The 60,948-nt window shown below is 24.7% G+C and overlaps 4 protein-coding genes and 1 long non-coding RNA gene across 8 annotated transcripts; 4 read left to right on the forward strand and 1 right to left on the reverse strand.

The window, feature by feature from the left end:
* The first annotated feature begins 29,849 nt into the window (after positions 1 to 29,849).
* Positions 29,850 to 31,744, forward strand: LOC129605607 (uncharacterized). Its single transcript, XR_008696728.1, has 3 exons — positions 29,850 to 29,921; positions 30,005 to 30,235; positions 31,251 to 31,744. It is a non-coding gene; the product is annotated as an uncharacterized LOC129605607 (long non-coding RNA).
* An 8,693-nt stretch (positions 31,745 to 40,437) lies between these two features.
* On the forward strand, positions 40,438 to 42,189 carry LOC129605568 (uncharacterized). The gene is made up of 3 exons (XM_055515413.1): positions 40,438 to 40,690; positions 41,195 to 41,433; positions 41,502 to 42,189. Exons 1-3 carry the CDS (start codon positions 40,667 to 40,669, stop codon positions 41,884 to 41,886), a joined length of 648 nt encoding a protein of 215 aa, XP_055371388.1. The 5' UTR covers positions 40,438 to 40,666; the 3' UTR covers positions 41,887 to 42,189.
* Positions 42,190 to 43,541: 1,352 nt separating this feature from the next.
* On the forward strand, positions 43,542 to 51,236 carry LOC129605443 (G2/mitotic-specific cyclin-B3). The gene is made up of 9 exons (XM_055515219.1): positions 43,542 to 43,742; positions 48,350 to 48,601; positions 48,662 to 48,929; positions 49,015 to 49,490; positions 49,630 to 49,870; positions 49,937 to 50,167; positions 50,259 to 50,414; positions 50,484 to 50,670; positions 50,819 to 51,236. The coding sequence occupies exons 2-9, from the start codon at positions 48,519 to 48,521 to the stop codon at positions 51,037 to 51,039; spliced, it is 1,863 nt and encodes a 620-aa protein (XP_055371194.1). The 5' UTR covers positions 43,542 to 43,742; positions 48,350 to 48,518; the 3' UTR covers positions 51,040 to 51,236.
* Positions 51,237 to 52,711: 1,475 nt separating this feature from the next.
* On the reverse strand, positions 52,712 to 59,431 carry LOC129605621 (myrosinase 1-like). 4 transcript variants are annotated; one of them, XM_055515497.1, is made up of 8 exons: positions 59,370 to 59,431; positions 58,562 to 58,823; positions 57,946 to 58,479; positions 57,501 to 57,832; positions 57,344 to 57,446; positions 57,176 to 57,279; positions 57,003 to 57,118; positions 52,712 to 52,967 (listed from the first exon to the last, which is right to left on the reverse strand). In XM_055515497.1, the coding sequence occupies exons 1-8, from the start codon at positions 59,390 to 59,392 to the stop codon at positions 52,921 to 52,923; spliced, it is 1,521 nt and encodes a 506-aa protein (XP_055371472.1). In that variant the 5' UTR covers positions 59,393 to 59,431; the 3' UTR covers positions 52,712 to 52,920. The 4 variants fall into 4 exon arrangements, with proteins under 4 accessions (XP_055371472.1, XP_055371473.1, XP_055371471.1 ...); XM_055515498.1 differs by lacking the exon at positions 52,712 to 52,967 and adding an exon at positions 56,767 to 56,945; XM_055515496.1 differs by lacking the exon at positions 52,712 to 52,967 and having other exon boundaries at positions 56,770 to 57,118.
* LOC129605622 (myrosinase 1-like) lies at positions 54,317 to 56,763 on the forward strand. Its single transcript, XM_055515500.1, has 8 exons — positions 54,317 to 54,393; positions 54,567 to 54,819; positions 54,891 to 55,148; positions 55,209 to 55,484; positions 55,536 to 55,870; positions 55,926 to 56,028; positions 56,310 to 56,413; positions 56,475 to 56,763. Exons 1-8 carry the CDS (start codon positions 54,329 to 54,331, stop codon positions 56,593 to 56,595), a joined length of 1,515 nt encoding a protein of 504 aa, XP_055371475.1. The 5' UTR covers positions 54,317 to 54,328; the 3' UTR covers positions 56,596 to 56,763.
* Positions 59,432 to 60,948: the final 1,517 nt, after the last annotated feature.

A 60,948-nucleotide genomic window follows, 5' to 3' on the forward strand; every position in this document is an offset into this window, starting at 1 on the left:
TCTCACATTTTTATATTACATGCAAATTAAAATTGCAAATCATAAAGAATGAATTTGCGTTATTTTTTTTTAATAATATGTTAGCAGGGGACTTCAATATAATAGTGTTGTTATGTTCAATTTAGAAGTGAACTGTTATAGCTCATATGTGAGGATGGTAAATTAAATTATATAAATCGCACTTTAAGTGTATTGCATATTATGTAGAATTATTAAAGTCGTATTCAAGATTAAAGATCTTATGTGATTAAAATGCAAAAAAAAATTATATGACAATGTATATGATGGTTATTTGTAATTTAATTATAGGTTTTATTGAGTTTCAATTGCAATGATAACTCATATCGTGAAATAAGTATGATTTACATATAATATGTGCATATGTACGAGTATGACAAGAGAAATAGTAATAGTAATTGTTATTTGTATTGTGAGGGTTATTGCTATTGTATTTTATAAAAAATTTTTGTAGCTTATGGAAATTTGTGTTACAATGTGTCGTGTATGTAAGCTGGTTTTATTTCTGTAGGAGCAATATCTGCCAGATAAGCAAAACAAGCTTGTAATTTTAAATAATCAACTATCAAAATAATGTGAAATTATTTGATTTAGAAAATAAATGGGATTTTTTAAGCTTTATAAAATAACCAAAGTGTGTTTTGAGAAATTGCGATCAATTTGAACTCATTTTTTATGTTCCCGCTAAAATTTTAAATTTCAATTATGTTGTTTTTTTTGTTTGAGGAGTTCCTGCTTAGTACAAGATGATATAGTTTATATGCAATCTTTTACATTTTTTAAGGAGATTTTAAAAATGTAAAATTACTTCTGTTATTTTAGGTTCACATTGTATTTCATTGAAACAACATGCTGATGAGTTAAGGCGGTGAAAAAAAATATAATTTAAACCAAGTGGGGTTTCGCTAAATAGCAACTAAAATAAAAACAAAAATGCTGATTTATATCTGTATAAATTTTTCCAAAATGTCTTGTTATTAACATTTATTTATTTTCTTTTTAGGTGTACTCAAAATCTACTGCAATCTACTAGATAAAGGACTTTAAAGGTTGCAGGATAAAGGACTTTCGATAGCAAAATATTGGTACGATATCTAACAATTATAAAAGTAATTGCTTAACATATTTCTAACTTATAAATCAGATTCGTTCACATTTGCTTTTTGGATTTGTATTTATATTGTTTCAATTATAATTGATATTTCATATTAACATACAAGTAGGAAAAGAAAATTCAAATAAATTTTAGATTAGAGTAAATTCAAGCATGAATTTTTAAACTATATACTTATACATATGTACGAATATATGTTCGTATTACTAATTAAATGAGTTGAATTTTGAATAACAAATTAATTCTTGAGTCAAAGATTAATCAATCAAAACAAGAACGTAGCCTTACATTACAAATTTAGTTTATTCATATTACATAAAGTAGAAGAGACATTTAACGTAGAAAAAAATTAATTATAGTTGCTTAACGAAAATTGAACAAAACGCCTATATGTCGATTATAATTTATTGCTATTTTTGAAAAAGGTGTTAATAACTAACTAGTAATTAATGACAATCTAAATATATATAAACTTTTTGAAGGAATTAGACAAAGTAATTGTACGCAGTTCTACAATAAAACCACATTGTAAATAATATTAAAGATTTTACAAAAACCAATGAAAAATTTTCTTAAAATATAAGCTAATCATTAATTTTTTAATTAGACATTAAATTTAATCATAAAAATGTAGGCAATACAATGTCAATACAATTTTTATTAATGGCAAAATAATTTCTCTATTTGAAATCAAATAAATTCGTTTAGAATGGAATTTAGAATTTTTTCAACTATTGCCACTTGTATCATATAATTATATTAATTTTGATTTTATTCAACTTGATTATTAACATTTCATTTCTGACTTAAATTAACTTCCTTTTGTAATTGAAAAACTATAAATTAAAATTATTTTTCAATGCCATAATTGAAGTTTCATAATATGTATAATATTCTTGGTTACATAGACAAATAAATAAATAAATATGGAATAGATTTGGGCAGCTTAATAAAATAATTTTGTCATTTCCACTAAAATATATTAATTTATGTATTTAATTTAATTTTTATTTTCTATATATGTCCATCGATCGTTTTATACTTGTTATAATTAAAATAACTTAATCTTGCTTCAGTTATTTTCAATATAAAATAGCATGAAATATAATTATGATTTTTTTTTTCAGATCTATAATTAAATATTTGAATAAGATTTATTACTTACCTTAATGCAAAATGATATATTTTAAGATCATGATTCGGAAAATATGACAAGTGTTTAGTTTAAATTGATTTATTGAAAATTTATTCAAAAAATATAAAATGAAGTAAAATTTTTGCTTTAAAAACTTCTTGACTAATAAAATAAATTTAAAATAATTAAAGGTTTAATAAAATTCATGTTAAAAAATATAAAATAAATTTTCAAATTTATTTTTGTAAATTTATTAAATATTTTTTTTTTGATAAATCTTAATAAGATGTCGGTTAATCTCATAGAAAATATAAATTTAAGATATTTATTAAATAAAAAAATTTTGTCATAAAGACAAACCAAAGAAATGTATTGTAGAATAGTTAAGTTTTTTTTCAAATTTGAAGAATTTCTTAAGATTTTAAGAAGAAGAATTTTATAATGCATTAAATTTTCGATGCTACTAATTAGGGTTCTACTAGTTTCATTCATTTTCAATTACTTTAACGTTTAATGCCTTTTAAAAAAGTTTCTTTCCACAGCAAAAGTTTCTTTCCCTTTATAATTAAAATTAAATTTAACGTCTAAAAATTTCCTAAAAATTAGCTGAGATGACTCTAGTTTATTATGTAAAAAGAAGATGATCACTTCGTTTTCCGATTTAACACTCAATTATTTTCATCGTAATTTGCAAATAAAAAAAATTCCCATAGCTTGAATTTTTTTCCTTAATATTTTCACTTTCCATTTCAGTAACCTAAAGGGCTTTTGTTTTTTTTTCTCATTTCAGTCGTCTTTCAACCCAAAAGAGTAACCAAACCTTAAAAAAATTTTTTGAAAATATCTATAAAAATCGATTTCAAAAATAATTATAATCAAGTCGTGATTGAAAAAAGAAAAATAATAATAGTTTAAATTTTATATAAAATAACCACGATTTTTCTTTTCTAATTTTTCTACTTCTATTTTTATTAAAGTGGAACATTTGCTTTTGATGAATTGTGTATGAAGTTTACAAAAAATTCTCTTGCTTCTTCTAACATTATCAAAATATTGAAGTATTTATTTTGTATTTTTAGTTCAAAAAATAAAAATATCAAAATTAGAAATAAAGATTTTCCTTATAACAATCTTTAGGTTTATTTTTTCAAAACACACTGTTGAACAACAATTCACTTAGGTAAATTTAATAACATGATCCGATGAAAAGGCGCGTTCTTACATGTTAAGATTTTCTTTTTTGAATAGTTTTTTTTCTCTATAATAACAGTGAAGTAGTAATAAAGGGAGGGAAAAAACATAACCAATTTCATTATAAATGTGCATCATCAATTTTTATGGAAGCAATCAAATGACATTTTAAAAATATTTTATTTTTTTTATTGTTAATTGTTGTTTTTTTTTGTTTTCTTTATGAAGGTGCATGCATTGATTGGAAATCGGATTCAGTTTTCAATATTGTTAGTTTGGGATTGTTAAAACTTGTGAAAAATGTTGTATAAAGTGAAGTTTTATTTGAAAGTAAACAACGATTTGGTAATGCAAAACAAGCAGAAATTTAAAACAAAAAAAAATTATAATTTAACGTGATCTAAGCTTTCATTGTTCAACATCCTAAGTTTTTAAAACAAAGGAAAATGTTCAAAATCAAAAAGGGATTTTACGAAAGATATGGATTACAAATATTATCAAATGATCAAAAAATATAACCATAAAAGCAGTAGTATGTCTTGCGAGATGCTTTTAAACAAAGAAATTAATTTTGGAATTGCTTTAGTGCTATCACTGTTCTTAGTGTTATGGCTGCGTTGAAAGCGCGTATTTATTATCCTGCAATAACGAAATTCTTCAAATTTACAAAAATTATATTGAACGTCAATAAATTATGTGCATCGAGTGGTGATTACAAGTTACATATGTATCTAATACTGGCACGATTTCAACTTAAATGTGAAGCAATTATAATTTAAGGAAAACATTGATTTGCTTTCAGAAAATGTTGTTAATACATAGTTCTAATTTAATTGGTATTAGGTAATAACCAGAAAGGATTGCAAATTTAAAAATATTTCTAAACCGCATATGAGTTTACTTTTCATCGTAGATGCTAAAAATGTAAAAAATCACAAGCGTTTTGATTTTTGTATGTTTCTATAAATTTATTTGTGCACAAATAACAAGAAATTGTGATCAACATTATTTAAAGCATAAAATAGCTAAGCATCTATAGATTGCAGTCCTATTTTTATTGAAACCGTTTTGAATACTTTATGGATTTTAATATAAAGAACAAGAAACACGGAAAGAAAACAAGAAAAAAAGAAGAAATTTAAAAAATTTGGGTTAGCTGTCTACCTTTTCTTGTTTCTAAGAAATAATTTTGGGTGTGTGATTTTTTTATAATAGAGATTCTATTTATTGTTGCTAGATATCAAAAAACAAAACGTTGTAACAAAATTTAAGGTTTGGAAAACAAAAGAAACAAAAAACAGTAAACAGAAAATAAAAAAAAATGAAGAATTGCACATCAATTTGGCAAATATAGCAAAGAGGGAAAAACCTAAACTATACTGGAGAAACTCGAATTATAAATAAATCAATTGAAAATTAGCTAAAGGCTTGGCTCTATTCTATGCAGATTATTAAGAAATTTTTGTTTAAGGGAAGAATTAAAATTATTATTTGTATGAAATGTTGGTGTATACGTAGTGGTAGACGAAAAGGAATAGGTCATTTAAATGGTTCAATGTTGTTGCAATGTATGGCATTGGGTTATAAGCGATATGAACAAATTTATTACAGTTAAAAATATAAATGCATAATGATTATAATTCAGCTTCCAGGAAGTAATTTTAGAAAATGAATTAAATCTACATAAAAAAGTGTATGGATAAAACAAATATGAATAACAAAATGCAAATGAAGTTGCACTTACCACAACATATCCGCAGCAGTATTGCATTATAAGCAAGTACGATAAAAATTTTTTACACGAATTGTCAACAACTACATATTGAGTGCAAATAAGGACATAAGCGCTGACTTTATGGTAAGTAATAAATATGCTTTGGAATTTTAAATATTTTCGATTAGTATAAAATGAAATATAGAAGAATAGTTTCTATTAGTGGAATTATAGGTATATAATTTGTTCAATAAAATCAGTCACATTGTCAATTCCCTTATATTGTTAACTCTTTTATAGTGATTGATTGAAATGAAACTTCAAACAAAAAATTTAGAATTTTTTACAAGTTATGCTTGTAGAATTTTTTCTAAGAAAAATCAAAAAATTTAGAAAAAATCGGCAACTGCGAACAAAGGAAAAGTCTCATTTTAATCGAACCTTTTTTTTAGTTTTTCTAACTATCGTATATATCCAACTATCAGACGACTTAAATGCAATTTATTATTTATGAAATGCAAGTATTCAAACAAACTTTATGTTTTGTTGCGTTTATAAAAAAAATCCAATTGTTTCTTATGATTTATTGGATAAATCTGTACTGCAGATGTAATAAAGCATAAGTGCTAATCGATTTCCGTTTTTATTATATGATGCTAATGAATAATGACTTTGTGATGCAATTTTCGTATTAAACCATCAACACTGTTTCATTTTACTTAACATCCGTAATATATTTTTTGATTTTATATGGCAATGCAACATTGCTATTATTGTTTATTTGGTCAAAATATTATTGCTTTTTATTTAACTACAAATACAATTTTAACATTTTGCAATCTTAATGGCTAATCATAAACATTTTTAGTTTTACACGATAATTTGACGGCATTTAAAGCAAAGTAAATTTTTTATATAATAAAATTTAATTAAAACAATTCTAACCTTGTACTCTAACTCAATAAATACATTGGTTCCCACATATTGCATACAGCACATGGAAGATAAAAAAAATTTCATTCAAGATTTAGTTTGTGGAACTGAGAGCTAGGTTTTTTTTATTTTGTTTTCTCAACTAAAGTGTAAATATTGTAAAAAACATTTAAATTAAAATCCTAATATCATTATCGCACACTATTCAAATAAACATTTATCAATTTAAGAATTAACATAAAGTTTCCATATTATGCATTACTACAGTTCGCCTTTAACAAAAAATTTCATATTTGTTTGCTCTTTAAAGAATAACCAATTCTGATAACATCAACAAAGTACATACAAATCAATTTTTAGATAAAATAAAAATAATGAAGTTGTTCCAACATAAAATAGAATGTCAAGTTTTTTCCAACCACAAAACATTGTTAATTTTGCTCCAGAAGATTTCAAAATTAAATGTTATATGAGATTTATCAAAAAGTAAACGAATCTTTAGTCTATTTCATTAAACTATTTAAATTGTATTTCTGTATAAGTAAATTAAAGTTGATGTTGGATTTAAAAGTTTGAACATTTGAATTTGATTTCATGACACAGCTGCATAAAGAAAATTACAGATGAGATTGAATCTTTTGCATAGATCCAAAATATTACAAACGGCGTTTGAATTTTCGAAGTTTTCCTACAAATTATTTAATCATCAGAAAAAGAAAATAGAAAAATTTTAGAATTTTATAGATGTTGATTCTAATTTGCTTACAATACAATTACACCGTCATAAACACCCATGACCATAAATAATAGTTTTTTTTTTTTTTGTTTGAAATTCTAAAAAAAGCAAAACATTATTTGACTTATGAGCAAATAAGGGAGTGCTTGTTTAATCAACAGATTACAATTTTTTATTTCTGTACACTATAAACTATTATATAATATTACACCGATGTACAGATATGATTAAAAAAATGTTTACCGGCCAGTGCCTCTCTCATTATACTAGACGTTTTTATACATAACTTATGCTTGTAAAAGAAAAAACAAGAAAATTTGCATATGGTAGATAAAAAAAAACAAATTATTGTAAGATGATTGTAAGACAACTGCACAACACAAAATATACAAGACACTGATGAACTTAAAACCGAACAATGTGTAATGAATTTTGATTTCAGACAGCTTTATGACTTCAAGTTGTCATTGCATGTTAATTTTACTATAGTTTTTCTTAATATTTTTTTATTATTTTTGTCTACTACAATAATATTATCATTACGTTGCTATCTTCAAAGTCATTTTTAAAAGATGCAAAATAGTTTTCAATGTTTAATGAGTTGGCCATGTCAGTTTAAATTATAGATGAAAAAAGAAAAAAAAGAAGAATTACTTGAAAAACATCAGTAATTTTATTATTATGGTCTATGGAACAATAGAACAATGTTGTAGTTATGTGTGTGTAACGTTGCTGGACTTAATTTATATATTTGAGACATAGACCTTGCAATGTAGTTTCAAAAACTTGAAAAAAGTAAAAAAATTCTAAAACTTAGTAATTTTAAACAATAGGAATTTTCGCTTTGCCTTTTAATTTTGTTTTTTTTTTGTTTTGAGTAATTTAAGTACTGAGGATCAATCTTTAAAGATCAGAACAATTATATAAAAGTCGGTGATCTCTGATCTTGGTTTAAATGATGGTATTATACGCCGATTAGAATTAAAAAACTACATTGCATAGTAAGTTTTGTATTTGAAAGAGTGTGAGAATGTAATATATATGAGTACATCGTTGTTGCTAACAGTTGGAAATTAGTTATAAGAAATTTTCCAGAAAAAAAAATGCATTCTCTCAGTATAAATTTTGCTTACCCAATTTTTAAGAATATATCAGTGTTACATAGTTTAAAAATCATCCCTTTTTGTGCAGGAATTACAAGTTGAAATCGATTCTATGTTTTCGTTAGAAGTGAGTAAGCGACACAAGGACAAATTTGTACGAAAGCTATGCTGATTCTTATTGATTGTTGATGAAGATGTTTATTTAAATGTAGTTTTTGATTTAAATTAGTTAAGATTCAATCCATTTGATCATTAAGAAATTTGAATATTATAGATCGAAATGAAAAATTTGAAAGTCCTACGGTAAGAATATTTATTATTATCTGCTAACTTGCTTAGATCTGCAATATCATATTTACTTGCCTCAAACAAAATTTTAAAATTTTAGACTACTTAGAAAGTGGATACAATTCATAGAACGCGCCTAATGAAAATCCTAATGAAAGAAGATTTTCATTTTCATATATATTTTTTAGGGATGGGCCACAAAAACACTTTTACTTAAAAAGCAATAATCTTGAAATCATTTAGATAACAACGCCTAAGAATTATTTATTATGTTTTTAAAAAAATTTATTCTCATTTTGAGTTCTCATCGTTTAAAAATCTGTCAAAGGTCAACTTATATAATCGTTATGAGAATATCACGAATTTTCAATAAAAATAAAATAAACCAATCCTAAAAGAGCAATTGTCGCACAACAAACCTCATATTATTTACCATTGTAATTAATCATTTTATATAAACTTTGTATAGAGGTGTTTGTTAACACAAAATTCTTAACTACATAAGCAGTTTAATAGCAACCTGCATTCAATTCTTCAATTACATACAATATTACGTAATAATCAAATATTAAAAATAAATGACTTCTTTACTTATAAATTATATAGAATCAAGAGAGAATTATGAAAATAAAATTCAACACAATTAAAAACGATTTATTATTTCCTTTTTATAATGTCCCGACACAGTTTCATTAATATTTTTTTTAATTTTTGATATTAAAGCCAAACCTAGAACATTTTTTTCTCAAATAATATTATTTTTTCTCATTGTTATTGCTTTTTTGTGCCTTACAGGAAAAGACATATGGCATCTGCAAACCCAACTTAAATCAATGAATAGTACACAAGCAGCAATAGTAAAAACAAAAACAATATTAATTATGGCAAACCCAATTCTACCATTATAACAATAAATTCTCTTTAAAGTTGTTATCTTGGAACAGAAAAAAAATCATTTATAGTATTTTGGCAAATTTTTATAAAACAGACATTAAAGACTGCTTTTAAAGTCACAACAGTTTCTAAATTGACAATACTTTTTTTAAAGAAAATTTATTTTTGCAAAGGTACCATTTGAGTTTTTTTCAAATGGACATTTTGTTTCTCGTTGTATAACGTTTCCAGAAAACATGAAATTTTCAGCAATTAGTGCAAAAATGCGTTAATGTACGCTAATTAATAAATACTATATTATGTATTAATAAATACGCTAGTAGTTAATATACACAGATTCATAATAAGTTACACAGATTCAAAAATTTTCTATTAAGCTTAAAGAATTGTGTACACTTACAATAAAATCCTTAGCATATAAACAGTAAAATAGGGACGTTATTCTTTAAGACGTATATGTGAGACAATTCAATTTTCGTCTATTAAAGTTTTACTTGAAATTGTCATCAAAATTTCTGATAAAATTGTAACTATTCCATATTTGACTTTAAAATTTTAAAAATTGTAAAATTTTTTGTTTTACAATAAGTAATGGTATGGTAACTTCACGTAATAGAATTTTTAATATTAAATTTATAATATTTTAATAATATTGACATATACATACAATTATATTTGTAGATTTCAACACAGTGGTTCATTTTGCTTCTAACTATTGCTATTATAACTATGTATATGTGTATAATGTATAAGCATGTATTTTCATTTATTAAGCCAAAGTTCAAGATTACTCTAAGCCAAAAGTTTTAAGATTGATGTGCAATGAACAAAATAAATGGATTTAAATGAAAAATACAAGAATATGAATAAAATAAAACAGCAAATAATGACGGTAACAGCAAATAAATTCATAAGTCAAAACTTTAAAGTTTATTCACGTTTTCGAATAACTAAGCACCAATTCTATATATCTATAGGTACGGTGCATACACACAAAAAGGCAAAAAAAAAATCTAGTCTCATGTTAAATCTTTTAGAAGTCATAAAATTGCATTCAAGATTTTTCAGCATTAATATTTCATTTTCATCACATTAAATACCCATACCAATATTATACAAGTGTAAGTGTGATTTTGTAAACATAAACATACGTTCATGTATAAATTATAATAGATAATTTTTTAAAAATTAAACGAAACGGAAAAATATAAAAAAACATTGACGAATAAATCTAATAAATATTTAAGCGAAATATGCACAGAGTTAAAAGTACAGATTGTTATTAATGTTCAACATATATAAATCTACAATGCCTAAAATTGCAAATACTTAAAAGTTTTAATATAAATACAATAATGTTATAAAGGAAAATATGAGTAGGGTGGTAAATAAAAATATGACACAAAAGTTACTTTAAATTTTCCAAATTGAAAAAATTGTCTAGTTTAAAGAAACTCCAGACCTTTTGTTAAATTTAGCGTTTATTTAATACTTTAATTCTTAAATATTTTTTTTACTTGTAGACAACCACATTAGAACCAGTATGACCATAACGGAAGTAAATTATGGATTGAAAGCTAGAAAAAAGTTCTAAATGAATATTCAAAAAACGAAATGCTTTAACGAAAGTCAGAATAATCATATATTTGAATGTGTTTGAAAATTCAGTAAACCACCTAAAAATACACCTAAGACATGGCAAGTACGACATCTGTTATTGAAGGTATGAAACTAATATATACATAACTTAGAGCAGTGTTAGGATTTTTTCTCTTTATAGCAAAAATGTCCCTGCAACAGTAATCTATAGTAAAAGTATGTCCTTGTAAATGGTCTTGTAACAGTTGTAAAATTCTTATATCTTTTTGACAATAATATTTTTTGAAAGCACACTGTATCTAGCATAAATGACAAAAAACTTTTTTATAAAAGATGACTTCCTTGCATGAGCACACATGATCGTTACTCATTTTCAAGTGCTTAAAAAAATGCTGTCATTGCCGTTGCTACATTGAAATTATTAAGCGTTCCTATATTATAACACCTTTTTTTACGTACATACGTGTACAAAGCTATATTTATACATACATGTATTGAGAAAAAAATATGATTCTAAAGATGTTAACATTAAAAAATATTACTATCACGAACTTCATTTAAGTGAAATAAAAAACTCAAGCTTTTTGTGTGTATATATTCGCCTTAAGCGAACTCACCTTGATGGTAAAACATTTGTTATAATTTTTTTCTCCTTGCAATTTTGTTTTTATTTTTGTTGAAAATTTGACATTTAAAATGACTTTTTTAAGTTATTTTCATTATGTGTTTTTGTTTTTTCTGGTTATAGGAAAAATAACCACATAACTGGAATGTTATTTAATAAATAAAAAAGTGTTACTAAAATAGTAATTAGTAGATTTTCATTATCCGCTTGTATTTTAATTATTTATTATTGCTTTTTTTGCGATCTTGTGTTTTAGAAGTAATGATAAATTAGTTTAAGCTCGATGACAGTTCAAATTACAGAAAGAGAAATTTATTCGCTCTTGATGATTAATAAAAATGTTCGAAAATTTAAAGCTATTGATATTGTTTCCGAGTGATAATAGATCGAGGACTTCCGATCAAAAATTCATTTTGCTTTTCAAGTTCTTTCGTAATTAATTAAAATAAAAACTTTTATTTCTGATAAAAAAAGTAATCCTTTAAAACAGCAATATTGAGGAATTTTATAATTGTGAAAAAAATTAGTGATTTCAAAAGAAACGCAATGGTGTGTAAAATTAGTTGAAAATCAAATTTGGCAAAAATTACAAATTAAAATTTCACAATGCGTATCACCGCTATTATTTGTTTTCACTTATTTGTTCCATTAAATTTCAATTTTTATATTATTTTACAATAATTATTCAAATACAAAGATTTTATACGCAGAAAATAATTATGATAAAAAAGAAAATTGTAGACAAATTGTTGAATTTATTTTATTTACATAACTACAATTAATTTTTTTATTTTTTGTTTATTTTGAAATGTGGTTTTCTGGAGGCCGCACGTAAATTGAATATCTTTGAATTTCAAATAAATTCTAATCAAATTAAATTATAAAAGTGTAAAATTAACAGTAAAGAGAGAAAAAGTGTTTTAGATTATTTCCTGCAACTAAAAAACGTAATTAAAAAAGTTCGTGCATTTATAAAAGTACGCTAAGTTACGCTCTAGTAGCTGTTTACAAGCGTTTGTAATACACTTGAGGAAAAAAAATTAACGGTTTTGTAAATTTAGTATTTTATAATTATTTTTTTTGTTGAAAGAAATGTTGAAAATGTTTTTCATATTTTCAATATTTTATTGTAGAGCCTTGTAGTGAATGTTGGTTAGAATGTGTGAAAAATAACTATGAATTAATTTTTGGTAAAAATGTTATATTTGTGTAATTTTTGTTTTACTTCAGAAAATACAACTGATTTATAATTATAGTTTTTTTTTTTAATAAAACACGCTAATAATATTTGTATTTTGCAAGAAAATTTCCAGTTGAAGGAATTAGAAGTGCAGTCAATAGAAATATTTGGGTCTCCTCAAGTGAATTTTTAAAACAGATGTAAATAGAAAAGTAGGTAGTTATATATTAGTTTACTTCACGAAGTTAACTGAAATTTTAGAAATAAATATTATATTTTAGTTACCAAAATACAAATTTACAATTTTATAGTCAAAAGTAAATTTATTTTTGGAAAAAGTTGTGGTACAAATTTTCCAATTTTATATGATCATAATAAAAATACCTAATGAGAGCGTATTGAGGACATTTAATTTTCTTAGCATCAACAATTAATGATACTCAGAGTAATGTCTTAGTAGGATATTGAAAACCAACTTTATTTGACGCATGAGTTGCAAACATATACTTAAGGCGAGTTGTAATGTATATTACATACATACTTTATAATTGTAATAGCCTAAAGTTTTGTAAACTGTTTTTAAATCCACAAATAATATTTAACATTAAATGCTACAATGTGTTCTATCAAAAACTATCTGAGACTAATTATAGAATTTAATTTACATTTTGCGTATATGTATAGCTTAAAAGAGTAATTTAGAATTTCGATTATACGATTAATATTCTACATAAATATTATTCAATTTTTTTTTTAATACTTTATAAATAAAAAAAATGCCTTTTAGGCATAGAATTTTATGTTCTGAAAAGAAATTCCTTATAAAGAACAGTTATTGTTGAATACATTAAACTCAATATTAGGTCATTATTTAAATTTTTCATTCTAGTTCGAACAACTATAATAATAATGACTATGTGTAACAACAAGTATAACAACCAATAGCATAACAATTATGCGTTTGAATTAACATTTTGTTAAGAATATTTTTATTTTAAGAATTATTCAAAATTATATGCAGTTTACATCAATCTTTGCAAATTTAAATTTAATTATCAATCATAGTTTTTGAATATTTAATAAACTATAAAAATATAAGCATGATTTTAAAATATTCATGTGTGTATGTAGTTTTTAAGGTGCGTTACTTTGATATTTATTTAACAAGAGAACGTTATTATTTAGATAAAAATTATTATTATTATATAAAAATGTAACATTCTTTTTTTAAGAATTTGAAATAATACGAATTTTATGTATGGTGCCTGTATGGTAATTATTTTTACTTATAGAATATTTTATGCGTGGATTATTAATATTATTGTAACACCCCCTTAGGGCGGTCATTTTTATAAAATGAACTGTAACTAATAATTTAAATTTTTTATGAGTTTTCCATATAATTAACTGTTTTGTAGTGTTTTATGTTATAATTAAATTCGACGCAAGACAAGATATAACATTATTGATATATAAATAAGTTAATTATCAACTATAGATAAAATGTACTATTTGCCTTTTTCATTAAAATTCTGTAAACTTTCACTTGCGACATGCAAAATTGTCTGCGAATAAATTCTTATTTATAATTTAATAATTATGCTTATTTCATAAAGTTCAGATATTATTGCTTAAAGGTTTTAAAATAATTTTAATTGTTATAACCCAATAAAATTAAGTTAATAATTTACAATTATTATTATAAATAATTCCGCTCAGGTTTTATTAGGTAATAAATTAAAATGTTATTTTATAGAATAAATAACAACTGTTTAAAACAAAACTTCTGATAAAAACATTTAATTATTGTTTGAAAAGTTATTTAAGTAAAATATAAAATAAATAAACATGAGCATAATTAACTGTTGGTTGTGGAAATTGCCTACTGATTATTACAACATTGGTGCCGTCGGGTGCTAGTAACCAAAGACTATTCATAAATGAAAGGATTAATTGTACAAAAATTTGTCAAATATAATTATGTTAAACTTTTTATTTATTCTTAAATATTAGAGAGAAATTTTCCGTAAATTAAGAAAGCACCACTTCTGTAACATAAATTTGTGTTAAATTACTATAGGTTATGAAAAATATTCGATATGTATTTTTAACATTTTAGTCAAATTTTTTTTAAATTAGCGTCGGCTACTCTCAACTTTTGAAGGAAAAATTTTGCCTATTGCGTTAATCTATTAAACTTATTTATAAAAATATAATTTACTTTGTTGTTCACTCGTACGTGGTTGAGCGAAGTATATGTTATTCCTGCATACCCAACTCTGTTAAAAATATATACCTTAAAATATTTTACCCAACATTTTTCAGTAGTTTATAAATCAATTTTTTTTTTTAGTTCGAAGCTTACCAATGTAAGAAACTGCTTCAATATTTCATTGAAGACTAGGTGAATTCCTTACTTTCTACTTAAATGCATTTCTTATATGCATTACGTCAATTATATTTTATGTGACGCTTCGTTTCATTTATAAGTCTGGTAATAGTGATTATTATATTAATTGAAAAAAAACTTAATTCTTTTTGTTTAGTAATAAATAAAATCCCGTGCAATAAGTTTAATGAAAAGAATATTATTTAATTAATTAAGATATAATTTAAATATCTGTTAATTAAAAATTTGGATATTTAAAATAATTAGAGTGAGTTTCTTAAAAAATTTTCATCAAGTTTTCCACTTGAGTCTTTTGTTCAATGAAATAAATATAAGTCGCAATTAACCCAAAAATTCAAATCTTCAAGAATTGAAATCACTTAAGTGAATAATAAAAATTTGTTTTACAAATCTTTCCTATAAATTAATATTTTTAGTGTAGTAAACAATTTTTATTGTCCTCTTTCGAATATAGTCTTAAAAAAAGTATTATATAAAAATTTTTTACAAGCCGAAAGCATACCTTGATCAATTTGTTTATTAGACTCCTTCTCGTCATTACCAATTATAGATGATTTTTGTTCATCAGCCGGTTTTCCTGAACAATTCGATATAAGAATTCCGGCGATAATTAAAAATAATCCAAATGTAAAGTGTTTCATTGTGTTTTAATAATTTTTTCTTTTACTTAAAATTTTTCTTTAAAAAATTTTTTTTTAATACTTAAATAATTTGGATATTAAAATCAAATTTTTGATTTTCTTTAATTTTTCTATAACTTAATTCAAATTTATTTATGATTTCTTTAAATTTTTATATTATCCAATTTTCATATGAAATTTAATTTGATTTTTTTACATTTTCTATGAAATTTAAGTTCAAATCACTAAAAAACAAATTTCTTTTTAACAATAAAATTTTTTTTTCTTTTTTTTAAATTATTTTAAATTTCCTTTGTTATTGTTATTAGTTAGTAAAATGAAAACTGGAAAACATCTAAAAAAAATTTTTAACAAGTTCAAAACTGGTATTGTTGTTCCCAGATATATTCCGCTTGTTAATTTTATAATAACTTTGGAAGATATAAAACAAAAATTTCAAAATGAAGAAATTTCACTTTCACATTGAACTCATCTGCTTTCAATAATAATTTTTTTGTTTCTACTTTTTTTTTATTGATTTTTGAACAATTTGTGTGTTTCTTTCTTTTTAGTGAACAAAAAAAAATTTTAATTTTTACTTTCGTTTAACAATTTATACACTCTCTGTACATTTTTAGAAAATATTTTAAACACAATTTGATTATTCTTTCAAAAATAAGAATAAATATTCAAAAATTAGATAAGGTTACTTAAAAAGCCGAAAAAATAATCCACCACAGGTACCGCACTTAGTTTTCTAATATTTAAATTGGCATATAAAGGGCCTAATTTGAAAAAATAACGAAATTGGAAATTAGTGTAGATGAGTTAAAATGTAATTTTTCAAATATCCGTGATTAAAGTTTAAATAGCAAGAAGAACATATAAAAATTTAATTGAATTTATTTTGAAAATGTTTCGCGCAATATTTTTATTCTATTTTATAATAATATAAATTTAATTTTTTTTTTAATTCAAATATTATGCGAAAATATTGCGCACGTACATCCTACACGTTCAAATGTTAAAACAAATCTGAAATTATTCATTCATCAACATTTAATTTTTAAGGTAGGTCTGCGATTGTGCAGTGTGTTATTAATACAAAAGTAACATTAAAAAACCGAATGAAATAATTTTTGTTTTTTTTTTCTTCTCTCCCTAGTATTTTTACTTGATCGTGTCTTAAAAAGCCAGGCTTTCGATTTCGTTTAAACGTAAATGACGATGTGAATGAAAAAGGAAAAAAGAAGCAAATTGTATTTTTGTAAACAGAGAGCTGAATTGTTGCTGAATTCACTTAATTTTATGAGAATAAAATTGTTCCCCTTCAATGTAAATTAAATAATTTAAATGTAAGTGAGAAAGCAGCACAGAGCATATTTATTGATTAACGAACCGTTGTCATAGTTCAGCTTATCTTTCACACTCTCAAACCTCGTGTTTCATACTTAGTCATCATGTTTATATTTTGGTCTGATTAAAAATTTTTTATTTGCCGGTAGCTTATCAGCTGATTTCAATTTTCCTGTTTTCAGTTTATAAATTTTGTTTTCTTTTTTTTTCTCATTTACCTTTTATGCAACTAAACTGAGGGAATCACCATGTTACCGTCGGTTTAACGCTTTTCTGTTTTCTTACATTGCTTTTTTTATTTCTATTATGCTTTTGCTTTAAGTTGTTTCAATGCATAAAAATTTTACTATAATGACGTAGTTAACCAGGTGAGTCAATAATATCGTTGATGCTAAATAAAATTTATGTTAATTTTTTATGTTTTTCGGTTTTTAATTTTTGGTTTCTAGTTTCTTGTTTATTTTCATTTAGGTACTAAATTTATTGAGGAAATAAGTACGTGCTAGTATGTAGATGTGTATGTATGTACATAACAACGTTAGTTTATTAAAAAAAAGAAAAATAAAATTGAATTGAATTACGTATAGAAAGTGATTGCAATGGTGAATACATGCAAATTGATGGGAAGAGTAAATTATCAACAGCAACAACAGTAATTGTTGATAATTTTAAAACAAATAAATTCATATTGTGAATTTGCTTGTTGCAGTTAAATAATAGAAGTATGTATATCCTCTTATGCACATACGTATATGTTTATGATATTAATGATTTCAACAAATTTAAATTATGTATGTGTATGTTATCTGTTTACTTATTGTGTACAAAAAAATATTAAGGAACGTGGGTGATTGTGGGTGATGGTGGCGCAAGTTGAAATTATGTATTTTTTTCCGCTTCTTTTAATTGATTTTTACCCGAAATTTATTTAAATATATTTAGCATCAACTTCACATGTCAATAATAATTTTATTTTCAAATAATTGGAAAGTTTTAAATGACTAAAAAGTATTTAATTTTATTTAAATAGTTGTGAAATATAATCCATAAAAGAATGTAGACAATTGAAACCAAATACTTTTTTGACTATTTCACATATCGTATGAATGAAAAAATGAGCATATCACGCCCATCACAAATTTTCGAATGAAGTTTAGTAACCTGGCAAGTATGTTTTGAATTGTGGATTTTGACTAGTTTTAAAGTTCACTTAAAATAAAAGTTTAAATTATTTAGAGAGAAAAAAGAGAAAAAAAAGTGTACGTCAAAATTGTGTCAATAGTTCGATTATTTGAATTATTTTCTTATTACTCACAAATTGCAGTCCTTCATCACTCATATTCTCTGAAAGTTCTGACATTGCCGCACACTAGTATTTGCGTTTCCGTTCAAAATTTTCTTACACATTTTCATTTAATATACATACGTAAATATTTTGTGTTGTTAATTAAAAAATCAATGTTTGCCAGTAGGAAATACTTAAAACCATCAGGAGTCTGTCTATTTACATTATGGTTCAAAGTTTGGTACTACTGTAGTTAATTGCTGTGAAAACATTATAATAACGAACTATGTAATTACATATGTACATATGTATGTTATTGTTTTCGCATAAAAGGAAAAATATTCACTCCAAAATGGTTAATCTAATAAAAATAAATAAAAATTTTTATTTCCCTAATTAAAAGAATTATTAATGACTTTAATTTTTTTACAATAAAATAATTTTAAAAATTTTATTCGGATTTCGCAGCATGAATTGCACATTTGGGATTTTAAAATAAAAAATAATTATATTATAACTGAAGAGTGGAATATAATTAAAGATTAGAAAATCTTGTACGTATGAAATTTTAAATTTATCATTATATAATTGAATTTCAATGGATTTAAGTGCAAGCAGTTGTGTATTATGAATGTCTTTTGCGAGGAGATTTTTGTCAATTAATTGATAAAAAGGAATTTTACCGTATTAAGAATTTTTCCTTAGACGTTCATACAAAAATGGTAGACGTTTATTTATTTTTGATCTTTAAATTTTCTCGTTTTTCGAATAGACATGAAGACAATCTTTTCTAATAGATTTATTACATTTTAAATGTTCTTACTTAATATCTAAAATACATGTAAGCACGCTTAAACTTCAGTTCAAGCAACTAAATTCTTTGGAAATGAAGAGTTCAAAATTTCATCGTCGATTAAATCGAATTTAACAGTACTAGAATACGTATATTCGACACATAGAATCTATTTGACAGACAGACTTCAAAATGCTTTGATTTTCTATTAAATTTTTCTTGCCATTTCTGTTCGTTTTGGCTCATCACAGTGTACTCTTAATGTTTTAGTCAAAAGTTTTAAGCCTTAGCGGTATTTTTTATTACTTTTTTTTTGTGTTTATTCGCCATTTCACCTTTTGTTTTTTTTTATTTATTTAAGTTTAGCAATTTGATTTTCCTTTTTTTTCTCTGTTGCTTTTTATTTAATCTTTTTATTAATGCTTTTCCTTTACATAGTCTACAACTTGCAAGTTTTTTATTGTCTACTTTAATAAATTTATGATTAACCGGAATTAATTTAGTACTTTACTTCTGTTTTAAGTGTAAGTCGAGAAACTTTGTAGCTGTTCATTGTGTTTTTGTTTTTGTCTTTGATTTAGGTTTTTTTCTTTAGCGATGTCATGATATTTTAGTGATTGATTTAGACAAGTTAGCGTTTTTCTTCTTTAGATCATTAACTTTTGCTTTTTTTTTATTGTTTTTGTGCTTTCTGTCTAATATGTATTGCGTTTTTTAAATAACATTATTATGGTGCGATCGTGATCGGCAATAAGAGATTATTATTATCATTGTTATTATCATCATTGTATTAGAGTTAGGTATTAGTTACGATCATCATGATAATGGATTCTGCGTTACCTATTGGTTTTTTGTTTGGTGCCTTAAAAAATGATGATATAAAAGGTTTTGAGTCTAAGATTGTATTTTTTTTTGTTAAAATTAAACTAAATGCCATTTTGGAAAGTATAATTTAGTTAAAAAGAAATAAATAATAATAGTTTTTAGGAAGAAGTATCGAATCCCCTTGAGTGGAATCGATACATATTAAGGCTTAAAATGGATGATATAAGATGATTTTAATTGAAAATAACATTTTTTTTAATTTGATTTTAAATTTTTATTTATAAAAGTAAAATTAAATAATTATACTTATTATTTAGAAACAAAAAAGTCAAAAAGGAAGTTGGCATTTAATTTTAGGGAAAGTTGCTGTCATGTGATAGATGATCTCCTACATAAAGAAATTAAAGTTAAAAAAGTTATTCAATAGTTTCATCCATATTTGTGGAGAACTTTGTAATTGCTGAAGGATGAGTTACATATTACCAAAATGGAAACAAGTAATTGCTGCTATAAAAGCTGACAACATAAGTTTAAAGCTGACAACATAAGTTTTGATTGCACTTAAAAAGAAGAAGTATTAACCCGGTGACTGCCATTTCAAACATACTGTAAATTCTTTAAATGATGATTTATTCAAACACTTTATAAATTGAAATTTACATGGTTTTTTGATACACAATTAACAACGCTAATCAAAATCTCAGTTGCATTTACATTTCTAATTAGCAAGCAAGATAAGGATCAAACCCGGCTGTATATTTTCACTTTCAAGAAGTAGATTTAACACGATGTCTTGACTTTATTGGAATTTCAATCAGTATTTGTAAAATAAAAATACTAATTGCCCGCTGTCCTATGTGGTTAAAAACGAAACAATTTACTATTTTTGAAATTTGAGAAGCATTATTTTTGATATCAGAATAATGTCATATGTATAATGTCGTGTATATTTTACACGACTTAGTTTGTAAATGGTAACTGCTTAATTTTGTAGTCATTCGAATATCAGGAAAGCTGCTTACAAGACCGGAACTTTCATTAATGAAATTTCTGGTAGCTAACTTAGGTGTACCTTTTGTTAAAATAGTGTTTTTACATCTTTTCCTAATTTGTAATTTTTGAATGACTGTTTATATTGTGTGAGACAGGTTGAACTAAATTAGAATGAAAACTATAGTGTTGCATGTTTTCATCATCATCTGATGCAATAAAATGAAATTTACAGTATTGATAAGAAAAGCAATGTAACTGAAAAATTTATCTTCAAAGTAAAAATGCAAATCGAAATTATACAAATCCAAGAAACATTTTAAATTCCAAGGCTATGGAAGAGCTTATCCAAAATTAAGTGATATTTTCTTTTTTACTTTGGGAAATATTTCCACTTTTATTTGCGTGTTTATGTAAATTTTTTGGATGAATGTCTTTTTTTTTGTATCTGTTATAAAATGTTCGGATTTATTTTAAAATTGCTATCAATAAATCATCTTGAATTATAACAAATTTCTTGACATATATTTTTGCAAAAAAAAAAGTAACCTAAACACATAACGCTCACTTTTATTAAACCCACTTTAAGTCACAAACAAAAAGAGAAAAGGTGATACCAAATCACTTTTAGTAAACGAATTATTTTACATTTAATAAACAGTTAAATAAAACAGATAATTTTTCGATATTTACGGCAATAAACGATTAATATAAATTTGAAAAAGTATAAAAAATTTGCGTCCGCATTTGTTAGCAGTGCGTGTTTATTTAAAAAAAATTTTAAAAATTGAGGTATTGCAAAAATGTTTAAACGTCTTCTTGCAAATATCAAAAAAAATGGATGCATAGAAATGTTTGGCCTTCAACAATTAGACACAAATTTTGATTGTTGCAAAGAAATTGTTTTAAAAATATTTACAAATAGGAAAATTTTAATATCAAATTGTTCAAAGTTCTAGTATGCATAAAATATCATTAATATGCAATTTAACAAGATTTTACAAAGATATTGTTGCTTAGCTTTCTGTATAGTGTCATTTCTGAGTGTCAATGTTACAACAATTTGTCTCCTTATTTATCAATGTGTATGATGGCCCATAATTTTTAAACTTAATTCACGTAGATTATAAGACTCAAATATGAAACTTGCACTATACTGCGTTTGGGGTATATACTTACAGTGTGATTAATCCTTTTGATGAACTCGATTACCCTGTGAGACCCGGAATAAATTTCCACAGAATCCACAGAAGTGCAAGAGCATCACACTTCTCCAGAAAGCGTACTATGGTCCCCCATCTTAACTTCAGTATAACTCGAATAATTTTAGGTATAAAACAAGTATAAAAATCACAATTAAGTGTTTAGAAATATCAAGTCAACAGAACTTAATTAGATTTGACAAAAAGCTTAAACTAAAGACTGTTTGAAAGCAGTTTGTCTTTACAAATTTTATTTTTGCTCTAAAAATCAATCTTTTTTACACTGATATCCTTAAGTTGTTTTGATTAACTACAAATTTCTCATTCTTTTTTTTCAAAACTTTTATGGTTCCTACTTTCATTTTTATTTTCGTTTTTTTTTTTAATTTCTCACATCAATTTTTATTGCCTCCGGTGTGTGTATTGAAAAATTACAGAAAACCAGAAAACTAACTAAACTTGTCATCATCATCTACTTTTTTTTTAATTTTTAAGCCAATGTTTTCAAAGAAAAATACAAAACACCTAAGCTACAGATTGCGTATGCATTTTAACAGGTGATTCAAGTATTTGCAGTATTTTAGTTTTACATTTTTTGTTTTTATGCAGTTAAAAGATAAAAAATTAGTTACAAATTTTCTTTTTTCATTTCATTTGTATTGCCTTCTAGTTGCATGTAAAAATTTTCTTTATCTTACTCGTATATACAATTTTTATCTACGCTGGAAAAATCTTTGTATAATTATGCTGAACTCAAATTGAAATTTTTTTATGTTTCCGACTTACGTTATCATATTTTATGTACACATACACTTTGCATTAACAGTATATATGAGCATCTACATATTGCTGCTGCTACCCATTTGACATCAATAAGATTTTTGCACATCCAGAGAAAATTTACAATGTTAAATATACAAATGATACTGAAGTTTCTGTTGGATTGGAAAATTTAAACTTCAGATGATTTGTTTTTGCATAAATCTGTGGTTTGTTCTGTGAATGGCAAAGTAAAAATAATGAAAATTGATAAAAAAAATTGAAAGAAGTAAAAATAAAAAATAAAAAAAAAACAACGCACTTTCTCTATGCCTCATTATCACACACAGGAACTATTACGTATACCAAGTCTTGTTTAAAACAACATTCACGAGTATATACAAGAGTTATAAAGTTAAAAATAGCGATGTTAAATCATTTAGCTTTTGTTAGTTTATTTTTTTTTTACAAATCTAAACTAACCAGATTACAATATAAGTGCTTGTATTGCATCTAAATTATATGCATATTTATGTATGTATAGAAGTGTGAGTAAATTTGTTTTTTATATTTGATTTTTTTTCCTGTGCGATTTATGATAACTTGACTGACTATAATAATGCAAATTGATTTTTAAAGTACAAGTAAATTCGTTAAGATATTAGATATAAAGTAAATTCAAAAAGATTGAATTCAGAAACAAGAAAATAACGCAAACAACTAATAGTAAGCATCATTAACCATCCTTATATAACAAACCGTAATAGTAGGGTGCCGCTGAAATTGAATATTTTGTCAGATTGTTGTTGTAACAAAGCTGCTAGTATGAATCTTTTGCTAATATTAATTACCATTGTCATCGAGACAGTTGTCAGTTTGGGTACCAAAATTTAATCTAATTTTTTATTGTGAAAGTTCTAATACAAGCCTAAAATACCAATCCAGCGAGTACAAAATAACATTCAAACAGTCTTCTTTGGAATTTTTCAATCAATTTCTTTTAAAGCCTTCTTCTAAATCTTTTAATACTGTAAAATTCCGTACATATTTTTAATACTTTGGTACGTTGGAACAAAAAGTTCAGTTTTAAACCAGTTTTTCAGATGAAAAAAACGCTAATCTTCCTACATATTTCTTTTATTTTTGGGGTAATCTTGATATTTTTGGAGTATTTTTGAAATTTTCTCCAATATTTTTTAAAATTTTCCTTGTAGATTACATTTTCTTGATATTTTTTCATGTAAATTCAAATGTATGGTATTTTTAACATGCAGAAATTTGATTGCATACGTATGTACATCAAAATTTAAATCAATAGATAAACGAAATCCAAGTGGTTAAACTCAAGAAATCCCTGCAAAAAAAAATGTAAAAAAAAAACGTAATTAATTTAATGACAGTAACCAAGCCTTCTCTTCATTAATTTCCAGACAGAGGAAAAATTCCCTTGGGTGTTAGTAAGTAATAATTTTTTTTATACTTACATACGGAAGATGAAATTGCTTTTCTCGTTTTTGCTTAACATGACGAAATGTTATTTGAAAAATCTATTTGAATACGCTGCAACCACTACATCGTGATTAATTCTCACGATATAAATTTTTTGCATTTAAATTAATATTGAAATGTGGTAGAAGATTCCATCCAGTGTAAGTTTGAATTATTAATTGGAAAAAAAATGTGTAGTAATGTGGTAAAGAGGAGAGTCAAAAAATAAAAGTTTAAATAAAATTTCAATTAGAATAAATTTATCTACCTCAAGGGGACTTTTTTTCTCACTTTCAAAATAAAAAATTTCTTTTCTCTCTTACTTTACAATTTTATGAATGTCAAAGAGTTACATATAGCATCACCTTTTGGTGAATTGAGACATCAAAGTAAATGACACATAGACAACACTATCCACATTTTGTTGACATCAAGCTTGCAGAAACCGTAAATCAAAAATTATCATGTAATTTCATAGTATATAATATATGCATATATATTTTTTACCGTTATACATTTCGTATGATTTAAATCAAATTACAATTTGCAACATTGCAATCAATCATTTTTTTCCGTTATTTCTGTATACAATTTAATGTTGCATTGAATTAAGTAAAATAAAATTTTTGATTTGAATAATTGTGCGAATTTCTTTTTATTTTTTCTTTAAATCTTATATTTGATTACTTTATTTTAAAATGATATGTTTGGACTGGTTAGAAATTATTTTAAATTACTGTTATTAAATGTACAGTAATATTAATTTTCGTTTCAATCGATTGATATGTAACGTGTGCGTCTGACGATAAATTAAGTTTTGTTTAATTTTAGCGATAAAATTCTTTAAAAATTATTTCAAAATTAAGTTAATTTTTTTTTCTATTAGAATTTGTATATTAATGTAAATAAATGGTAGGCGCATTGTCGAAGATTTGCAAAATAAATACGTCGTGTATTATATAATCTATTTGCGTATGTATACATAAGTTGGAAAGGTAATTTTGTTGAAAAATTACTACATAATAAAACACTTATTACTCGTTAAATAATTTTTTTCTTCTAAAATAAATGTACATAACTAGCATAAGAGCGATTTCTTTTGAAAGACACGTCAAATGTATACTTGATTTACGTAGAAAAATTTAAGAAAATTTCCGTATTCTTCTACCGATATTATGGCTCACTTGTTGCGAGCTTCACTGCAAGACCTACTTTAGAAATTTTCTGCTATGCTTTATTTTTGTCCTCATAGTCTAGAAAATTGTATTGTAAATTTAAAACAATAAAATCCAAGAAATGCGTCATTACTCTTACGTCATTTTTATTTACGACACGTTGCATAATAAGTTAACCTAATCCCTCCGATAATTTGTTATAAAGCACTTTAGTATAAACATTTAACATCTTAAAAATTTTTTTTAAGTCATTCTATGAACAGCTTGTACAATTAGCAGCTTTAATCCTATTCCGCTTCAATTTTCTTTCACAAATATTTTTAATTATACCACGCAGTTTTATATAAAATTGTTTGTAAGCACACATAACGTAATTTTTTTTCTTAAATTCATACAATACATAAAATAAATCTGTGGAAAAAATTTCCTATTCACAATATTATCATTTTTTTTTCTTACAATTATTTTTTTTTAGGGAAATAAGACAATGAGAATTTTAAATACAGTTACTGTTCAATTTGAAAAGGGAACAAAAACTTTTACCTCCCAGCTTCTTTTGCATATCAAAAATAGACCGTAATTTCACTTTTCTTATTTAAATAACAAGTGAAATGTCAAAATAAAAATGAATCTCTTAGTAGGTGGGTAAGTAAAAATCATGACATTATTGAAAGAAATGTGGAAAAAATTTTTTTTTGTCCCATCCTAAGGGTATAAGCAATTTTCCGTCCGTTATATCATTTCCATTTAAAAAGGGAAAAAGTGGTAAAGAATGAAAACAAAATTTTATGAGAGTTTCAGAAGAAAATCAAATACTTTAATTACATTATTTGCCGTTTTATGTTTTTTACTGTTAAGTGTATTGAGTACTAAATAATTGCGGAAATTTTGAGAAAAATTTAAAGTATGTATTAAGATTTAGAATTCTAATTTTGGCCCAGTACTCATCTGCCAAATTACACTCGTCATTATCGTTTAATAAATAATCTAGAACTAATGAAAATAATTTCGTATTAAAATTATGATTTTTGTATATAAAACGCTATTTTTCACTATATTACTTACTAAATATCGAAGATGTCCCGGAGATATTAAAAGAGACCAGAATTCATTTTACATTTATTGGAAATTAGTCTAGAATTTACATTATATTTGATTGAATTTCTCGCTTTCATGTCTCACTAAGAGAGTTTTAACGTTCAATTTAAATTAGAAAACAAAAATCAAGTCAACTGAAGTCAACTTAAAGTTTTAATTTTTCATTTCTCATTTTAATTTAAATACTGTATTCATGCATTATAGAACGTAAAGACTATCGATTTTAAATTATGAATAAATTCTTAAACATAAAATTATTTAAAATTCCGCAAATTTTTAGTTGCCTACGAAATTACTAAATACAATGGAATTTGTTTTTGATAGTGTTCTGTTAAAGTTTTATATTTTTCTTACGCCTTAGTCATTAAACAAATAAATTTATAATTATTTGTGTATAAACTTTTTCCCCCTGAGAAATGATAAATGTCCGGTTTAAACTGGATAATTATAGGTCATATATTTTTTGACATGATCTGATTAATAAGGGGGAGAGGCGCGTTGAATTGAATATTACAATAAAGCAAATGAATACAAGAAAGTAAAGTCAAATTATAATTGTTTATTAAGAATGACATAAGAGAATTGTGGCACAAAAAATGAAAACATGCAAAATGCTTCTTATACTCAAAACCTTTTTATTGTGCAAACATATGTAACATTTGTTTTTTTAATAACTACTTCGAGTGATCTTTTATTTTGAATACATTTTTTTCTTTTGAGTTAATAAGCAATTCAAATTTAAATAAGTTTAAAAATTTTTGCTTTTTATGATAAAAGGATCGTAGGAGTTTTGTTAATGTGTAGTTGCAAACAAAAATCGCCTTAAGGTTAAAGGTATATTTTGATAAAAAAAATATAGATTTGTATTCAAATAGTTAATGAGATTTTTATGCAAATCATTTAAAGTTCAAAATATTATTTTTAAAGCAAATTTTTTTCATGAAAGTTATCTAATCGAAGATTTACAAATGTGAAAATTTGAGAAAATTAACAAAAAAAATGTGTGTAAATTGTTGAAAAATATTTCTTTTAATGGACAAGTATTGTAATTTTTATGTGGTGAACGTATAATTTAAGAAAAATCTTAATGGATTTTATGTGTATACTATATTGAGTTCCCGAAAAATGTTATCTCACTTATTTTATGTAAGTAATTATGAAATTTTTAAAACTGTTTCGTTGCAAATGCTATTCAAGCTTTGTACCGCTTTAATTACATAGTTTTCAAATTTTCTGTCAGAGGAATCAAAATAACGGTATTAAATTTGTCTAATTATATGTTAACAAAAGCCAATATTAATTGTATTGTTTATGCTCTGATTCTGTTTGTATGCATATATGTAGACATCCCTCTCTTCACTACAGCAACTTTCAAACTGATTTAATTAAATAGAGTGGCATCTGACGATTTATTACTTAAAGTAGGCTTTGTATACTATTTATTACTATAAAGCTTTGTATTAATAACGTTTCGGAAGCCTTTTACTAATTATACCATTTCGTAAAGAAAGAATGCCATATTTAACAAACACACCACTTTATAATCAGTATATTTCAAAATAGTTAAAGCGTGAAACAGGAATACGTTAAGGCAGGCATAAATAGAAATTGACGATATTGATATTTATAATAGATGTACACACCCATTTCATAAGCAATATACTTGAGCAAACCGCATTCTTATAATTATTAAAATTATTTAATTTGTACAAACGAATGTGTAAATTAAAAAAATTTCAAATAAAAATTCTAATACATACATCATTTTAATTTATAAGCACACATATTATACAAGATATATCAAATTACTTCTAAATAATTAAAGATTTAATTAGAGATTATTTAATTACAGAAAATTCTACATTACAATCGAGTTCAATCAAGGAAAACTGAAACTATTTTATATAAGTTTGTTATTACACATATATATACTAGTAAAATGTGGATATGGTGATTGTGCTATGGACAAAAGTGAATAAATTAAAAAAAATCAATTTAATGCAGACGCGGAAGACATTTTTTCCAATAACATATTTTAAATGAATAAACATAATTGTTTGTAGTGTATATGTTCCCATGTACGTGTCTAAAGGCATTTTACACATAAATTACACTTCAATAAATACATACATTCATATGTCGCAAATTATTAATTGAAATTCTTAGAGTTTCAATACTAACTTTTGCAAAAATTTAATTTTAAGTAAATTATATTTTGTACAGATTTAGTACTTAGACATTCGTTTATGATACGTGTGTCTGTTATGTACATATGTATGTAGTTTTAAAAATTAAAGGCGTGACAGGTATTCAATATTGCTATTGTTATGTCAGTCAACAATTATATCAATTATGAAGTTCCTGAAATTGATTTCTGTGTATAAATCGGTAAATGAATGACAATATATTACTTTTGATAAAGAGATGTATGAAAAATATAAAATATATATACAAAACAACATTACACACACAAATCTACACCAATTTTATTCATAGAAAATTTTAATTAGCGATTTACATAATACATTGCGAAAAATTGTGTGTGTATATAGAAAATAAATATATCCTAAGAATGTCTGTAATAACTCCCATTAATTAAATTAATTTAGAAAAAAAATACAATATTAAAACATATATTTCGCGTGTTTAAACCTAAAAACTACTGCTATAAATTGTAACAGGGAAGGTTATTCTTTATTTAAATATAGTTCTTATTGAAATGTACTTATTCAAGAGAGGGAGGCAAAAATATTTGTGTACGAACATGTATAAGTATTAAAGCATTAATATATGTATTAAGGTTTTCGAACCTATTTAATCACTTTACTTGTAATTAAAAGCTAATAGATAGATAAAAAGAAATAAATTCAAAATGTCCAAGTATTTTTAAAGTAGAATTTTCAAAATTTAATTAAAAAAATATGAAATAAAAAATTTGGAAACGAAAGCGATCAATTTTAAAACCACAAATACCTAAAATATTAAAATGAAGCAAGATGTATCTAAAGAATTTATTAAAAAAAAACCAATTAAATTAAGGAAACAACTAAAACTTTTAAATTATTTCGATTTTACTATCATTATATTGTTATTTTTGTTGTGTACATTTGGACATGATTTGGCATTTCGTTAAGAAGAATAACTTCTTAAAAAACGAAAGTATTACAAAATTTTAAAATTTCCACTCGATTGAAAAACATTTATTATATTGTTAATTTCCGATAAATAATTTCATTTCAAATGCAATCAATTATTCTGCTAATAATTGAGAAAAATATAAAAAAAAAAAAACTCACACTTACAATGTTTACTTAAACTCGCTAATAAGAATAAAAAAAATATTTTAGTTTTAATTGGATCTGACTTCATTCGAATTATTGTTCGTTGGTGGTAATTTAAAATTGCTACTTTATAATTTTCAATGTACAATTAAAAAAAAAATTTTTTTTATTAATTTTTAATTTTTTATATAGAAAAAGTTGAGAAATTTTATTGAATTTATTGAAATCACCAAGAAACACATGAACAATTTGGAAACTATATATGAAATTGGAAACAGAAGAAAATAAAACCGAATAAATTTTATCGGCAACGTGGGAATTTGTTTATTGCTTTGAAAATAAAATAATTAATGAAAAACATATTATAATCGAAAAAAAAACTCTACATATGCAGAAGAAAAGAAAATTTTCAAACAAATAAGGGTAATCTTTACATTCAAAAAGCAGTAAAACCGTGTCATCCAAAATATAGTGAAAAAAGGTTTACTATAGTTGAACTAGAGGATTAATACCAAAGTAAAAGCTAAGTTGTAAAACGACTGCATTGTAATCGCGATTTTTTCATCACGTATAAATTTTTTATTCTACCATATGAATCACAGATACAATGCAGTACTACATTAATTCTGCATTTTTGGTGTCATTGAAACTCGATTTTAATGTGAATTTTTTTTTACAATTAAAATATCACATATTCGACCTTAAACCTAAAAACTGTCTTCTGATTCTAGTTCTTAATTTTAATATAAATTATAAAATATTATCAATGATTTAAGATTCTTTTAATTTTCATGCCGTCGCAGCGAATTTCAGGCCTCAACGTCAAGTTGGCATATTCGCCAATACAATTTTAATTGTTCAGTAAAGTTAATTGCAAATTAGTTTGCATTTCAGGCAGCTTCAATCCAGCAGTTTTAGGTCTTTTTTTTTATTTTCTTACAATGCGATTTAAAATACAATTCTACTACATTTCAATATTCAATTGCCCGAAAATTTGGAAATTTAAAAAGAAAAAAAAAATTGTAATTATTATTTTTGAATTATGACGATTCCGACATTGCAAATTTTAAATAATTGAAAATTATAGTGTTTGAAACTAATGTTATGCTTAATCAAATTCGAAATATTTTTAATAAATAATAATTAGCTATTTAATTTATTATTCAGTTCAATTTACAATAGGAAATTTTGAAATAAACTTTAAAATTTCGTTATAAAAAAATTTTTTTTGCGTGTAATGTTTTGTGTTTTGGGAATGGGAAGGCAAGTATTACAACATAATTATTATGTAATGCAATAGGTACATTCAACATAACTAAAAATTATACTGCAGATTACAAGAAATTTGGATTAGGCAAATATTATCACTTTTAAATTTAATCATTTTTAAATAAATAATTTTTGAAACTCTCTGTTAAAATTGCAATTTTTTTTTTAGGTTCACCAGTCAAATTGGAGCACAGGCTTATTAGAACTTCTCTGAGAAAGACTTCTCTTCTCTGAAAACAATAAACAAAGCTCCAATGTAAAATAGAATGGAATAGTGTAAGAAATAATAACCTTTCGCAATCTAGAAGATAAAATTTTTAACAAATTTAAGAAAGCTTACATGAGGAAAATTTAAATTTTCTTTTGAAATCAATGAAAGAAGAAAAACAACTTTTCATACAACAACTGCAAAATGGAAGAGCAAAGCAGAAATTAATAAGGCAAATTTTTCACCCGGCAATTATTCGATCATAAATCTAGAGCTGAGTTCATAACTGAAGAAATTTTTCTACATTAACACCCGGTCTTTACCAACATTATCTATGTGACTCTTGTATGAAAATATTTTCTTTACTTACTTCTAAAAAATTTGTTATTTACAAAAGGTTTTTTAAATGGAAAATATAGTTCTGTAAGCGTACGCATATCAATTTTTCCTTTCACCTATTTGAATTGACTAGACAATATAATTAATATGAAATATTGATTTGAATTAAAATGCAAAATATAAGTAGGATTGCAAGTTTAAAATATTATAGAAAATTTTAATTTATTGATTCAATATTGAAAACCCACCTCCAAAAAGCTGTAGAGTTACATGTAGGTACACATTTTTTTCAATTTCAATTAAGTCTTTAAAATTGATTATGAATTATTATTTACAATATTAATTTAAATAAACATAAAATAACAAATTTAGCTTTAATATTTAAGAACATTTTAATCATATCAATCAAGATTGTAATTTGTGCGTCTTATAATTTGTCATTATAAGTTATTTTTCACACGAATTTTTTGTATAAGAAAATTAATCTTTATAACAGTGTAAACTCTACCAACAAATCAATCTAATCAAATACTTTCTAATAGGCTATATCCTTAAATTAAATAAAGTTATTAAGACGACTAGAATTCAAAAATCAAAATATTATTTGAATAAAGTCAAAAATCACAATATGAATATAATAAAAATCAAATTTTAATTGGAAAATTTAGGTAGCAAGCTTATATTTACTAATCCTATACTTGCAAAATATTAATGCTATGTAGATCATTATAAAAATCAATAATAAAGTTAAATTAATTAATAATTGATTAAATTGACATTTTATATGACAAGATTTTGATGTTTATTAAAATTTAATACCTTTAATAACAATTTATGTTTGCATACACAAATTACATAATATGAGATTATAATTAACCTAAATTTAATAATTTTAAGTAGACAAGTAAAATTTTTATTAAATTATGATTTCTGTTTCATGCATTTAATTTGCATTCGCACAATTATATAATGTAAAACCTTGTACTGCACTGATTGGATTATTCAACTAAATTACTTTATTGAATTATACTTAATTGTAAATAAAAATTCAAATCAATAAGTAAATATGTGTAACCAACATACATATTTACACCAATAAAATTAAAACTGATACTTCCTACTTCCTATATAAAATGTTTTTTTTTTTAATATCAATTTTACTTGAAATTTTCAACTGATATTTTAATATATAACTAGATGTATAGATAGAAATTCAAAATTTTCAAATGTTATGTGAATTGAATTAATTTTTATTCATGCCGTCTTATAAACTTTTTGGTTAGTATTTAATATGTAATCGTATTTTCTCCTTCCTGTTATTTCCCTTTTTAGCACATTTCCAAATATTTGTAAAAATATCTGCATTTTATATGAATTTTTAAATACAGTGCAAAACAAATGCTAAAATCTACTCTGAACTATCATTACTGTCGTTGAGAAGCTTCAATTTCTAATTTTGCACTAATAACGAAGACAAAATTAAACATGACACTGTATTAATATAAAATGTATCTACATAACATATTAAAAATTCGTCTTAGAATTCTACTACAAATTCTGCCAGTCAGACTCTCCGGTATTCCTATGGTTTTTCATAATATTCTATATCCTGTTTCTATTATATTTGGTAAAATACCTACGACAATTTAAATCACCTAAAAAAAGTAATAAAAGTTAAAAGAACGCGCAATTATTAATTTTAATGAAATTTATCGGTTAAAACGATATAATGATCAGCCAGGCTTAACATTTTGTGTATAGGTAGTATGTAAATAGATTAGTGTTCATCAGATACGATTTAAGTTGGCTCCACATATAAATTCTTTTTTGTATATATGTATGTACTTTAGTTTACAAATATCTTTAAAATGTAATAAATTATAGATCAATATTTTCAATTGCATATGTTTTATTAAAGTGTGTATTTTACGCAAACGATAATGAAATTGCAGAACATAGAAAACATAAACCAATACCTATTTTATAAATGTTTTAATAAACATTAATATCTTACGCCAATATAGTCATTATTTACGCCAATATATTTTAATTTTTAATGTTCAAACAACAAATCAAATTGATTAAAATAATGTAGAGTAAAATTGAAAATTTAGCATAAATATCAAAGATATAATTTTAAGATATAAAATTAAATTACATATTAATGAGTTGGAATAAATTAATTAAATAACAAAAATTTAAATTATTAGTCAAATGTAATATACATATGTACACAGTAAAATCTTTTGCTACTAACGCATGAAGTATAACAAATTTTATATTTATGTGATATTGATGTAGATTTGGTGTGCATTTCTCGCATAAATATATGTGTGTATATGTTTATGGAATAACAAAATGATTAAAATTTTCACCTTGCTATATAAACATTTTGATAGATATATAGACAAATATATGGGATACGGCCGCAATTAATTTTTTTATTTTTAATTCAAACAGATTTTAATCTAACAGATATGCCAATAAAATGATCGTATATTATACTTCCGCATTATATCTTGTTTAATTACATCGAATGCAATTTGTTTTGACGCCCATTTAGATCCATTTTATGGACACTAGATAACATAGATTTTATACAGAACTTATAATAAATTTAGTTTTAGTTTAGAATTTGATAAAAACTATATTATTTTTCACAATATTTACTAATAATATCTATACAATGTTCATTAAATATTATAATTATTGTAAATAATAATTTAAATACATAATTATTTTGGAAATTTACCTACTTATTTCATAATGAATATGTCTTTAAAGAATTTATAAAACAACAGCCGATTAAAAATGGATATAAAATGAAATGTTACTCAAGGATGACAAGATTTAATGCCAAATTAAACTATAATATGTAAAATGTGTAACCGGTTATATCATTATGCTTCTGCGCTCCTCTTAAACTAACTCTAGTTAATTTATTACGTATTGGCATATAGTATGGTTTGTTATCACTTACTTTATTAATAACGTGAAAATTTCTAATTTTCCATGCTGATTTTGCTTATTTCTTACATTTTATATTTTATTCTGTAAGAAAAGCTTCCGACGGTATCAAATTTTTAAAATAAATGACATTTGATATGCCATTTTTTCAAACTATAATTTAAGTGATTCTACAAGTGAAAGACAAATGCCATGAAAATAAATCAAATTGTTATTGATATGCCATGCTCAATAACAGAAAATAGTATTTTAAGAGGCTTATAGTATTTGTCAACGTTTATATGTTACGTTCATTATTATTTTTAAAATTAATAACCTAATAATAATCTTAATAGGATTAATTCGATGTATCATTTAATTGTTAAGTATGGGCCGTGTTTTTATTTTACATAATTGTACATACATTTATAAATATGTACTTTCCAAAAGAAGAAAAAATCAATCTTAAAATACTTATTTTTATTGCTACCACTATTACACATAATCAATTAGTTGATCACTCATTTTGAAGATGTTTACAAGTGGCACAACGTCATGTTTACTATATTTTAGCAATTAAAAGCTCATAAAAAAGAAAAATTCAACAAAAAAATTTTATAAAAGAAAACAAAAGAATATATTGATTTCAGTTAAACTTAGTTTTTTATTATAAATTTAATAGTTTTGTTATGATTCGCTTTTCGGTACTTCTGTATGAACACGCATATTTTTTTTTATCATTTATTGTTTGTTTATTTGCTCAGTTTTTGTAACTTCCCTGTCAAGTTTTATTTTTTCAAACTTATTATCTAACAGCAGCGTATTTTATTTTTTATTGGAAGTCCCCGGTAAATGAAAAAATTAAAAAAAAAATTAAAAGGCAAATTTGGCTATGAATTAAAAAAGGAAATTAACTCTTATAGAATTTAGCTCATAGTTAAAAAGTAGTCATAACTCAACGTCAACATGTCAAAAAATTAAAAGAAAAGATACGCAATTTCTTCTTTGAGTGTTTGTGTTTTTCAACTGTTATACTATTGTTTTGTTTGTAACATCTTTTCTTCCCTAAAAATTAAATCATAGAGTTATACATAACTATAATTGTTGTGATGTTTATTTCAAAATATAATTATTTACTTTCTCCAAATAATTAAAGCCTGATAATAAAATTACGAAATCTCATTTTGATTTATTTCGGGTTAAAATCTTAGCAACTAAGTTGTAACTGACGCAAAAATGACTTGATAGTGTATATAGATATATTTATGATGCAACTATAGCCAGAGTCAACTCAAACTCAATAAATAATGTAATATAAAATGCAAAATGACTAAAATTAATTTGAAGAGAAAAATGTCAAAGTCAAAACATAAGATTTATGTTTTCAGATAAATTTTTTGATTCCGATTTTATATGCCAAAGTAGTTTTATCATATCACTGTTATCTATTTATGCCAAACATTTTCTTGTGTACATAATTTGAAAGTATAATGTGTGTATGTGATATTTTATTAATTGTTAGCACTTTTTGCAAATGTTTTTGCAATATAAAACATTTTTCACAATAGCAAATTTTACAAAACCAAACTTTTTAAAAGAGTATAAAATTTATTTAAATTTTAAATTACACAACGCGTAATAAATAAGGGTCACAATTAGGTGAAAAATAGCCAAGCAAAAAGTTAACTTTTTTTAAATTTATTTAATTTTATCAAATTTTTTGCTAATTTTTCTTAATTGATTTTGAAAAATTCAATGTTTTTTATCGGTCTCTGTTTCTCACTTTTTCCTCTGTTAATTTACATTTTTTCTTAACTGTGGAAAAAAAATTAAAATGTTTGTTTTAAATCGCTTAATTGTTTAAAAAATCAAAAGAAAATTAATTGTGAAAAAATTTGTAATGATGTTAAAATTGTAGCTTACAATTTCTATTCTTAAAGATACAAATTCCTATACTCATATTTTCTTTCTCTAAGTTTCAAATGTTCCATTGATATTGAGTCACCATGGCAGCTTGAATCCTTCGGAATTAGTTTATACATATTTTAAGTTATTTGATTTAATAATTTTTTTTTAATTCCATTAAGTATTTTGATATTGTTGTCATAATATGGATTCTGATAAACTATTTCATGAGCTCAAGATGCAAAAAAATTCGAAAATTAAAAAAAAAAGTTTTTAATACAATTATTGTTGAATTAAGTTTTAAAAAAAAATTGATTTGGCCAACTTAAAAAAAGATCTTAGTACAATAGCATCAGCTCACTCCCAAATCAGTAGGTCTTAGTACACTAATTTATATCATAAACTAGTGTTTACAAAATTAAATAATAATATTTCTTAACATGTTTTCAAGATTTTTTACAATTAATTCGTTTTACTATTTCAAGTGACGCATGTACGATCATTTATGTAACAACAAATAATTAATTTCCGTTTACACAATCAAAAATGCGATCAAATGAATTTAAGTGGGTTGCGATTTTAAATTAAATTTTAAATAACATTTAACTAAATAGATTTTATTACACCATAAACCAATTTATAACATAAAAGTGTACTCAAATTAATCTGCAAATAAAAATAAATTAAACGATTATCAATGGGAAGACACAATTTAAACATTTACAATTCTTTTAACACTAAATAATCATTTAAATTTATGTTGAATTTACTGAAAAAATACTGAATATTAGTTTAAAATCCAATTACAATGAATATTGTGTGTATATTCATTCACATTTTTAATCTTAAGGAAGAAAGATTGATCATCTATTTTTATTTTCGCTTTATTTCGCTGTTGAGCATGTATGCATGTTTATGAAAAAAATCCTGTAAGCGTTTTCTTCAATACATTTCTTTTATTTTCTTTCTACCGATTCATTTAAAAGAGATCAAGATTTTGTAATAAAAATTTTATTAAATACCAAATGACTTTAACAAAACGCTTATACTATGTAACAAGATTTTTTTCCACTTTATAGTAGTGATATATTGTTGTATTCGGAGAAATAATATTGATTTGGTAATTTTTTTTTTGGGCGATCTATAAAAAAAATTGCACCTTATTTAATTATTTTAAATAATTTTGTCTTACAATATTGTTATTCCATTGGTATAAAACGTTGTATGAGTTTTATTAATTAAGTAACACAACAATAGTAATAATACCAATAATAGTAGTTGCTAATTAAATCTAGTATCTACTACACTATCTTTTTAATAGTTATTATTTAACTCTTATATTTAATATATATATATAGTGTTGAACTCAAAGTATAATAGCATCGACTAAAGTACATCGAACACATAGTATTAATAATTTAATTAGATTAGATTTATTGCTATTTATTTCCAAAATTCTTATTATATGTAATTGTTTAAAATTCTATTGGTATTAAGAAAAACGTCTTCTTTATTGTAGGCTTTCTTATTTTAATTTTACACTGAAATTTAAAATAGAAAAATACACATATTATAGCGTTTGTTCTTGCGGTTTTACTTTGCATTCAGGATTATCCGGGAAAATAGAGAATTTTGCTTGGATATTTTACCAATACATATATGTATGTATATGCAATTTTATATTCAAAATTTTTATTTAAAAAAAATTTATTAAGCAATTAAAAAATTTGTCTTTACTATCTTTTTAACAAAATAATTTATTGTAATAGAGATTGCAAAGGAAAACAAAAGTATAATCGTATAGAAAACTCTTTGAAACTCTGCATTTAATTTCTTTTTTCTACCTATTTTTACTATGTTATTTATTAGAAGCAATATTTTATAATAGTTGATGTACAGGTGTTAAAAATTATTTTAAAAAGAAGCTAAAATTTTTACATACATATATACATATGAATTTATATGAATGTATATTTTAATTACACTTCGCTTTATTTATTTCAGAAAGACTGACAAATTAACTTTTCATCGGCTTTTCGTATGCTATAATAGTTATAAATATATTATATTATACAAGCACAAGTGTATACCAAATTTATATATATATAAACTTTGGACTATATAAGCGAAGCGATGAAATCGTGGGGATCATATTAATTAAAATGTAGGATGTAGGTAATAATTAGGTGGAGATTAATTGAGCTTCAAAGATGTTTTAATTAGATTACAGGTAATTTATTACAAGATATTTTGTCAAAAGCAAAAATAAGTTTAATATACAAGTTAATTATAAAAATGTAAGTAATTAGGTGATGCAGTTAATTAACAAATTGTAACAATTTATTAGAAGTTTATAATTTCAATTATGCAAGTGCTATGATTAAATATATTGAAAAAATATAAATTTTTGAATTAATATTAAAAATATATTGAATTTGTTGTATTTTGAATTTTATAACAGTTATAGGATATCATAAAAATATAGGAGATATCATCTTTTACACTGTAATACACATGATTTAAATGGAGAAATTCAAGAATTATGTAATAATTAAGTTTTAGAATTGTCCTAATTAATTTACTTCGAAAAAATTAATTTAATAATAATTATCACTTGCAATCAGTTTTACACATATTTATTCGTGCCTATATACATACGTGTGTTCTCCGTGAGAATAAGTCTAGTGAAGATAGTTTAAAATTTAAAGAAAATTTTACTAGAGTATTGTTCTTGTAAGTTAAGATGTTTAACAAGAAGTTTAGATCTTCTCCAATGTAATTTTTGCTAAAATAATAAAATACAAAAATAAAGTCTATAATGAAGTGATGTGATTTATCGACCTACATTTCCTTTTCACCAATCCATCATCACAACTGGTGACTGTGAACATATTATGTAGAATCAGTAAAATACTTATGGATGTCCGATAAATATATGGTACATGGTGATGGTTATTGGACACTTAATCTAAATTGAATTGTAAAAAATAAAAAGTTTTTAGTAAAGATTGCTTGAATTCAATAGGTGTCTAGTATAAAATTTGAAAAGAGAAAACAATATTGTAATTTCTCACAAAAAGAAAAAAAAAATAAACCAGACGGAAAAGTTGAGAAAACTATAAATAGGTGATAAACGTCAAATTTCAAGATATTTATCAAATATAAACAAAAATTTTTATGTTATACGAAAAACTGAAAATTTCGATTTGTATAATTTTTGTATATAAATTATAGCGCTAAATAACGTTTGAAGCCCTCTATTAACGGTTAGGAAAAAAATTGAACTGCTTGAATTGCTTTCCCTATCTATTCATAGAGGGCTTAAAATGGAGTTATTAAAAAATGGAGTTATTAATAAAATATTTATGGAGTTTACATAATGTTGTAATTGTTATGTTGATTCCCTTTCGCTTTATTTTTCGTTTCTTTGCAAATTTAATTAGAAACTAAAATCTAAAAATAAAACAAAAAAAAAAATTTCACCTTAGTTAAAAAATTTCTGCACTAAGATAAAACTAAAACAGATATTTCTGCAAATGAAAAATCATGTTTGCAAAAAATAACAAAACAAACGGTTGACGGTCGCCCCTCAAAAAAAACCATTTTGACTCTTTAAAAACAAGGGTGCTGAATGATTGGTATTTTTGTGGGAAGTGACCGTCAGACGTTAATCATTTCATTAAACACCATTTAGTTTATTAAAGTCATGACCGTCAATCAACCAAATTGTAGGTTACAGTAGATGAGGAACTTAAAAAAACGTAAACACTTATTAGCCCGGTTGTCAAAAAATTAGTAATTTTGTGACAATGTCCCAAATGTCATTTCAGAAATTAAAGTTCCAATCGCAAATATTATTGTTTTGCATATTTGTATTTATGTTTTTGTATTCTCGAATAAAAAACATAATAATATAAAAATTTATTAACCAAATATGGTTAGAACAGAGTTAAATGGAATAATTTCTTAAGCTTTTATAAAACATTTAGTTTAATTAGTTTTTAGTATTTATTAGCTTACAAATAAAAAAAAGGAAAACAATTTTCGGTCGAATTTTATACGCATATTTTTTATACAATTTACATATTAAATATTTTAAATGGAAAAATATTTTCGTTTCAAATAAGACTTATAAAAATAATGCAAATCAAAGTTAACAATAGTTTTTGAAGAAGAAAGGAACCAATATGAGCAAACCAAGATATAAAAATGTAAGTATATTTTTGAACTTGAGGCTTTTCAGAAATGCGTATTAGGAAAACACTAAAGGACCTATGATTGCATTTATAATAATTATTTTTTACTTTTTTCAACTTGTTTTGGTTTCTACTAATTTGGTTATACTGATATAATTCCATCATAATATTATGGAGTCTTTTCCTTAAAATATATAAATATGATGAAAAACATTATAATAATTTCTCTAATAACTATAGGCATATTTAAACGAATATAGATAATATGTATAGCCACTTACCTACTTGTTGCAACGCAATATGATTCTAATTGATATAAATAAATGAACTCAAATAAATAGGTATAACCTATTTGCAAATCACTAACATGTATTGTAAAACATACATACATGTATATTAATGTATAAAATAAAATTTGATTCAAATATATAATTTATAATGTGTAGGTAGAATTGCAAAATAATAAACTATTTTTCCCATTGTAACAAGTATTGAAATCTAAAACAAAAATTTTTATAGAAAAAAGAACTCCAAGAAAATATGGAAGATACTCCTGCAAATGGCCATTTAAGTGCATCCACTTGTATAACGCATTTAATTTTAGCAGGAACTTCAGCTTGGACATTAAAATACTGTAATGCGGAGTACCCATTTTCATTTGCCTCATATATTATGCTTTTTGGTCACTCATTAATTGGCGCAGCTTACTATGGACATCCACAACCATGTGATTCAGTTAGAAAAATTTGCAAAATTAGGTAAGAATATACATAATACGTACACGTCCTTAAAAAAACGAATAATACATACATAATTGTTTTTTAAGCACAATTTTAGTTGAATCTTGCTCTGTACCTTTTTTGACTTCACAACTTTTATTATTAAAAAATGGTTACGGAAATATGCCTAATTTGTTATGTATACCAGCATTAACAGCAGCAATACCAATAGTATGGAGTTTTTTCAAGGGAGACAGTTTTCATATAATGATAGATATTATTGTGGGATTTAATTTATGTGTCTTACTTTATTTGGCGGTGCAATATGATAGTCCTTGGGCATATGGACTTTTTACATTGGGAGTGCTCAATCAATATGTTTTTAGTCAGATATGCGAGAAATATGAAGTGCCAAGGATGGATTTAATTGCAGTCGGTTTGACTTTCTTTTGTATATTTAGTATAAATACACTGTACGACGCAATTATATAATAGAAAATGTTTTGCTAAGTTTGATTCTAGTTATTAGTTTTAAAAAAAAACTTCTGTGCAATATATACAAACATTTAAACGTGTTCTAAGTAAACCCAGTAATATGTCAGTAATCTCAAACTACATCAAATATTTTGACTTAAAATTTATAATTTTGTTTTTATATACTTATACATATTAGCATTATTATACAAATGTAAAATATTTATTATAATGTACAGTGGTACAATTAATAAGTCCATATTTATTCAATTTTGTATGTATTTTAATTGATGGACAGTAAAAATTATCTCAAAATTTACAGAAAACGCAAATAATTTTATATATAAAAAAATATTGATAAAATTATTTTATAAAAACTATGAATTTATATATATACACTAAATATAAACTGCATTTTTACAAAAAAAAGGACTTGTTTCTTCTGAACTCTGCTAAGCGAGGAATTACTGTATTTAAAATCAAATTTTTAAAATTCACAATATTGTAATCATAAATAATGACACATCCATACAATTGACGGTTACTTTCTACAAAGATTGACAGACACTTCCCACAACATTATTTACGATTACAAACTTTCCACAAAAATGCCATTCAGCCATCAAAATTGAATGGGCTGAATGGTATTTTTGTGGGAAGTGAAGATAAATCAAAATTATAATCATCTTCAGCAAGTTTATTCTTCGATTCCGTTTTGGAATTTACTTTTCGTTTTAACGACAAATACTAACACTATGTAAACAAGCTCATTGACAGTTTAGAAATTTGATTGAATCGGTAGAGTATGTTGCCATATGATTCGAATACGTGCTATTCTAGTTCTAAAATGTTTTTAATATTTTGCTTTTAAAATCTTTAGATGCCGAAGATTAGTACGCAGATACATTACAGATGCAGAGTCGGTTGTTATGTATAAAGGTTTCATTTATAAGAACTTATATTTCTAATATGTCAAATTTCTTAAAGCTATTACTGCATATCTATGTATATTTATATTTATAATTACAAATCAATTACACAATTACGTCCTCTTTAGCATTCAGGAACTGATCGTCCATCCTGTTATTTTACTTGACAAATGAGGAGAAAGTGATTAACTATTATATATTTCTATAATGTAATTTTCATGTAAGAAGAATTATTCGGTATTACGTATCTCATTTTTTTCTAAAATGTATTCACTTTTATTCTCTTGTTTTTGAAAGTGAGATGTTCAGTCGATAATTTGAGAAAAAATACAAAAATCAAATTGAAAAACTTGGTAATCTTATTGGAAAAATTAAATATCCATTAAAATTTTGATTTGAAAGTGAATAAAACGCGAGTAAAAAGGCAGATACATAATTAAGCTGTAAGTTAGTCGTGTTCTTTTCGATTAATGCAAAAAGTAATATTTTCTCGATTTAGGTTTAAATTTTAAATCTAATTTTTTGTTCATTTCGGCGGGAGAATATCAATTCCCGTTCAATATAGTTACCATGTAAAAAAATTAAAAAATTTTATTTAACGTGTTAGAAAATTCAATTAAAAAAATTGTGACACAAGTTGCGACATAATTGGCAATGCTATTTAATAATCGATTTTAAATATCCAAACAACATCAATTTTGAACTTTCAAATACATACTTTAAATCCAAATTTTAGACGAACGAACGAAAACGAACGACTAATTTTTGTTTTTAACTGTAAATAATAGCCATAATTAATTTATTAGAACAAAATTTGTATTAATTTTAGGAAAATAAAATTAAAAAATAAAATATTAATTGAAAAATAGAAAGTTTTTGTGCTTTGTGTGTTAACATTCCAAAAGGAAAAATGTGGTGATGCAAGGATAATAAATTTTTTCAAAGGTAAGAAGCTACTCAAACTTTAGATGTACAGTGATTTTTAAAGGATTTGCTAAGCAAGTTTCATAAAATATGGCGTGTTTTCATAAATAAATGAAATTAATTTTAAAAATTTTTACATTATAAAGATAAGAAATTTCAAATACATATGTAATACAAATGTAAATGTAAAGGAAATGCACAAATCAACATGAATAAAAATTTGGCTACTAAATCGTGTACCTGATCAAATTTTAAAAACGCACATATAAAACCTTCAGTTTAGATTATGTAGGTATTAAAGGCGTGTTTGGTGTTCAAATTAAACTGAACTTGCAGATATTAAATTTTCGATGTTATTTTCCGGTTTTTGTAATAGAAAAGCTTACGCGGAATCAAAAGGATATATCCTAGTATAAAACTTACCTACTTACAAAAGCATAATTTGGTTAAGAAGTATGGGTTTTGGAAAATAAAACTTTTGTCACTAAACTTGTAAAATATTTTGGAGATATTTTCAAATTCATTAATCCCAATAGAATTACAATGAAATTAAAGGAATAAGATTTCCGAATGTTTTCCCTAAATTACACGTTGCCGTGAAGTGTGTTGATTGTAATATGTGTAGGTACGTGATTACGCGCATTTGAATTGCGCAATAGCTTAAGTACAGAATTGTTAGTGCTCCAAAATATTTTTTTAAATAATTTATAGTACTGAAATAAAAAGGCGCGATTTTAAATGGTACTGCATGTGTATACCTATGTATATGTATGTATATTACATACTACCCATTTTGGTATAAACCCTTTAAATATCTATTTTAATATTAAGAAATAAAGAAAAAATGCATATACATCCTCCCAATACCGGTCTATTTCTCTAAGTTAGGTACTTTTTCTCTTATATGCCAATTTTTCTGATTTAAACTGTTTTTCCAACTTGTTTAACTATTTTATAAGCAAATAACTTATTTTTTTGTTCAAAAAATTTTCATAACTAAATTTTAGAGAATTTTATATCTAAACTTCTTAATTTTATTAAGATCATATATATTTTTTCACTATATGTATGCATATGTATATATATAAAGAAAAATTGCTAAAAAAAATCGTTGAAGTTCTTCAACCTTTCCAGTCTATTCAGTTTATGATCCGCAAACTAATTTTTCAAATTAAGAACAATTTTTATTTAGTTGTACTGAACAATAGGTACGATCGTATGCAATATGTATGTAGATATGCTCATATCTCGACATACAGTATGTGTATGTAGTGTATGTATTAAGTATTTTCCTTAAAGAATAAAGAGAGAAAAAAAAACGATTGAACAGCTGCCTTATTTTTCACCTTAAAATTTTAAAGACGAACAATGAAGCAGTTAAAATAAAAAGAACAACAATATAAAATTTAAGTGTATAATATCAACCTATGTACCTACTAATATATAAAAAAAAAAAAAAATGTGAGAATTAGTACTTGCAAATATTTTTTTTTTCTTGTAACAAGTAAAGACTTAAAGTTTATAATGTAGCCGAACCAATTTAGCAAAAGTATTATGTGTACCCATATGTTATGTAGAGGGCTACAGCTCTCAGAAGTCTGTATTTACTGCACACAAATCGCTTTTTAAAATGAGAAATGTTGTTTTACTGAAAAGTGTGTTACCAGTACGAGTTCCAAATATGATTGTGCGACATGTTATTGAAAATGTTTACGAAATCCCTGCAACATTTTTTGACATCTGTTTCCAAAGTTCCTAGATAGGTCTTAAAAAAATTTTTTTTTTTAACAGCTTAATACGTTTACAAAACGTAAAAGTTGTAAAGTTTGAGTTAGGATGAAGTTAACATAAAATTCGCCGGTAATCAAAATTCATAAAACGAAAATTAAACTTGTTTCTTTTACAAATGTAAGCAAGAAGATTTCGAATGGTAATCTCACCTTGTAAACGCATACGTAGTCGCATTCTCTAAATAAATAATAACGCTATGCCCAAAGGCTTATGTTTGGATTTACAATTATAAGCCAAATATCAGGGCTAAACCTGATATGGATATGTTAAATACATTGCAAACCTGAACCTTATTCTTTTTTAATTAAATTTCACCTAAATAAAAAGTTTTAGTTTTTATTTATTTCAGAAATTCAATAATAATTTAACAAAAAATTTTGTGTACTTTGATTTCTTTAAAATTCTTGAATAAACTTAACTTTCTATTTATATGTATAACAAATTGTGTGACTTTAATAAGCGTATACAAAATAGTAAACAAAATTCTTTAAAAAACTTTTCAATTTTTATCAAAATGCAAGACAAGTTTAAGTACCTACTAATGAAAAAGGTAATAATAGATAGGACAGTAAAATTAGATTATAAAAAAATATGTGTACATTTGTTATACTTATTTTAATTTAAATTAAAGTCTTCACGCCGTCGGGCTTTTATAAATATAAATTCAATTTAATAATAGATTGAAGTTCGAAAATCTTGAAATTGAAACTCAGCATTAAAATTTTTGTTTGCACTAAATAATTCAAATTTTTTTAATAAATTTTAAATGAAAACATTAAGTATTTTAAAGACTATTGAATCTTTAGTCACTATGTTGAGAATTTCCCAGACTATAAAACTTAAAATTTTAAAAGTTAATTAAATTGATATTTCTTTCCACTATAGGGATATATTTTACCTGAAATTCACCTCTATGACACACTCGTAGGGCTTATATTATAAATTACAAGTATAACATTTTGTTCATTGATTTTGAAATATTCAAAAAAAATTGTCTGTTGAAATTCCAATGCTCTTGTATTTAAATTGTATTTGTGTCAAAATTTACGAAAACAGGCATAGTAGAGCAAAAGAAAATCATCCTAGAAAAATCTTCCCGTTCTTTATCTATTTCTTCCACCTATCCTGACTTAATGCGAACAACAAATAGGGAAAAAAACGTAGGTAGGTAGGTTTTTTTTTGTCATTTCTTAGTTAATATGTTTGTATGTACATAAATTTCCCCCAAAAAATATTTTTAAAATGAATTTAATAAAATCTATTTTCCATTTATTTTTTTGAAAAGGATTTATAAATGTGGAAACGTAAATTTTTATGTAGTTTTGTAAGTTAAGAAAAAAAAGAAGGGTATTTTTAAGGATACGAATAACAAAAATGAATTTAATGGAACAATAAGCAAATAGTTTCTTTTTTTTTTGTTGAGTTTAGAGATGCCAAGTGTATCAGATGTATGAGTCGTGTCAATTCAGAACTTTCGTCCACAACAAAAATCGTTTTTATTTATTTATTTTGTTTTTCATTTTATTTTACATTTTATTTAAAACTGTATAAAATCAAATATTACAAATTTCTAAAATAACAACACATGTATCAAATAGAAACGAATAAATTAACTATAAGGTCTTTCTGTTTTTTATTAGTGTGAAATTAAGTGTGTTTTTGAACTTGTTAATGTTATTCAATATTCTATTGGCGAGTTCATATTTCCTGTAATTATAGTTCTATGAATGGCAACTACAAAAAGGTCAGGAGAACGAGAGCTAACATTAGATGAATTGAATTACTCGGTTATTAAAAATATCGGGAAAGATCGAAAAAGATCCTATGAGTTGAAAAATGAATATCAAGTCTTCTCATCAATATTATCCCAAAAATTATGTTTCCGAATTATGGCTTATATTAAATCATCTAAATCACGAACGAAGTTCTATTGTCTTATTTACATATTATTAAAAAAAAATCCAATTACTAAAACTACCAAAATTTTTGCATTGCAATTTAAATTTTTAAGAATATCTGGTAACCTTTCTATTCCAAAAAGGAAGAAAAATTTACCCAAGATTTATTATTTATTTTTATTTATTTCTTGTTTATTGTTTAATAAAAAAAAACTTCTGTGCATGGAATGTCCCTTTTTTACCTTTAGAAGGTATTTGGAAGTTTAAGAAATCAAAATGTTATAAAAAAGGACGACCTAAAATGTTAACTACTATTTTGTTTTTTTTATGCTTTTTCTTCTGAAATTTAAGAATTACATCAAAAATACTTTTTGCTCTTAGTCAGTCATCTGTCGATCAGATTTGGCGGTCATGTTATCTTAATTTTATTCGGAACGTTAATATTTTTTAAAAAATATTGATAAGTTTTAGGGGGAAAATAAAAATAATATAGTTTACACGCTTATATTAATTAAAAGAAAAAATCAATGAATTTGATTATGAAGTTTATTTTTAAAAATTAAATATTGTTATTGCTTATTATTTGTTAGTCATGTATTATTGTTGGATTAAGTTTTTAATAAATTCGTAAGTTAATTTATTGATCGAATTGGTTTATTTTAAAAAAAAAAAATCAAAACACAAAATTAAAAAGGAATGGTTCGTTGAAAATAATGTAAGTAAGTGGGACGGAACCTTAAATTTAATTCTAGCATTGATTCTTTGTTTCAAATAAATTGTGTTGTACATTAAAATTAAAAAATTCGAAGCATGCCTATCTCAATTTTAATTTTCATAAATTTATACATAAATTTGTCTTCTCTGATTGTAATTAATTTTATTTTAAATTTTTAAAAATTTCGAAAAAATCTTATATTTTGTTATACAATTTTTATTTAGTACTTGTAGATTTCATAACTAAACTACAGGCATATATGTCTGTTTATTCCAACATTTTGCAATAATATTCTTGAAAGACAGAGGGGCTTTGAAATCTAGTCGCTATAACCAATAAACACGCTCCTGCTGTTTAAAAAAAGAGGAAAAAATATCATTTGAAACTAAATAAATGGCGCCAACAAGAAGTGGAAGAAGTTCTGTTGTGAATACATCTTCCTTACCACAACTAGCAAGGAAAACCATTACTTCCGGGTAAGAATAAAAACTGTTGCATTGAAAAAGAAAGAATGTTCATGTCGTTTTCTTTTCAAGTGTTGCATTTGTTCCTAAAGCACAAAATTCTCAAGAAAACCTAGATCAAATTACAACTCGCTCTAAGAGGAGGGCTGATTTAAGCCCATTGAAAAATGATAAAATTAAACGGTCTGCATTGGGAAATTTAACTAATAATGTTATTAATTTACACTTGGATGATGATAAAACTCACAAGAAATCAAAAGCATCTGCATCACAGGATTCTGGAAAAACAACAATAATCGAAAATGATAACAAAGCTCTAGGTGTTATTCTTAAAACCAAGGTAGGGAATTCTTTATTTTCAATATTTTTAGTTGAAAATTATATAAGGTTCCATTTAGATATATAATTTTTTGCCATGCTTACAGAGCGAAAATGCAATCTTAACTCATACACAACAACAACAGCAAGTGAAGAAAACCGGAATAGTATTACGAAGTAACAAAGTTGTTACTAGAGCTGCCAAAATAAAAGAAAATACTATTACTTCTACTAGTAGTAAATCGTCTGTTGTACCACTTTCAGCCATACATAACCAATTGAAGAAACAATCAGATTACAATACTAAAGCCAAAGAATGTTTCGAATATGCTCAAAAGCAACAGCAGCAAGAGCATCATAAAAAAGGGCAACATGTAAAAGAAATTTCGGTAAAAAGTTCTGTTCATTTGGAAGATCAAAAGCAGCACAATCAGAAACAACCACAGTATTTAAAAAATGTCAACATTCCACCGCCAAAATATGCACCTAGCAGAAGAGTTTCTTTAGATGCAAAAACACGAAGAATATCAAATGAATTTGAAAAGACTGAAGATACGTTGTATATGTCGGCTTTAGAAGAATTGTAAGTTTCAATTGTGTGATTAAATTTTGTTAACTCTTTGATATTTGATATATGGTGATTAAAAATATGATTTTGAGATAGTTATAAGTACACTATTAAAGTAATGCAAAAAATTTTTTTTCTTATATTCAAATTAAAGCCCGTTATCGGGAGAATCTGTGTCACGGTTATCATTAGAATCCAAACGAAAATCTTTAATTGACAAACAAATTGATAATGATAAAAAAAGTAAAAATCGTATTTTAACACCCTCTCCATTAAAACAAGCAGAACATGAGGTACCCGAAGGAGTAATAGATTTCGATAAAGAAAATTGGGACGATCCATTTGCAGTGTCTCATTATGCAATGGATATTTTCAACTATATGAAAAGAAGAGAAGTACTGAAACTTCAAATCATTAAAGAAATACTCCAAATTATTTATGAAATTTTATTTATTTTATAGGCATTCTTTCCAATTGATGATTACATGGAAAGGCAAACACATATAACTAAGTGGATGCGTTCATTGCTCGTTGACTGGATGGTTGAAGTACAAGAGACGTTCGAACTAAACCATGAAACTGTCTATCTAGCTGTAAAATTAGTTGATCTCTATTTAACCAAAGTAATCGTTCAGAAAGATAAGTTACAACTATTAGGGGCAGCATCATTATTCATTGCAAGTAAATTTGATGTAAGTTCGCTGCATTTATTATTTGTAATTACTTTATGTTTTATATGCGTAAAACTTGTAACTTTTTTAATTTACAAAAAAAAAACAAAAGGAGAGAACCCCGCCACTTGTTGATGATTTCTTATATATTTGCGATGGAGCGTATTTGCATAAAGAACTGATTAGAATGGAGATGAGTGTCTTAAAAACAATTGATTTTGATTTAAGTATACCACTGTCATATAGATTCCTCAGACGATATGCAAGAGTTAGTATAAATTTTATTTTATTCGAATATTTTTGAACTGAAATTAAATGTTTCTTTTTAATTTTATAGACTTCCAAAATAGCAATGCCTACCTTAACTTTAGCTAGATACATTTTAGAGTTCTCATTAATGGACTACACAACCGTTAGCTTAAGTGATTCGCAATTAGCATGTGCCGCTCTATTTATGGCATTGAAAATGAAAAATAGTGAATGTAAAGAATCACCATGGACAAAAACATTGGAATATTATTCAGGTAATAAGTTATGATTTTTGAAATTTTAAAATTTACAAAACTACAAAAAATTGTTTTGAATATAAAATTAATGTTATGAATTGTTCCTTTATTATCATGTTAGTTTTTCTTTCTTTTCAAAAAAATAAACTGCCTTTTATTTCAACAGGCTATAAAGTCGCAGATTTTGGTTACATAATACCAATTTTAAATGCTGGCTTGAACCGTAAACCTAAGGATGCAATAAAAACTATTCGTAATAAATATTCACATAAGATATTCTTTGAAGTTTCTAAAATTCCATTACTTACAAATGAGAAACTATTTGAAAATACAGGATTACTTGGTGAAGAGCAAAATATCAGCGAAATTGATAATTTAAAATTGTAGAGGTTCATATTGATGTATTCAGAAAATTTTAAATTATTTGAAAAACGACACGCTTTAAAAATTAAATAATAAAATAAAAATTTGAAATGCAAGACGGAATTAAAATGATAGTATTAAGAATTTTAATGATTAAGTACATACAAACATTGATGCAAAAAAAAAAAAAATTGAAATGAAAACAAAAACAAATTAGTCCTTTTGTGAAACTCTAATTTAAAATTGTAATTCCAGTATTAGATCAATATAGAAAAAAATCTACTACAAAAAAAAATCCAATATTGTAAATTTTTTGAGAATAGCCAAAAGTTATTAATTAATTATTTTTTATTTTAGAAAAATGTTGCTTTTTGTTTGAAAGAAAAATAACCATATTTGGTGTGTTTTGTTTTTGTTTTCTGTTTTATTTTTTACAATTCATTTTATATAGATTTTTTTTTTAATATAAATATTTTTTTTTATGCATTTATAATTATATATATTTTTTTAACTTTATATTAATGTCTGATCTAATGACTTAATTCATTCAATTGATTTTTTAATCCACAAAATAGATATAATATCGGAACTCCGAATATGATTGTAGTGATTCATTACCAACTCATTTACTCATTATTTAGCGTTATTTATTTTATATTCAGTAGGGCTTTGCATTGCAGTTTTTTTATATTTTGGTAAGAAATCTGTGAAATAATGCACGTTCAATCAATTCTTTCTCAACAAAAATATTTAGTAATAAGACATTATCCAAAAGGGAACTCATTTCATTTACACGTGAATCATTTAAAATCATGTTTGTAATTCATTATATTATTATTATCACACCAAAAAATGCTGCAAAATCCGATTTAAAAAATGTATGTTTTTCACTTTTTTTTGCTTTGTTTTTTTTTTTTTTTTGTTTATTTTTTTTTTTAAATAGACAGTATTACATAAGATTTTATAAGAGTTAAAAGAGTTGGAAAAAGGACATTTTGATTTAATTATATTTCATTATTTTTTTTAAATATTTCACAAACTTACATTAGCATTTTATATACATACATAGTTATTAATTTATATTTTAATCTCATAGATTTGTAAAAGATTTTCAAGAAATTTTTTTCATGTAATTTAGTGCATAGTATTTTAAAAAACATTTTTTTTAAATAAAATAAATTTTATATGTCTAGTTGTTAAGCGATTAAGAAATATAAGATAGCTATTGAGAGAGAAAAAAAATTATAGAATTTATTATAGACTAATTTTTGAAAAAGAATGAATAAAAAACAATATTCTGCAATTGAAATTCTATTTTTCAGAATCAATTACAAATCAAAAGATTGTTCTGCCAGTTCTTTATTAAAGATGCCGGTAAAGTTTAAAAAGAAATTTATGGAAGATTGTTAAATTACTAGAATACATATAGGGAATTTTCGATAATTTAGTTCTAAATCTTTTAGAAATAATGCGTGTGCGATATATCCAAAGTGCGAAATCTGCATAAATAGCGTTTCGAAAATGAAGTTTATTGTAGCTAGTGTGAAAATAAGGAGAGAGCCATAACAGACATATGTTGAATATTCAGGAGTTACTTAAGTATGATACAAATGTGCAAAAGAAAAATATTGCTTCTGCAAATTTTTAGACAGGCAGGTGTGAAAAGGCTTTTAAGATTTTATCTAGAACCTTCATGTTAAAGTAATTTTAAAGAAAAACTTCTTAATTTTATTAAACTGAATTTAATAAAATTTATTCGATATATTTTTTTTGTCTACAATAATTTTCATTGCTTTATAAAGTAATAATAAACCCAACCGACAACGTTTTTCAAGAGGCCATTTCCCTATTCCACCATAATATTTCCCCTTAATTTTATTAGTTAAATATTTTTTTTCAAAAGTATCAATCATTGCCGCTTCTCTTGTATAACTTGCAGTTTGTATTACATCCTGAAATGCATATAAACAAATAACAGTGTGTCTTGAAAGCCAAATTTTTATAATTCTTGAATATGTTTTGTATTTTATTAGCCTTACATAATTTAAATTAATTTTAGGTTGCAAATCTTAAAATAAAATTTTAAATTATTAACAAATTAAAGAAAATCTAAATACGGTTTACGATATTTTGAAGGTTTATTCTTCGTTTTTGTATCATGAATGATTTTTATATTCTTATAAATTTTCTGTGCTGTATAAAAATGATATTTTGGCCGTGTACTTTGTCCCTTACCTATGTAAAATATTGATTGTATAAATTGTTTCCATATATCATGTTCATTAGTCTAGATACAAATTGAAAAATGAATGCAAAATACAAAATTAAAAGAGCCTTCGGTCTTTTCATTATGTGGTGTCAAAAGCCACAGTTTTTTAAGAAAAAAAAACCAAAACTTAGAAGGCAAAAGTAATTTTTTGTTCTTTAATTCTAACTACATTTGTAATTTTTATCTTTTAAGAAAACGAATCAACTTCATTTACCTGATTTTTCAAATTAAAAATTTTGAAAGTTCTTGAATCTATCAGAAAATAGATGAAGCTTTTTTTTCTTAGCGGGTTTTGTTTAATATTTCTAAGAGGTTTGAATTGATCATTCATTTTCTTTTCTAAGTTATAATACTTTCGAATATTCTTATACCATTTTGGGCTTTGTAAAGTTTTTTCAAGTTCTGTGGAGTATTCTTCAAAATTGGATTTTTCCACGTATTAAGTAATATAAAAGATGTTAATTGTCATATTAAATATACATACTTTTTACTTTTGTACAACAAGAAATATTTCCAACAAAAGTTCCTAAAATTTTGATGAAATTGAACATATGTAATACAATATAAAAAATAAAAGCCAACTAATTTTAAAAAATCTGTAGCTTTAAAAATCCAGGTGAAAAAATGAGCACAAATCGAATTGGAAAAGTATAAATTCTGATTTGCAAAAGACTAAAGAAGATGGTCAAAAAGAGATTCAGAATGGCAACCCTATCATAGTTTTCGCAGAATTAAAATTTCTGTGCCAAAATTTTACATTTATTTTTTTATCAATTCGGTCATCTTTTCTACAATATTCAGTCAATCTACACAATCAGCTTTTTTTAAAATTGTATTTCTATATTACTTTTTTTTTAAATAATTCAGTTATCAGTAATATGACAAGTACTATCATAATTTTGTTTTGATATTTAGTTTAATTATCAATTATTAGAGACAAGTAGATGCATAAAAAAATAGGAAAATTTTATTTCAATTAATATTCATTTTCAAAAAGAGAACATTAGTTCACTTTCATCGCTGTAACTGAAAGATACCATTAAAATGGAAGGAATTAAAATAGAAAAAATCTTTTTATTATTTCAAATTTTCTGTATTATCAGTAACCGGTAAGTTAATGGGAACACAGGTTAATTAGAGGGCAGCAATAAGCAAACGTTTATTAAATTTTATTAATTATCAATTTCTCATTAAATACAAATAAACCCGTAATGTATCATGAACATAGTCAACAGATTTATTATTTTAATTTCATTTATTTTTTTTAAATATCATCAATAAGTGGCGGTAATTCATATGCTGTTATAGAATCTGTAAATGAAAGTAGAAAATTTCCTGATAAATTTTTATTTGGAACATCAACTTCTGCTTATCAGATTGAAGGAGGTTGGAATGAAGATGGAAAAGGTCTCAGTATTTGGGACACTTTTACACATGAACATCCAGAAAAAATAGCAGATAGATCAAATGCAGATGTTGGACCCGATTCATACCATCGATTCGATGATGATTTGAAAATAATCAAAGAATTGGGGGTATGTTACGTTATTTAATAAAATATTGACGACTGTTATTTAAAAAAAAATTAATGAAATATTTATTTTAGTCAGATTTTTACCGATTTTCAATATCATGGCCAAGGGTTATGCCAACAGGAGATATTTCTTCATTGAATAAGGCTGGTTTAAAATATTACGATGATGTTATAAATAAATTACTAGAAAATAATATTGAACCAATGGTAACAATGTTTCATTATGATTTACCTCAAAAATTAACTGATATAGGAGGTTTCACCAATCCCCTATTTTTAAAGTATTTTGAAAATTATGCCGAACTTCTGTACATTCATTTCGGAGATAGAGTATGTTGCCTTATTAAATTTATTTTATATTGAAAAAATATTTTAACTTTAATATTTAAGGTAAAATATTGGATAACTTTTAATGAACCATTTGATTATTGTCATCCTGGTTATGGTGAAGCAACTTATCCTCCTTTAATTGAATCCGATGGTATTGCTAACTATTTATGTTTGGATCATACCATAAAAGCTCATGCAATGGCCTATCGGTTATATCGAATGAAATATTATGAGAAGTACGGTAAAATAGGAAAAGTTGGTATAACAATAAGTAGTAGATTTTATTTTTCAAAATCAAATGATGAGAGTATAGTAGATAGGGGAATGCAATTTATGGTTGGTTATAAATAATTTTTCTTTTCTATTGTCATAACAAGTTAGTTTTAGCTTGGCTGGCTTGCCCACCCAATCTATAGTAAAGCTGGAGGATACCCTGAAGTTTTGATTGAAGAAATTGGACGGAATAGTTTAGGTGAAGGCCGTGCCTGGTCCCGACTTCCAACAATGTCCGAGGATTGGAAAAATTTAATAAGAGGATCCGCAGATTTTCTAGGATTGAATTATTATACATCAAGATACATTGAATATGTTGAGTCACCGAAAGGAAAAAGTCCGTCATTAGAAAGAGATGCAAGAATAAATGCTACAGTAGATCCACAATGGAAAAGAGCTAAATCAACTTGGTTATACAGTGTACCTCGCGGCTTAACAGGATTACTAGGGTAAATAGTAATTTTTAAAATTACAACTCAACTAATGTTTATTATTTTGATTCAGGTTTATTAAAGATCAGTACAGCAATGTGGAAGTTATGATAACTGAAAACGGATTTTCTGATGACGGGCAATTAAATGATGATGATCGAATACAATATATTAAAGTAAGGAAATTATCTGGTTTTTCTAGTGTTTAATATTAGCTCAAGAAATATGATAAACAAAGCGGTTACTTAAAATGTATTTTAATTTAAATCAAAATACGTCATCTCTACAAAGTTACAATATAAGTTATGATTTTTTTAAGATTGTATACTACTTTGGGTATCGTGAAAAACTTTACTAATTAACGATATTTGATAAAATTTTTTTTTATATTTACCCATATTGATTTGTAACATTTTTATAACAATCTTATACCTTTTCTCCTTTTATTTTAATATAGGATCACCTTAATGCTATTTTAGATGCTATTGACCAAGGTTGTAACGTTACTGCATACACAGTTTGGAGCTTAATAGATAACTTTGAATGGGTTTATGGATACACGTAAGTTTATGACCATAAAATTGCTTTAATATATAATTTACTTTTAAAATTTTTATTTTAGAGAAAGATTTGGACTTTATTATGTTAATATGTCAAGTCCAAATAAAGAAAGGATAGCCAAGAAATCTGCCAAATTTTATACAGATGTTATTAAAAGTCACTCAGTATCATCAAACTTATAAAAAAAAGGTTGGAGTTTATTAGTCATTAGATAGGCAGATATCAATCAACTTTCTAAAATTGTTTTGAACTATGTTTAAGAATTTGTTGAGTTGCTTAATTTTTCTGATAATTTCAATTTGAGTTTATTAATAAACACTACTGTAAACAAATATAAATTTTCTTATACGTTATGTACATAATTTCCTAAAATATCAAACAATAAGAAATAATTGAAATCTGTTCGAATTGAAAAAGAAATGTAAAAATTCGAATTGAAAAAGAAATGTTCGAATGTAAATAGAACTAATGATGGAGTTGAACAACTATAACGATGAAATTATTGACGAAAATTATCTTGTTGCCATAATGCCTAATATTATTATCAAAACAGTTAAAATGAAAGTAAATGAAATATTTTTTGTTGAACCTTGATTTATCAGCTTTCGTGTTTTAATTACTTCCTTAAAGTATCTTGCCGATTTCTTTTGAGTTCTCTTCCGATTTGGATCGGAAAAATCTACACCATACAAACCAAATTTTTGCCTAAAATATTTTGAACATGATTTTTATAAAGTTGAAATTATCAATAAAAAGTATTACGTATATCCAGCATTCCATTCAAAATTATCTATTAAACTCCATGGTAGATAACCGGTCACACGAACTCCACTTTCAATAGCATTCAATATAGATTCCATATGATCCTAAGTAATAATTGTTAAATCGAATATATCTAGCAAATTAAAGGAAACAGAAAATTTTATTTACTCTTAAAAATTCAACGCGGCTGTCATCTTCTAGTTCACCTTTATCAGCCCATCCATTTTCTGTTATCATAATTTCAATATCACCATACTTTTTTGAAATCCATCTAAAATTATTACTATAAATTTATAATGAAATAATTTTAAATAATTGTTACTACTTCAAAATCAATTCAAGTCCTTCAGGAACGGAATACCATTGACTTGTAATGCCAGGTTTCCATTTTGGATTTCCAGTTATATTATAATTAGCATCTTTTTCAAAGGAAATTCCAGTCAGTTCACTTGAAATCGGTAATATCATTCTTGAGCTATAATACTGAAATCCTAGAAAATCAGCACTTCCTTTGATTAAATTCAACCAAGTTGAATCGAATTGTTTAAGTCTTGGAAATTCCAGACCTTCTTTTTTGTCATTTTCAGCTATGGTTTTAAGAACAATTTCGGGATATCCACCATTTTGACCAAAAATTGGTTGAGCAAGGATACCAAGCTTAAATATAAAAGATTTAAATATGTAATTAACATGAATATTCTTGTTTATTAACATTTTAATTTCTAATATTTAAAATTAATTATAATATTTAATTGCTTAAGGAATCTTACTTCAAATTCCAATCCTCTATTAACCAATTCAGTATCATTTGTTTCAGAAAAAAAAAATCTAGCATTTAATGCTATACCAACTTTGCCATTTGAATCATATTTTTTAAAATATTTTTCTTTATACAGTTTGTATGTAACAGCATGTGATTTTAACAAATTATCAATACATTTGTAATCCGATATTCCGGAATCGCTAATTGTTGGAGGAAATTCAGCTGTACCATATCCATGACGGCATACAAAAAAAGCTTCATTAAATGTTACCCAATGTTTAACACGATCTCCAAATTTATCAAATAAAAGATCTGAATAATTTTTAAAATATTCAATAATTGATGGATTTAAAAAGCCCTCTATCTTATTTAATTCTTCAGGTAAATCAAAATGATACATAGTAATCATTGGAGTAACATTTGCATTTAAAAGTTTATTAATTATAGAATTATAATATTCTATTCCCTTTTCATTTATCAATGAATTATTTCCGAAAGGCATCACTCTTGGCCATGATATTGAAAAACGATAATATTCTAACTAACATAGAAAATACGTAATTAACTTAAACATACGTTATGTATGTATTTATGTAAATTTGATTCAAAATCTATTTACTTACACCCAATTCTTTAATAGCTTTTAAGTCTTCATCAAATTTATGATATGAATCTGCTGCAATATCTCCATTTGAACGATCTGCAATTCTATTTGGATTTTCATGCGTATAAACATCCCATATACTTAAACCCCTTCCATCTTCATTCCAACCTCCTTCTATTTGATATGCCGAAGAGGATGAGCCAAATACAAAATTTTTTGGGAATTTTCTTTCATTTGATGAACTCAATTGCACATTAATTAACAAGATTGTTGAAAGTAATCTGAAAATATTGAATTTTTGATAAATAAAATTTTGATTTTGTACATTGTTTGTACTCAATAATATTAATTTATGTACGACAAATTTGGCAGGCATTTAGGTGCATACATATATATATAAAAAGTAAAGGGATCAACTACTTAATTTCACAAATACAATTTTATATCGTTAACAAACCGCAAGTAAATGAAGTAAATAATGAGAGATAAGCTTACAAGGTCAAAAAAAAAATAATTTTTTATTATTCCTAATTATAATGCAAAAACTACAAATTCTCTGAGAATTAATTCTCTTGTATTTCCCCAAAAGCTTTTGAAATAATTGTGCTCAATCTCGTTGTTCTATGGCGTAATACTAATGTAATAGGTACACATTTTAAAATTTACACCTATGCAGGTATTATCGAAAGAGAGAACCACTTATATATACTTATTATATTATTAAAATTTGGTTACTTATTTTTTAATTAAAATCCGAATTTTCTTGAAAATAAAATGTTAATTAAAATAAATAAAATAAATTACTGTTAATGTTTATAAATTATTACATGATCTCCAAGTGTGATTTCATTATAAGAGTTTTACATAGGTAAATGTAAATATATTTTAATATCTATTGTTCTTTAAAGCAAAAGTGAAACTGCTTACTTAAACTTAGAAAATGTAGAATCAACTTTCAACAAATTCTTATTTATCTATACATTCTAATCTCTCAGTTATTATCAGCTTTTTAAAGAGTTAAGGAATGCGATATAAAATAGAATCTCACAAATAAATTGCCAAAAATAAATAAATTAAAAAAAATATGTATATATATACGTATATGTAAAACTTTTATAAATTCCGTCATTAATGTTGTTATTATTGTTTGATTGGCATTCAGATATTAGCCTATGTAATTGATATTGAAACTTTGCTAATAAATTTCTATTGTATTAATTTCATAAAAAACTGAACTACAATTCAACTACATTGCAACAAAACGGATCGCAGTTAGATCAAATTGCTTTTTAAAAACCATCGTTAACTTCTTTCATTGTTTTAATTTGAGATTCATTATGGCATCCAAGCATTTTGAATTGAATATTGGCTACCGGAATATTGGTGAAAATTCATTAACAGTATAATATAACGTTAATTTAATTATGAACGTACTTCGACGGTCGAAAAGTGTCAGTAGAGTAAGTAAAAATTTATATTTTTAACCAGTATTAAATTTTATTTGCCTAAAATAAAAAAAGAGCTTTTAAAAAATTTAATTTTAGTCAGATTGTTATCATCATTTACTTGAAGAAAATAAACATCTCTTACTTTTATAAATACTTTTTTAGCATCTAATAGCTATGCTGAAAAATTAGACTGAAATTATGGCAAATATTTGAAATATTAAGCTGCAATTAAAAGCATTATTATTTTTATTTAGTTAATTTTTTCATAAACGCATACAGATTTGCGTATAGAGACTTGCTTTTAGAAAAAATCCTCTATCAAAAATTTCTAAAATATTGACTGTTACTCAATGCAATAGCCAATAAAATAAAACAAGATACTTCATTTTCGAAAATAATAAAATAAAATAACAAGAAATATAAATTAAGTATAGGATTTTGTATAGTTGATCAAATACAAACAGTTGGTAAGAGAGTATGTTTTCCGTTCTTTCGTTTTGTAAAAAGAGCACATAAATTAAATTTTGTAGAACTTTTTGTTTTACTTTTATTTTAAGTTACTTTAAGTCTACATAATAAAATATTTAACTAAAAAACTAGAATATTAAAATTAGATTGATTAAATAATTTAATTACGGAAGAAGGGAACTGTGAACAAAATTTAATTACGGAAGAAGGGTACATAATATATGGTTGAACGAAAGGACATTTACTGTTACTTGTTGTTTCTTTAGAACATATTATTTATTATATTGCCGAAAAAGTAGAAAACCGATAATTGACTTTTTAAAACTTTTGAAAATTAATAATTCCCGCGGAGGAGGACCGAAAACCACGAAAAAATTTTGTTCTATAAAAAAAATAAAACATCATAATTTATAAACAAATCTTTAATTTCTCTGAGAAGAGCCTCAACTTCTAATTTTAACATAGAAACTTGTCAAAAATTTGCCTTTTC

The sequence above is a fragment of the Condylostylus longicornis genome, unplaced genomic scaffold, assembly GCF_029603195.1.
Source record: "Condylostylus longicornis isolate FDR11 unplaced genomic scaffold, ASM2960319v2 ptg000013l, whole genome shotgun sequence".
Classification (NCBI taxonomy): domain Eukaryota; kingdom Metazoa; phylum Arthropoda; class Insecta; order Diptera; family Dolichopodidae; genus Condylostylus; species Condylostylus longicornis.

Bases quoted from the DNA above. Each gene is read 5' to 3' on its own strand.
- LOC129605568 (XM_055515413.1), top strand. From the start codon at position 40,667: ATGAGCAAACCAAGATATAAAAAT. The intron at 40,691-41,194 runs GTAAGTATATTT...AAATTTTTATAG, and splicing joins GCAAACCAAGATATAAAAAT to AAAAAAGAACTCCAAGAAAA. The intron at 41,434-41,501 runs GTAAGAATATAC...TTGTTTTTTAAG, and splicing joins AGAAAAATTTGCAAAATTAG to CACAATTTTAGTTGAATCTT.
- LOC129605443 (XM_055515219.1), top strand. From the start codon at position 48,519: ATGGCGCCAACAAGAAGTGGAAGAAGTTCTGTTGTGAATACATCTTCC. The intron at 48,930-49,014 runs GTAGGGAATTCT...CCATGCTTACAG, and splicing joins GTGTTATTCTTAAAACCAAG to AGCGAAAATGCAATCTTAAC. The intron at 50,415-50,483 runs GTTAGTATAAAT...TTAATTTTATAG, and splicing joins TCCTCAGACGATATGCAAGA to ACTTCCAAAATAGCAATGCC.
- LOC129605622 (XM_055515500.1), top strand. From the start codon at position 54,329: ATGGAAGGAATTAAAATAGAAAAAATCTTTTTATTATTTCAAATTTTC. The intron at 54,820-54,890 runs GTATGTTACGTT...TATTTATTTTAG, and splicing joins AAATAATCAAAGAATTGGGG to TCAGATTTTTACCGATTTTC. The intron at 55,149-55,208 runs GTATGTTGCCTT...TTAATATTTAAG, and splicing joins ACATTCATTTCGGAGATAGA to GTAAAATATTGGATAACTTT.
- LOC129605621 (XM_055515496.1), bottom strand. From the start codon at position 59,392: ATGAAATCACACTTGGAGATCAT. The intron at 58,824-59,369 runs GTAATAATTTAT...CAATATTTTCAG, and splicing joins AAATCACACTTGGAGATCAT to ATTACTTTCAACAATCTTGT. The intron at 57,447-57,500 runs GTAGTAACAATT...TAATAATTTTAG, and splicing joins GGACTTGAATTGATTTTGAA to ATGGATTTCAAAAAAGTATG.